Source organism: Lycium barbarum, chromosome 1, assembly GCF_019175385.1.
Source record: "Lycium barbarum isolate Lr01 chromosome 1, ASM1917538v2, whole genome shotgun sequence".
Lineage (NCBI taxonomy): Eukaryota > Viridiplantae > Streptophyta > Magnoliopsida > Solanales > Solanaceae > Lycium > Lycium barbarum.
In genome coordinates this window covers 164,834,648-164,906,736 of record NC_083337.1, presented here as the reverse complement: position 1 = coordinate 164,906,736, position 72,089 = coordinate 164,834,648, and the positions used below count along the sequence as shown (strand labels likewise).

Here is a 72,089-nt window from a genome sequence, read left to right as displayed (position 1 = left end):
TCAAATTATAAAAACGGATCAGAAAAAAATATATTTCAACAATTTTAGAAGATGTTTGCTCGAGTAGTGCTACATTACTTATTGTAAGATCTTCGTCCTCGCATCAAAGAGAAGGGAGCAATAGGCCTTCAAAATTAGGAGGAGGTCAAAGGCCTATTTCAACATTACTTTGGACTTGAAACCCAAAATGATAGGAAGATCGCTCACTTATTGCATCACCACATTGGCCAATTTGCACAATTATCCTTATTCGGGGGTGGTCTTTAATTTTTATCCCTCAAATTGGTGGTCTTTAATTTTTATCATTCGCTAAAACTCCTTGATTTCGGGTTCGGAACTCTTACTCAGTCAAAAATTTAAAAAAAGATTCGCAAGGTAGAGTTTGATCGCAAAGTCTATTCACGGCAGAGTTTTGCCTTCAGGCATAAGGTAGAGTTTTGTATTAAGCCAAAACAAGATCTTTTTTTTTTTTTACTCAGTTGAAATTTTGCAAAACTCTGCCTTAAGGTCTAACTTTTGCCCGAATAGGCCTAATTTTGCTACGAAACTCTATCTTGCGATTTTTTTTTACTGAGGCGGGGTTCAAACCCCAAACCTCATAGTACTAGGTGAATGGCAAAAATTAATTACCAGCAATTTTAGGGGAAAAATTAAAGACCAGTGCGTTTGAAGGGCAATCCGCACAAAAAAAAAATGCACCACATTCGTTTAATCGGGCTGCGCCTAATCATTCCACATCTTTTCTTAATCGTAATAAGACTTATAGCATATTTGGCCAAGCTTCTAAAATCAGCTTAATTTGAAGAAAAAAATCAAAAGTGCTTTTTAAAAAAGAACTTTTGGTGAGAAGCAGTTTGTGTTTGATCAATTAGTTTAAAAAACATTTTTGAGCAGCAATTAATGTTCGGTCAAGTTTATAAAAAGTGCTTCTAAGTGCATTTTTCTCATAAGTGATTTTCAAAAAAGTGCATGTGGGGAAACTCCTTTTTTTAGCCGCTGAAAACAACTTCTGCTACTCCCCAAAATTACTTATTTTCTCCCAAAAGCTTGATCAAACACCTCATTTTTTTAAAAAAATAAGCACTTTTTGAGAAAAATAAACTTGATCAAACAAGCTATAATAATTTACAAAATATAGTTTTATGGAAAACCCAAGTATATGAGGGAATTAGTTCAATAAACTAACGAATAACTAAACAAGTGAGGAGGGGTTCTCTTGGGTTGGACAGAACATCAGCCTAATCCCTTTGAGGGCCCATTTGTTTTTTCACACTTTCCCGGCCTATTTCCTCGTTTGTTAATGATCCAATTCTATTTTTCACGAAGTCCGAGAATTTAAGTCCCATTATGGCATGATAGCCTCTTGCAAACTACACAGACTAGATAAGGCTGCAATTTGTTCTGCACACACGATTTAAATCGTTTTCCCTAAATTAGACATATCATATTGTCAACAATAGGACAAAATTGTACAGCCAAAGCTAAATTTACAGCACAATATAACATCAACTTTTAAATTTTTTCTAAACATTTTTAAAAATTGTGTTTGTTAATGTGTGTCAAATATCGAACGCGACATTGACATTGATGGAAAATTGAAAAAGAAAGTGGGAAGATTTGAAGATTCTTTTCCATAAAGCAAATATAGTCTCTTTTGTCAGTACAAGTTCTTAAGTGATAATGTGTATTAAACATTTTGGAACGGGTGGGCGTTCGGTTCTTCGGTTCGGTTTTATCAAACATCGATTTAGCTATTTCGGTTTCGGTTTTTTGAAGGTGGACACTGAACACCGAATCAAACTAGTTCGGTTCTTTCGGTTTCGGTTTTTTGAAGTTTGGTTCGGTTCGGTTTCGTTTTTTTCAATTCGGTTTTTTTGATATGATATTAGAAGCGATTCCATTTACACTAATTCATATTCTTAAAAGCAATAAAACATAAAACTAACAAATTAAAATCAAAATCAAAATCAAACAAACAAGATTCACAAGAACAGAAAATCATAACCATAATATAGGATTACTAGGTGTTATATACATACAATAAGAATAATTAAGAAAACACATAAATGACATATATTAATCCTAAAGACACATCCTAGTCACCTTTCTCTGTTAAGGATATTTGATTTTCTCAATTGAAGTGGAAAATTAAGGATACAAAAGCAAAAGAGAGCTTATTACAATTGGGTTTTTTTGGGGCTTAAACTTAATGGGTCTGGACTATTTTATTTTTTTTGGGTAATGTATGAATTTCGGTTCTTCGGTTCGGTTTCATCAAAGTTCGGTTCGGCTATTTCGGTTTCGGTTTTTTAAAGGTGAACACCAAACACCGAACCAAACTAATTTGATTCGGTTCTTTCGATTTCGGTTTCGGTTTCGTGAAGTTCGGTTCAGTTCGATCCGATTTTTCAATTTTCGGTATTTATGCCCCGCCCTACGTCACGCTGCTTATAAATTGGAAAGGAAAGTGTACATGGGAGTGTGCACTCTTTTTTTGGTTACTAATTCAGAAAAAATAAGAAAACTTGTACTTTTCAACACAAATTGTCACTATTATGGTATATCAGATATTTAACTTTTAAGCTGGATCAAAACATGCAATTATACTTAACTAAGAGAATTTGAATCCAACTGATTTTATCTGAGTTATAAAAAAAAACTTGTCTCTTAAAATACTAGAGATGTCACAGCAAGGCTTGAGCCTCAGACATCCTATAAGGAGCAACAAAATCAATTGAGCAATTATCCGTTATTAATACAAAAATTGACATTTTTCTTATGTTTTATCGATTTTTGTATCTTTTGTCAAACGTCATCGTCAAAAAGAATTGTTTGTTCGAAATAATTCTGGAATGAAATCATTAAAGCAGCACCCCAAAATTTGAAAAATTACTCAAATATTAATGAGCTACAAAATTTATGATAGTGACGATAGAGGAAATTCAAATAGACATTTTGTACAAAATTAAAGGCTGTTTTTATCGTTGAAGTTAAAAATCTAAAAGATGCCCCACACCATGTGAAGTGGTAAATGACAATATCATTTTCAAGCATGAGCACTGAATAAGCCCCTACCCACTTGACAATCATGTTCCACGACGTACTTAAAGTAGGCCCTTATTGATTTTCATTGACTTTGTGGTCCTTTTATATTGTAAAAAATAAAAAATATGTTCACCTCAATTTTAATAAGAAGGATCAAATCAGAGGGACTATACGACAAAAATTAGTACTTTGTATAAGCAAGGATCTAAAACTTTTGTCGTCCTCACATTCCTATGGGGACCCACAACAGTAAATTTCTCTGTTGATGCCTTGCTGTTGCTTTTCCCCTGTACGTTTCTCTTTCTTAAGACATTATGGGACTTTGTATTGTACTTGGTCAACATTGATATCATAGTAACTTTTTGTTAATCTCATTTTGCTCCTTTTAAAATTAATTTTATTTCTTCGTCTCAAAATATTTATCACGTTTCAATTCTCGAGGATCAAATTATATAAATATTTAACAATATTTTTCAAAAAAAAAATCTACTATATTAATAGGAGAATAGCAATTTATAGTATTTTTCATATAATTTAATATCCAAATTTTAGTTTTTAAAATATTGAGTTAATCTTGTTCAATTTAGCACCAAAGATTAGTCAAATTGCCTTTCGAAAAAAGAAACGTGACAAATATTCTGAGATGGAGGGGATATATTATTTTTCTTTATACGTTCTGCTAAAATTTTAAGCAACTTTGGTGCCAAACTGTCTTTTACAATTGGAGCATTTATTAGGTCTCACTAAATCTTTTATTAAACCTCCAATATTTTATTTTTTTTAGTGGCTCATATGTGCTTATAAATATCCATCCTAAAATTAATTTTAGTTATAGCTTTAAAATCTTTACTTTATTAATGTACTTTAATTATTATTTATTGAAATTTTTGTAAGATCATTAGGTTAATCTGTGTAAAAATTTAAAACTAAGATTATAAAAATTGTAGTACAGATTTGGAGTCACCGAAAAAATTTGTTGTGTTAGATGATTCTAGTAGATGAAAACTCGAGATTGTCTAATACGAGTGAAAATGAAATACATTATTAAAATCTTAAATGAGATCCAGATAAACATAAAATGAGCTTGAAGCATCGCGGAGTTAGAGTGTCGGCTACGTGTTTAGTCAGATTCGGTAGCGTTTGGTTCTAACTCTTTATTTGTCTTAAAAATTCATTGAGTATGTACATATTATTAATTTAGAAATAAATAATCTAAAAAGATTAGGATTCGGAATCCATAAACTTCAAATTATGGCTCTGCATTTTATTTGAAATAAATAATTTCATAAAAAATGAAAGTTAAGATGTTAAACAAGTGAAATGAAAGTTTTGCTTTTATATACTGAAAATATATTTATTTGAAATTTTAATTATTATACAATAAAAATAACATAAACTACATTTTTTTGTTTTAAATATCTACTTTTATATTTTGAGTTTGGGCCCGAGCTCAGCATGAGCCTCATGCCACTAGTGCTTATAAGAAATAAAATGAATCGATTTCTCTAGTTTTCCTTATTGGTATTGGCATAACTCAAAGAAACGCAACAACACACACACAAAAAAAAAATCGCTTAAATAGCTGTCAGCTCAATAAAATAGCAGTCAAATATATAATATGTGTATAAATAAGTTATTGGCTAGCAGTATGCCTGTTAACCGGTTCCAACCAGAACCGGACCGGTAACCGGTTAAGGAACCGGCCGGTTCCGGTTAAAAAACCGAAACCGCTTAACCGGTTCCGGTTTACCGGTTTTAAACTCCAAACCGGAACCGGTCTGGTTTGGAGTGCTTAAAATCTTTTTTTGTTTTTATTTTTTGTATTATATATATATTATAGTATTTATTTGTATATTGTAGGTATATTTACATATGTTATACAACTTTATAATTAAAGTTTAAATATTTATTGACTAACAGCCTAACAGCAAGTCAGCAATACAGAATAGTGCTTTTCGTATACATATATATATGTATAACTTACATATACTTATATATATGTATAATTTAATATATATACTATATATACTTATATATATATGTATAACATATATGTATAACTTAATATATATACTATACATACTTATATATATGTACTATATACTATATATATATATATGTACTATATACTATATTTACTTATATATAGGTATAAATTAATATATATACTATATATACATATATACTTATATATGTTTAAGTATATATAGTATACTTAAACATTTGTCTATCGTCATTTGAATCCCCCCCACATTTGAACCCGTTTGTTCTCCCCAAATATCTATATGTTTGGTTCTCATATGATCATTTAGTGTACCCGTTCCACCATCCTTACCAGTTCCTTGCTTAAAACTAAATACTTGTCCACATAGGGTACACGTAGCTGTTTGGTTTTCCCTATTCTTAGTCATAAATTTCCAAACTTTAGCTGTTGGCTTACGAGTTCTAGGAGGTTTGTCTTGTGTATGTGATTGTGCAGGACATGTATCTCCTATGGGATTTTCGGGGGGTTGTGTTTCATCATCATTATCTAAGTCTTCATTAAAAGTGTCGGTAAAATGTTGTTGCATTGCCTCATGACCTAACAGTGGATTATTTCCACCAACATCAATACCTAAATTAGGTGTTTCTTTCACAAATGTTTCCTCATTAAGCGCACCCCTAACAGTACGACTACTACTACCGGCACCACGTCTTAATCTCTTTGACATTATTAAATAGAATTAATTTAAATCACAATCAAATAAATCACAAGAAAATAAATTACAACAAATTAAATTGCTAGAATTAAATTGCGTAAATTAAATTGCGAAAAATAAATTGCTAGAATTAAATTGCGAAAAATAAAGATAGAGTTGGAACGAAGGTACCAAATTGCCGGATTAATTTCCAACAAAGTGAAGTCGGCTAGAATTGCAAATCCACCAAAGCTACTTCGGATTGTTGCAAAATCACCAACTCCACCAACAATATTATAATTGCAAAATTAATAATTGAAAGTTGAAAATATAATAAGACTTTGTGGCTAATTATTGCAAAGTAACTATAATTGAGAGATTGAGATTTGAGAGAAAAATGAAGAAGAGTGAATTGATGTGAATTAAAATGAAAATGAAGAAGGGTTTATATAGGGGTGGGGATGGGTTAAACTGTTAAAAAAAAAATTTGGGGGCCAAAAATTAAAAAACTGACCGTTTGGCAACGACCATTTTTGCAAATGGATTGTTGCCAACGGTCCATTAAAGCCCAACGGCTCTTTCCGTTTTTTTTTTTAAAATTTTCACCGGTTAAACCGGTCCGGTTCCGGTTTCCAAAATATTGGAACCGGACCGGTAAACCATTACACGGTTAACCGGTTCTACCGGTTCCGGTTCCGGTTCCGGCTCCGGTTTAACCGATCCGGTTATCGGTTAAAACCGGTTAGCCCGAACCGATTGCCACGTTTAGCTAGCAGTTGTAAATATTTTTAATTGAGCAATCAAATGTGTAACTTCCCCAAAAGAAGAAAAGGCTAATTATGAAGTAACCCTCACATTTGACCTTTTTTTCATATAGTTATTACCTTTTCTGAAGTTACAGACTAAAGTGCGTAAATTTACCATTAGTAGTTTTTGCGAATCCAACTTTCCTTCTCTGTTCATATTTATTTTCCTCCTCTTCTAGCACTGTTCTTTTCACTAAAGAGAATATTTAGTTCCCATCCCTTTTTTACCTATCTTCTTCCTACCAATGAAACACAAGGAGTGGGCTAAAGGATGAGGTTGCTTTTATTTTTGTCTTCAAAATATCCTTAGAGAAAAATGTTTTTCCCGTTTGTCCGATTTTTCAAATAAACTGGGTTAAACTGAACTCATTACCTTGGCTTGGATCACGTATATATAAGAAAATTTATTAAAAAAAAAGTACAAATTAGATTACGTACCTAATAAATCAAATAGACGGTCAGATTCAAGTTTCAAAGTTGATGTGTTTTTACAATGATCTCAAGTTAATGTAAAATAATGTAATTGAGTTCACAATCAACTATTTATAAATATTTTGTGAATTCCTTAATACAAATACGGGATACAAACAAAAGTCATTAATTCCTATGAACTCATACCTTAATGTTTAGATTTGCCCTTGGCTATGGTAAAATTTCAAACTCGAACCTATAATGTCTCACAATTGAATCCACCTTTGATTAGAGCACCATTTTTACATGAAGAGTCCTATGTGGACTTTTGAAAAATATTGGAGGCGTAATTTTATTAGGGAAAACAACACAAAATACCCCTTTTAATCTAAATAATTACCCGTTCTTGCCCCTTTCATAATTAATAACATAACTACCCATTCGGCTATAAATAATTACCCGTGTGCCACTTCTTAATTTTATGCCCAAAATGATTGATGTTCCCATTCGGTGCCAATTCTGTTGCCTTCAGGTGCTTTTGTACCTAATTTTTTTGTGTCCATTTGCTTTTTTGTCTTTTCCTAATTTACTTTTCTCTCTCTCTTTTTTTTTTGCTTCTTTATTCTTCTTTTTAAAGATAAAACAAGATACAAAGATGAAAATATAAGTTAACTATTTATAGATTAATAAAATATAAAAAATTAAATAATTAGACTATAACAAGAAAAAATTTAAAAAATAAGTCACTGACTCATTTATTAAAATTTAAAATAACAAAATTATATTTTAAATATTTTTCTTTTATAAATGAAAAAAAACTTATATCTAAATAATATAAAAATTAGTGTATCAAAATCAAGCTTAAACTCTATTTGTTGTATTTTTTTTATAAATAAAGGTTTCTTTTGAAGGAATGAACCTGTCTTTTATGATACCCTGACAATATGTGATATATATCATAAAGGATTGATTTGTGTTTTTTTTTAACGAATGAACCAATCTATGTGATTATATGATATATACCATCTGAGTATCATAGACGATTAAGCTCTTTTCTCAAGAATGATATATCATGTGTGGTTAGTCATTCATGATGCCCTATTAGTTTATGATGCTATGTGGGCATCATAGAGAATTGAGTTGTGTTTTTTTCTTGAAGGAATAAACCAACCCTCTATTCAAAAAGAGTCCTCCATGATACCATCATGGTATATAAATATACGCAGATGGTATCATGGAGGATTGAGAAATGTCATTGAAGGAATGAAGCAATCTCCATGATACCATTTGCGTAGATTTATATACCATGATGGTATCATGAAGGACTTTGTTTGAATGACTGAAGCAGTCCTTCATGATACCATCTCTGTATATGGTATATACCATGATGGAATCATGCAAGACTGCTGACACATGTGAAAGACTCAAGAAGTCCTCCATAATACCATCTCAGTATATTTTTATATCATGATGGTATCATGGAGGATAGATGACTGTTGCATTCAAGGACTTCAACACTCCTTCATGATACCATTTGAGCATATGGTATATATCATGATGGTATCGCGTAGGGTTGTTGAACAGTGTCGCATTGAAGGAATATACCGCGAAGGTATCGTGTAGTAGTATATATCATGATGATATCATAGAGGACTGAGTGCTTTTTTTTGAAGGAATGAACTGTCAATCCTTTATGATACCTGTCAGTATATGATATACCATGTAGGTATCATAGAGGATTGAGTAGTATTTTTTTAAGGAATGAATCAACCTTATATGATACCCTGTTAGTATATGATATATACTTTCTGGACAAAATCTGTTACACCTCGGAAAATATTTCGTTGTTGCACAAGTGAATGAACTAGTGAGGAGTACGAGTATACGATATTTCCATGAGTAAGAAATGACATTTGATGACCCTAAGTGAGATTTCAAAGGCATCCGATATTGGACGAGAAAGTTGGCCAAGAGAAAGCAAGGCATACGATGAGTATCGGAAAGGAAATACGAGTAACGAGTTAACGAGAACTTAATGATGACTTGGAGAAGAGTGATAACGTCCCTTATATTGGTATTGAGGTGTTGAACGAGTGTTAAGAAGGTTCCATAAGGATTGGAGATCAAACGAGTCGACGAAACGAACTTCGGAACCACTGGGGGTTATACGGCCAAACATACTGTCCGTATGTTTGGGACCGTATAATCAGCCCAGAAAGGAAAAAGTTTCTGGACCAAATATACGGCCAGAAATACGGCCCGTATAAATTATACGGACCGTATGTTGGTCCGTATATACGGTCGGGACAGATTTGGGGAAATAAATAAAAGGGCCAAGTCTTATTTCATTTCACTTCTACATCACACCCCTTCTCTCTAAAACATCTCTCTACATTTATTCCACAAGAATTCAAGGATTATTAGTGATCAACAACATAAACCAAGTGAATCAAGTATAAGAAAACCCATTAAAGATCATTCAAGTCAAGAAATCCCAATGGAGATGAACTAGGGTTTTTGCTCAAGCGGAGTATTATCAACCAAGGCTTGTTCCTACAACATCTAAGGTAAGATTCATGATATTTCTATGTTGTTTAAGGTATTGGAGAGTTGAAACACTTGGATTGTAGAAGGGTATAGAAAAATAGGTCATGAATGTGGAATAGTGCCATTTTGAGAAATAACTTAAATTGAGTTATGATTCTTGATGTGTTATGACATAAATGTGTTATAAATGACGTTAAGAACATGGGATAGGCAACGTATGTGAATGGACGTCGTCGTGTGTTATGGCCATGGATATGGGTGATTGAAAGTGAGTCTAGAAATATGGATAATGCAGATGACTAATGACTATCGTTATAGCATTGTAAATGTATTATTGACGTTTGGAAGTTGACATACGCTATGAGGGAATGTCGTATAAATAAAAGAGATGTTGTCCGATTTTTCTCTAGTTTTAATCATGCATGCTAGCTATCGACTCTAATGTTAGTATGACTTTAGTGAAGGTAGAAACGCCAGCGTTAGAGGAGAACGCACAAGTGTAGAACAATTGAACGGAAAGGTATGTAAGGCTAACCCTTCTTTCATAAGGCATGGTTCCTTGACCAATCATCTAAATCTTCTACGAGCTTATGAAATTCTCCAAATGCCTCTATCTTCAAAGCTACTAAGCTTATGATTCTTGATATGTTACGATTGTACTAAGTTCCTTGTATGACGAGTAGGCCTATTAAGGTAGATGAGATGAATAACGATAATAGTGACAATGATATTGATGACGACTATAATGGTAATAACGATGACGATAATAATGACGATGATGATAATGATGTTAATAGTAAAGGTGCTTAAGAGCTATTATGTATATGTATCTATGTATGACTATTATGGAACCCTGAGCTTGTGAGGCCGGGGTAGGAAATGTAAATAAGTATGTATATGATTATATAACGCGCGCACACCTCTGCAGATGGTACGGATAACCCTGACGCCTTGGTAGGGCCAGGTAGATGTAACCCTGAAGCCTTGGTAGGGCCAGGTATGTGTAACCTTGAGCCTTGGTTGGCCAAGTATGTATGAAACACCGATTCTGCATGGTCGGGTATGTTATGTAAATGCTATGTATATGATGTGATTATGTATATGATATGAATACGAATATGATACGATATGAATGTGAATAAAGGTATGTATACGAATACGAGTACAAATATGGAATGAATACGATTACGGATACGGACATGGATGTATGTACACAAATACGCGTTAGAAATGAAAAGTTCCTATGAAAGGCAAGTAAGTGCCTATGACGATGATATTACCATCTCCCATCTTGTGTTATTTCTCATGTTGTTCATTATGCTTCTATATTGATATTGATTATGCTTTACATACTCAGTACATTCTTCGTACTGACGTCCTTTTGTTTGTGGACGCTGCGTCATGCCCGCAGGTGCACAGGGAGACAAGCTCGATCCATAGCTATATTCTCAGAGACTACATAGCAGAGCTCCATTTCATTCGGAGCCATAACTTTTGGGTACTTATTCTTTTGTGTACATAATTATGGGCATAGCGGGGTCCTGTCCCGCCTATATGATATGTTATACTCTCCTTAGAGGCTCGTAGACATGTGTATATGGTTAGATATGTCTGGCTTTGTCGGCCTATATTTTGTACATCATTTTGTTAGCCTTGTCGGCTCATGTACATTGATATGGTAGGGATGCCAACGATGGTATAAAAGCATTGTCGTCCAATGGGACTAGTATGATTGATGAATAGAAATGTATGTTTAATTATGTGGCTCACCTAGATGAAAGTATAAGTGTAAGCCAAGGGGTGCTCGGGTGGGCTAGCACCGGGCGCTCGTCGTGGCCCTCTAGACGGGTCGTGACAAAAGTGGTATCAGAGCAGTTCAGTCTTAGGGTGTGTCTACGAGCCGTGTCTAGTAGAGTCTTGGTTATGGGTGTGTTGCGCGCCACACTTATAAACAAGAAGCTGCAGACATTTTAGGAATAAATGACCTTCTTTCCTCATAAGAATCGTGCGATAGAGCTATGATATAAGAAATTCTTGTTCCTGAATCGTGTGTTGTGTATTTCAGAAATGCCTGTAAAGAGAAAGGCTACAGCAGCCCAAAAGGGCAAGACGGTGACAGAAAAGCGGGCTGAAAGAGCACCGCCACCGGTAGTAGAGGAAAGTGAGCCCCAGAGTGCGGCTCAATCTCAGTCCTCCCGTTCAGTACCTATTTTAGAGGAGCGTGAGGGAGCCTCAGCCCCAGCACCTCCAGCTCCTCCACCGGATGCTTCAGGCCAAGATGTGAAAGAGGCCATACATTTGCTTACTCAGTTGGTTGCTGCTCAGACTCAGCGGCAAAGTGCAGGGCAGGGTGACAGGGCTGTTAGTGCAAGGGCCCGTGACTTCATTACTTTGAACCCTCTGGAATTCTTTGGATAAAAGCCGGAGGAGGACCCTCAGGATTTTATTGATGGTATGTTGAGGACGCTTCGATTGATACATGTTTCGGACACCGAATCGGTAGAGTTAGCATCGTATAGATTGAGAGATGTCTCGATCCAATGGTATACGGTTTGGATGGCTTCACGGGGAGCCAATGCACCTCCCCCGGTATGGAAAGAGTTTGTTGATGCTTTCCTCCGACACTATATGCCTCTGGAAGTTCGGCGAGCTAGAGTCGATAAGTTCTTAAATTTGAGGCAAGGTAGCATGAGTGCTTTAGAGTATAGTCTCCACTTCAATTCTTTGGCTAGGTATGCTTCGGCCATGGTAGCGGATATGAGCGACCGGGTACACCGATTTGTGAAGGGCCTCGGGCCACATTTGATGGATAGGTGCTTGACTGCGTCCCTTCAGGACAATATGGATATTGCACGCATTCAGGCTCATGCTCAAAACTTAGAAGAAAGTTTACAACACCAGAGAAGTGAACGCAAGCAGGATAGGGTCATAGTAAGAGGGCTAGATTTTCGGGTCCGGTGAGTGAGTTCAGAGGTGGGCACAGACAGCAGATGTCCAGGCACTCAGGCTATTCTATGACTAGTGCGTGATACACTCAAATTACACCTATTAATGGTATAACGCGGACGTTGTCAAATATAGTAACCCAACAAGGTTGGGGTCGAATCCCACAGAGAACAATATGTAGGCGATTTAAGCAGATTAGGAATTATCACTAACAATAGCTATGTCCGAACGCATCAATGGTGGTTTTTGATAAGGTTTTGATAAAATATGGAAATATAAATTCTAATCTAGAAAGCAAGTAAATTGATCAATGGCAACAAGAATGGAATAAAGGAAACTACCTCTCAAGTAACGATCCAATCTATTTCACGAATTATAAATAATAGCAAGTTTATGTTATTTAGCCTCGGATAATGACTATAAATTAACTTCTTCCGAAGATTAACTAGACTACCCAATTGAAGATCCCTCAAGCAATTAGGAGCATTAAGAACACCCAAATATGGCTACAAGTGGTATTGCCTATTCCTAGGTCAACTTCCATTAGATGAGGGTTAACGCCCCAAATTTATGTTAATTATTCTATCCCAACCCCGTTCTTCCTCTTCCGAGTTTCAAACAAAGTAAATGGGCGATTTCAAAGGTTAGCTATTCCATTGAAAACATTCATGAACAAGAATAATTAAAATAACAAAAACTTACTTGATTAAGAACAATGCAAATGAATAAATAAGCACAACAAGAGTATCAATCTTAATTGTCACCAAGAGATTTCCATCAACAAGGATTAAAAAGAAGAGAGAACATTTTTGTAGGAACCCTAGCCTCCAAGCTGCCAAAGATATCTGATGTTTTGCCCTAATTTTCTATTTATATGAACTGGAATGGAAGAAATCGTCAAATCCCAGGTTCTGGTCGAAAATTCCCGAAAAACCTTCAGTGCGATCGCTCCACGTCACTGCGCGATCGCGTGCAATTGCTTTGTTTATGTGTCGCGAACGCGTGAAGAAGTATCGCGATCCCGCAGAGTCACGGACGCGCGTGACCGCGAACGCGTGAACTTACTGCGCGTTCGCGCAGAGTCACGGACGCGCGTGACCGCGAACGCGTGAACTTACTGCGCGACCGCGCAGAGCAATATTTCGCCAATAATTTCCAGAACCTCCAGTTATTTCCAGTTTTGCAACTGTTTTGCTTGTTTTCCATACTTAGGCTCTAGGGACCTCGTATTACCTGAAACATGACAAAAACTACGTAAAATGACATAGACTTGCTTAAAAATAAGTAAAACTTATAGTTAAAAAGCATCGATTGTGGTGTAAAATCACGCCACATCAACACCCCCAACTTAAAGTATTTGCTTGTCCTCAAGCAAGCCATACAAAACCATGACTCAATCTAACACTTAGATATTATAGAATAACAATGTCTACATTGGTTTTGACTTTGAACTACCGGCATGCATGTTTTTCTTCCAAGGACCCCCCCCCCCCCCAATTTCTGTTTTAAAGCAACATACACAACTCAAGAACACTACGACTAACCATGAATCTTCAATGAATGACATCATATTATCGAACATATTATGGTGCACACAAACGCTACTTTAGGCGGTCACTTTATTTTGTTCAATTTTCATCTTTATGCCCTCACATAGACCAAAGAATGTCCCAACACACATATATACGACAAGAATGGGACGAAGACGAAAGAGAAGAGAAAAACACTGACACTCACAAAGACAATTCATATTTACACATGCAAATACCATAGGCTTGCCCTTATTTTCTATTTTCTTATCCTAGGATCGTTCGGTTGTGATCTCATTAGGACTTGTTTCGGCTTGTAATGTAGGTTTAGGGACGGGTTGGATACTTTTTGGATATTAGTGACTCACCCTCCTTGAACATTACAACATCTTGTCACCTTAATTCGCCTCTTTTCTTTCCACCCCTTTATTTTCTTTCAGTTTTCGACCTCGATGTGGTTTTACTTCTAACCAACTTACAATTCTTTTTGCGTTACAATTTTCTGCTTTTTTTTTTATGTATAAATATATACGCAACTACCACATCGAATCTTCACTAGCAAACTCCACCACCCCCAACTTATGTTTTGAACATGTACTCCACATTTAATTCACCCCCAACTTAGGTATTTTGCCTCATCTAATTAATAGCATCAAGGAGGGAATGGGTGTGAAGATGGATTAATTTCACAAAGGGTAAGGTTTCATAATTGGCTAGCCAAGAAAAAGGTCAAAAAGGCTCAAAAGGGAAAACTAGGGGTATTTTCAGCTTTTGGAGAGGCTTATTTAGGCACAGTGACTTATTTACACAAAGAAAGCCTAAGATCATTTCACAACCAAACTAACTTTCGCATTTCAAATAAGACCAACCGGGCAAGTTCTAGATTATACATGCATAAACAGAATTAAACTAACAACTCACACACACGTCGTCATAAGGACAATAATTTTTACACTTGTGACCTCCTAAGTAGTAATTCATCACACACAACACCCCAATAATCACAATGTCATATAAAGAATCAATCATGTCAGACAATAACTGTTCTAAGTATGCATTTTTTTCAAAATTTCGAGGGGTCCAAAAATTTCAACAGAACACAATACATGCTATTAGTTACCAAGTAGTACCAAATAAAATAAAATTACTCTATTCAACCTAAGTAACATCCTAAACATGCCAGTTTCAACAAAATAAAACCCCCCTCAGGAAAAGAACTCTGGCAAAGAAAAGCCGAGGAGGTTCCTACCCCTAACTAAAAAACTTGCAGTGTCCCCACTGCAGTACATCAACACAGAAAAACTTTTACCTCCTAGCACTGCGTGCTATGGTCATCTCTGCTCACCCTCTGAACTGGAGCTGCTGGGCTCTGGTAGGACAAAATCGTCCTCATTTTCCTCCTCTTCATGTTGTGCGCCGCATACACTCCTCAGAATGCTCATCATTTTGTTCAGGAATTTGCTTTGCTTCTTGGCATGCTCCCTCGCCTTTTTCTGCCTCCTCTCTATTTTTCCCTGCTTTTCTTTGATATGCTTCATGTTCTCCACCACACCTGCTAATGTCGGACCAATAGGAACAGAGGGAGCTGTAGATGTGCCTTCTCCATGTGGGCCCGCAGGAGACTAGCCAGTAGCTGCTGAATCCGATTGTCCACCCCATGGACATGGGTGGAGATATATTGGAAAGGCCTGGCGGCTTCTTGCAGTGGTGGCAAGATTGGTATAGCCATAGGAGGGGCAGATGCCCCACCAATAGAATCTGATGCAGTAGATGTGAACTGCTCAAATGATGATGTTGCTATATCAATCTTCCTTTTCTTCTGTACATTACCAGGCCCTCTCTTTTTCAACGGATAAATCGGTCCACCAGGCCCTTTTTCTTTGTCGCCTGGTCTTGTGGGCACTCCATCAGTGGAGCACAAGTAAGTGATCAATGATGGGAAGAATAAGCTTTTAGTCCGTTCAAGCACCACCTCCCGGATTTCCTGCATAAAGAGCCTCCCCACGTCAACAGGCAATCCTTCCATCACAGCACAAATTACTTTAGCCCTCTCAAGCGGCACCTCTGAATCATGTTTTGAAGGCAGCACCCTGGATGTGACAATATCAAGCTAAGTTTTGGCTTCAGCAGTGAACTCTGCAGAGTCAATCCTTTTCTGCATTGTGTTTAGCCACTTTGGTTGTTCCCCACCGTGAAGGTAGGTCACAAACCATTGTTGCCGCAGGTTTTCGTACCTCTGTGCCATCTCGCTGTTGTCACCATCCTGCAGATTGTAATAGGCATTTATTCTTGAGGCATTGCACAGGACATCCGCACCTCTGACTTTGACAATTGCCCTATGTATAATGTCTGCCTCTGCAGCATTTGCGAAGAATTCCCGCACCAGGGTATGATTTGCCCTGATTGGTTCATCTGCAAAGCGTATCCAGCCGCTTGTTACCAACCTTCCATAGAACTCGGGCATCTTTTCTTCCAAATTTTCTGTTACAAAGCCCCTCTCTTCAATGAAGCTCTTTCCCAGCAATCTATCATATAGCTTCGAAGATTTTGCTGACTGGAAGGTGGTGGTGTCATAGTATTCAATCAAGGGTACTTGGGCAGCACTGGATGATGAAGCCATTTTTTGAGTTTAAGTACCTACAAAACAAACACAATGCATATGAACACCTACTATCACACCCCGTTTTAACCGGATGGATTTAGGGGTATGACGTATTGGTGATTCCTATTTATTTTGTTTTAAGGAGTCGCCACCTAATTAATTTAACGGTGAATTAGGACACCTAGATGTTAACTAAGGTAAAGTTAAAACTAAACCTCCGTTAATAGTCTGCTTAACCAGTGTGATTCTAGGTAAGGGCTCTATATTATCCTAAAGGGAAGGGGTTAGGCATCCTTTAGAATCCGTTAACTTACGGTTATCCGACCAAACTTAGGTTAATTAATCAAAATATAGTGCTTAAATTTAAAAAATGGCTTACAAATATTGTTAGTTATAAAGGAAAATAATGTTAGCTAAAAAATAAGATTTACGAAAAAATATAATAATTTATATAAAAAGGAGAACTTTAAAGGCTATTTTTAAAATAAGACTTATAAAGGTTGTTAAGGTTTTGAAGAAAGAATATGATAACGCTATTTAAAGTAAGACTTATAAATATAATAATTTGCATATAAGTAGAAGGGAATGCAGGTTGCAACGTTTTAATAAATATTTGAAACAACTCAAGTAGCGAGATATTAATTGATTTTTGCAATTTATGAATATAGACAATACGCGAGTTTTCTTTCTCCTTTTCATTATCTTTCATTAACTATGCTTAAAAATGCATGATTGATTCAAACTTGAACAATTATTTATAAAATATACTAGAGTTTATATTTGCATATTAGTGACATTTCTTAAAACAAATATTCTAAGGTAGCAAAACATGATTTCTTTTACTCCAAATATGCTATTGAAAATCAACTGTTCTAACAAAAAATAAATATTATAGATACTTTAAATTAACTACCCATTATATTAAACTAACCCACTAATTCTGCTAAGGTTAAGTTAAGAAAATAAAATAAGGTAAGGTTAGTCATACAAAGCAAATAAAAAATATACAACAGTAAAATAAGATAGAGGGGAAGAAAATTGAATGGATCTGGCCCATTTTCCAGGCCCAACTGCTGCAAACTATTCATGCTATTGGGCTTTGGCCCAATAAATTTTATATGTTGCTGCTGCGGATTGGCTGCTGCTGTATGGGCTTTGGCCCAATAATAATTTTAATATGCTGTTGCGGATGGACTGATGGGGAATGACTCGAGAGGATTTCGTTGGGCTTTTAACCCAACAACGAATGCAGGAGAAGAACGAGTCCCTCGGACTTGTATGCGATGGTCATGCATAAAACGAAAGGAGAAGGATTAGTATCTAATCGATGAATAAGGTTAAACATGTAAAAATACAAATTAAAAACAGGTCGGTAGGTTATGTATATACTGTGTATATTTGAGTATATCTCATGTATACACATTCATAAGGATGTATAGAAGGTCAATATTGAAAAGCTTTCAGCCCCGTAAATGTATTAACCAAAATATACTGGCCATACACACACACGCGCGCGCACACACACACACACACACATATATATATATATATATATATATAATTAAACACGGTACACTTGTAACATGAATGCATATAAAATTTTAAACAAGTCCAGAAAAACCCAGCATACATTAGCAATGTAATGTAAGAGAAGGAAAGGGCTTAATGCATATGAAACCGTCACTGATTCGACTAGTTAAATACTTGTCATGTTTTATCCAAACTTGAGGCCACAGAATACTTAAATTTCAATATCTTTTAGGACGATAAGGGAACATAAGAAGAGCATTTGTAAGGCAAAACATATGGAGGCAAATTCATGATCAGATGCTTATCCTAATGAATTGAAATGATGAACAGTTCGGGACAAGTAGCAGATTAATTAGAAATATGCCAAGCAGGTCAATAGTTCAAAATTTAAATAAAATATTATCCTCCTCTACTTTTACACTACCCAACTAAAATCATGACTAAGTGGGCCGAATAAAGTAGATTTACTGGATTCCATAAACTTTAGCACATTAAACTAAACTACTCAGTTTAGGACAAACAACTTTTTAAAAAGTTGAAAAAAAGTAAAAAGAGAAACTTCCACCCAACATATAACGATTCAAATTAGAATGAATGAAATAGAAAGTCTCTAAGAATATTTAATTTCAGGTTAAGGATAAGAAATGGCCAAACATATTAAAGGAAAAAAAATGATTGAAAGAAAACGCTAAGCTAAGAAGAGAGACCAAAAAGCTCATGCTAGCATATATCAAACAGAAACAGGGGCATACTGCTTCCATATTTCATACCCGTACCATAGCCAATGTAAAACTAAAATATCCATGAAATTTAATTAACTGACCATATACTAATTCAAACATTCAACTGAGTATACTGTCGTGTTGTTGTTGTTATCGCATTATTGATACTAATTTTGAACAAACAGAAACATGGGCTGAAAACTACACACCAAACATTAAACATAATGAAACCATAGCTAGCTCATTTGATCACATATATCAATTAACATGACGAGGATCAGTACAATCAGCCATAGGGGAAACTAGAAAAGGACTGAAATGAAACTAAACTAAGTCAAGATATAAGCATATAGACACTGTTAACTACTAAGCAAGATCAAGACATAGGCATTTTATCCAATCCTACCAACATATAACATGCTTCATAAACCATAAACTGAATTAATATAAGAATGTACTAAATCATGAAGACAATATACTAATACTAATACATAACGACTAAGAAGTAACAATGTAAGAGGTAAGAAAAAAAAATGAAACAGAAGGGGATTAACGTCTACTTACACATACATTTGACATTGAACTTATTTAACCAAGGTAGTTAGTGCACAAGTTATGTTGACTATCTAACCCATGTATATTAGCAAACTATGAAGATCAATTTGTTGTATTTTAACACCGAACATCCTGAATCATGCTAAGCTATTATGTTACTAATAACCAACTTTCCATCAACTAAGCATGTAGTCATACTATTTTTTTTAAAACAAATAATCAAAATAGGCTGAGTAAACACATTTCCGTGGGAGGAAGATTGGAACGAATAAGCAGATTCAAACAGACCTGTTATATATAAACCTGTCAATTAGCAACACTAAGCTTTATTTCGAAAATTAACAGACATGAACTTTCTTGAAATAAATTGAACAGGCTTAAATAAATACATCCTTCTTGCAGATTACCATCATTGAATAACCAATCGCACTACCAATTAAAGTTGATCCAAACTTGAACTAAACAGGGGTTAATATACTTTAGGGGTCAAAATTAATCTAAGATGAATATATATCTACTTGAAATTAATTAATATGAGATCCTACACCTAGAGCATAGCTAAGCAATTAAAGATTCATACTAACACGTAGCCGATTGGACAAACTACAAGCAGGTCGCACAAAAGACAGATTAAGAACAAATCATTTCCAAAATAATAAAACGGAGAGTAAATTACCTTTCTTGTATGCAGCGAACAGGGTGCGAGGGTTTCAGATCTACCCTCGAAACTACCAAATCCGAGCTTGCGAAGCTCGAATTCACAGCAACAACAGAACAGACGAAAAAATTGTTTGAGTGTTTTTTTGATACGGTATTTTGAACTGTCACAACGAGTTGCAAATTTGATAATTTAGAAAACTTTAGGTGACTCCTAGATCGGTTCCGAGAGCTCGTTTTTGCAAGGAAATTTTGGGGGTTCTAAAACTTGTTTTCGTAAAGGGATTCTCCTTTTTCTTTCTCCCCTTCAAACGATTCATCTCCCCCTATTTATAGGGTTTTGTGTTGAATAAAAGAAAGAGGGCAGGAGCGGAAGAGAGAGAGAGATAAGAGCGGGGAACGGGGGAAGTGGGAGTGGGGTAGGCGGAGATGGTGGGGAACAGAGGAAGGTGGAGCAGGAGAGAAAGAGGGAGAAAGGAGGAGGAAAGGGAAAAGGAGAGACGAAGAAGCGGCGGTGGAAGGGAAAAAGGGAGAATGAAGGAAACCCTTAGGGTCAAATGGGTATTGGGTCGGGTATGGGTTAAACAATGGGCTGGTTATTTTTAAAATAATGGGCTGAGCAAAATTAAAAGAGTGGGCTGGTCCAAAAATATTGGTTAATTATTTGGGCTGGGGTGAATTAAATGATGTCAGGTAAATCAAAATGTGGACTGGTTTTGTGAATTGGCCCGAAAATAGTATGAGTTGATTGGGCTACTACATTTAAATAAAAGACCTATTTAAATAACTTGTGTTAAAATATTACTTAATATAAAATATGCAATTATTGGTGCTCAGATAAAAATGGCGTTGTAATAGTCGTGCAATAATATTTCGAAAATCCACAATAAATAAACACTATTATTTAATTATGCAAAGATAAATGCGATGCGTGTGCGTAAGCTGGTAAAATGCCGAAATGATAAAAAAATTGTGAATAATAATAATAATAATAATAATAATAATAATAATAATAATAATAATAATAATAATGGCTAGTAACTGTAAAGGAATAATGAAACGCCGGTATTGATAAGAGGCTAGTAATTATAGTAAAATACAATATATATTTTTTTAATTTTCCAAAAATATTAGAAGCGTAAATAGGTATTTTGGAGGAGAGGCGGGACAAAATTGGGTGTCAACACCTACAATGATGTATAATGAGGAGTTGGGTTAAGGACATTGGGCACCCAAGTTTTGAACAGCTCTGTGCGAGCATTCTGTTTGTGAACTGGGATTTTTTCTTCAGCGCGATCGCGTGACAAGGAGTCGCGATCGCGCCATTTTGCTGTATTCCTTCAGCGCGATCGCGCAGGGAAATGGCGCGATCGCGTAATGTTTATGATTTCCTTAACCGCGATCGCGGTTCAACAGTATGCGATCGCGCCAATTTTGGTCCATTATTCAGCGCGTTCGCGGCTATTATCGGCGCGATCGCGCTGAATCGTTTCAGATTCTCCCAAGCATTTTCACAAACAAGTTATGGGCATCATTTTTGGGGCTTCAATTCAATGATTCTAAGCACGTATTGTGGCCCATTTTTTTTTTCTTATATCAGCACCCAACTCTCAACTCACATCACTCAACGACAAACAACAATTTATATAACAACAAATTCAACAATTTCATCATACATTCATGCTTAAACTAGTAAATAAAAAAAAATTCTTTCCCAATTTCTAACATGGAATGATGATAAAAACAACCCTAGGAACAAGATAATGAAGGAATCACATACCTTGTGGTTGCAAGTTGAAGAATTTTTCCAAAAAAATTAAAATTGTGTTTGAGAGAGAATTAGGGAAATGGGAGGAATATGGGAGGAAAATGGGGGATTTTAACCCCCAGCTCGGTTTAGTAACTGACAAACGCGCCTCTGCGCGATCGCGTGGCCATGTGGCGCGACCGCGCAGAGTAAACTTACTTTTTTTTTTAAAATTGAACGCGATCGCGTAGGTTTGTTGCGCGATCGCGTAGAGATAAATCCGACCCTGTTTTTCCAGATTCAGAAAATAAGCAGAAACCAGCAGCTACTGATTTGTGGCTGTTCTGAAAACTCAACCTATTCAAAACAAATCCAAAAATTGTGAAATTTTGCAGATTAGTCACAAATCATAAACTAAACAATTCTAAAAAATCGAATTTCAAAAATGATTAAAAAATTTAAAAACGATGGGTTGCCTCCCACCAAGCGCTTAAGTTAACGTCGCGACACGACGGTTACCAACTTTACCGCTTTTCTCGCCATTTGGAGCTTATGAATTTGCGCCCCAACTTTGAATCAAGATTATGATGACGCTCATGGGGCGGTGGCAGAAAAACAAAGAGGCCAACTCTCGGATGTCTCATTTTGCACTTTTTGGCCTTTGAGTGAGGAGTGCCATTTTGTCTTCTTGGCATAGCAAACTTTAAAATAAAAACGCTTTCTTTTTCATATACAAAATTCACTATTGGCTCGGTTAGTTCAACTTCCATATCATCAACCAAGCACAATGTTGAAAAATGGTTAGAATGTGGTCCAGCGCGCTCAAATTCCAAATTTGCATGAGTGTTGGCATCTTCACCAAAAATGAACTAGAGTCTTCAAAAATCATTTCATGAACTTTTCTATGCAACTCTAGTATTATTTCTTCAATCTCGGCATCATTCACTATTTTTGGATTTGTTGGTTGGTAATTTATCATTAGCTCTTGAAAATCAATAGTGACCACTTCTTCATTGGAAACCAACTTAAAACTACTATCCATGGCCTTTTGATATTGAGTGTTACATTCCTCAATCTTTGCATTCAATTCGGCCTCCAATTTTTGGATAGCAATTTCAAATGACTCTATTCTTGACTTTGCTCAACATGCATTTTTCGGTATTCTTCCATCATCCGTGAAAAGCCTTCACGGTGATTTCCATAGGCTTCAAGTTGTTGAGCTTGATTCATTAGCCAATCTTGGCTCAAAATTTCCTCTTTGTCAAGTTTTTCTTCATAGTGAGAATCGTCCAAAGCTTGTAAAAATCCTAACATGGTGAAATCCATGTTTTGGATAGTTTCATCATCTCCATGTTGAACTACTTCCCACCAATTGGCCACAATCTTCCCATATTTTTCATTTCTCGCCATAATGCCATTCAACATTTCCTCAATTTCCTCTTTTCGAGAATTGGAGAATTCTTCTTTATGACGTAGCTCATTTTCTTCAAGTTGAACCATTTCTTAAATTTCACAACTCTCGTCGTGGTCACAAGAATTTTCGGGTTCATCTTGTAAACTTGAAATCTCTTCTTCAACCATTTCATTTTGAGGAGTCGACATTTCCATGACAATTGAGGAACTGGCATCCTCAAATGACTCATTCATTCTTTTTATGGCTTCTCCATTTTTTAAAATGGATTGTTGGAGGAGCTTTCGCTCTTCCTCCATTTTAGCTTCTCGATCTAAGTATGTTTGGAGCATTGCCATAATGCCTTCATGTCCGGCACTTTGTCCTTCATTTGTCATGTTGTTGTCCCTGTCAAACTCAAAATCACAACTAGCATTTTCGTTAGAACAACTTGGGGGAGGGGAAACAAAATAATTGGGACAATCACCCCAATGTCCACCTTGACCACCACATATATTACAAACACTCTCATCATAGGAATGAGACGGTGCACACATCTCTCTCCCGGGAGCATATTCACAATCTTGTCAAAATTGGGGTCCTCCACAATATGGACATGGGTCATTAAAATATGGATTACAACCATCAAACCCATTTTCATTCCAAGATGCCATTTTTTTTTTAAAAGAAAAATAAAAACACAGATAACAACTACACAAATATTCACAGGTTCGGATCAAAGCAAGTTAGCTTATTTCCTAGATTAGCCAAAATACACCAATTGTTCCCCGGCAACGGCGCCAAAATTTGATACGCTCAAATTACACCTATTAATGGTATAACGCGGACGTTGTCAAATATAGTAACCCAACAAGGTTGGGATCGAATCCCACAGAGAACAATATGTAGGCGATTTAAGCAGATTAGGAATTATCACTAACAATAGCTATGTCCGAACGCATCAATGGTGGTTTTTGATAAGGTTTTGATAAAATATGGAAATATAAATTCTAATCTAGAAAGCAAGTAAATTGATCAATGACAACAAGAATGGAATAAAGGAAACTACTTCTCAAGTAACGATCCAATCTATTTCACGAATTATAAATAATAGCAAGTTTATGTTATTTAGCCTCGGATAATGACTGTAAATTAACTTCTTCCGAAGATTAACTAGACTACCCAATTGAAGATCCCTCAAGCAATTAGGAGCATTAAGAACACCCGAATATGGCTACAAGTGGTATTGCCTATTCCTAGGTCAACTTCCATTAGATGAGGGTTAACGCCCCAAATTTATGTTAATTATTCTATCCCAACCCTGTTCTTCCTCTTCCGAGTTTCAAACAAAGTAAATGTGCGAGTTCAAAGGTTAGCTATTCCATTGAAAACATTCATGAACAAGAATAATTAAAATAGCAAAAACTTACTTGATTAAGAACAATGCAAATGAATAAATAAGCACAACAAGAGTATCAATCTTAATTGTCACCAAGAGATTTCCATCAACAAGGATTAAAAAGAAGAGAGAACATTTTTGTAGGAACCCTAGCCTCCAAGCTGCCAAAGATATCTGATGTTTTGCCCTAATTTTCTATTTATATGAACTGGAATGGAAGAAATCGTCAAATCCCAGGTTCTGGTCGAAAATTCCCGAAAAAGCTTCAGTGCGATCGCTCCACGTCACTGCGTGATCGCATGCAATTGCTTTGTTTATGTGTCGCGAACGCGTGAAGAAGTATCGCGATCGCGCAGAGTCACGGATGCGCGTGACCGCGAACGCGTGAACTTACTGCGCGTTCGCGCAGAGTCACGGACGCGCGTGACCGCGAACGCGTGAACTTACTGCGCGACCGCGCAGAGCAATATTTCGCCAATAATTTCCAGAACCTCCAGTTATTTCCAGTTTTGCAACTTTTTTGCTTGTTTTCCATACTTAGGCTCTAGGGACCTCGTATTACCTGAAACATGACAAAAACTACGTAAAATGACATAGACTTGCTTAAAAATAAGTAAAAATTATAGTTAAAAAGCATCGATTGTGGTGTAAAATCACGCCACATCAGTGCGCCTCCACGGTTTTTAGGCCAGAGATTCGACAGATCTACTGGTTCCGGGCCGAGTCAGAGTTATTCGGGGTCTCAGTTTAGAGATGATTCGGGTCAGGCAAGGCCACCCGTACTACGATGTTCCCAGTGTGGGAAGTTGCATTGGGGTCGATGCCGATTGGGTTCAGTTGTTTGCTATTCATGTGGTCGACAAGGCCATATCGTGCGTGATTACCCCTCAGTTCATGGTAGAGGTAGGACCCAGCCTTCAGGGTCGGTAGCCGGATCTTCAGCATCTGTACGCCCTATGGGGCCAGGTTTACATGCGCCAGTCGGCCATGGTAGAGGCAGAGAGAGAGTTCCCAGTTCTAGCGGTCCTCAGCACCGTGTTTATACTTTGGCTGGACGCCAAGATCTTGAGTCTTCTCCTGACGTGGTTACAGGTATATTATCGGTATTCTCTCATGATGTATATGCTTTGATTGATTCGGGCTCCACATTATCATATGTTACTCCATATATTGCGGGTCGATTTAAAGTCGAACCGGAGTCGATCAAACCTTTTGAAGTGTCCACACCCGTTGGTGAATCGGTAGTAGCTAGCCGAGTATATAGAAATTGTATAATTGTGATTTCTGATCGTCGTACTATGATTGACTTGTACGAGCTAGAAATTGTGGATTTTGATGTCATCATGGACATGGATTGGTTGGCTTTTTGCTATGCCAATGTTGATTGTAGAATGAAAATGGTTCGTTTTCAATTTTCGGGAGAATCAGTTTTAGAATGGAAAGGAAATATGGTGACACCAAAAGGTAGGTTTATTTACTATCTAAAGGCAAGGAAAATGATCACAAAAGAGTGTATTTATCATCTAGTCCTGGTTCAAGATGTAGAAGCTGAATCGCTGACTCTTCAGTCAGTTCCTGTAGTAAATGAATTTCCGGATGTGTTCCCGGAAGAGCTTCCAAGCCTTCCTCCCGAGCGGGAGATTGATTTTGCCATCGATGTGTTGCCAGGCACTAAGCCTATATCTATTCCTCCTTATAGAATGACACCCGCAGAATTGAAGGAGTTGAAGGAGCAATTGAAAGACTTGCTTGAAAAAGGCTTTATTAGGCCTAGTTCCTCCCCGTGGGGAGTACCCGTATTGTTTGTCCGAAAGAAAGATGGCTCCTTGAGAATGTGCATCGATTATCGGCAATTGAATAAAGTGACGATTAAGAACAAATATCCTCTTCCGAGGATTGACGATTTATTTGATCAATTACAAGATGCCAAATGGTTTTCAAAGATTGATTTGAGGTCCGGGTATCATCAAGTGAGAGTTAGGGCGAAAGATATCCCTAAGACAGCCTTCAGAACAAGATATGGTCATTTTGAGTTCCGGGTAATGTCATTTTGAACAAGTTGCCATTAATGTTGAAATTAAACTGAGAAAATTCTAAATAACTGTCCAATGGATCAGCAAAATAAAGTTAGATGACTCATATATGTCTTTGAATATGAAAATGAAACATCACTTGAAAGCAATGTATTTTGGCAATCTGGAAATCTCTGCCACCCCAATTTCTCAACAGAAACACATTACCTATATAGCATAAGCATGACGCAAATGTCATTGGTGTCTTTGTCCTTCAATCAATGAGTGGTGTATTACTCCAAGCAACAATAACAACCCCTCCTCTTTCTGTCTTTCATTACCATCATGATGCAAAAAGAAGGAATAACAGATCGAAGCTATAAGATTCGTTCATTATAGTTTTCAATAATGACAAAGTTATTGCTAGCTCAGAACAACTGATACACTAACATACATAGGGTAGTAGGGAAATATGGACTAAACATAGGCAGCATTATAATTCCCTTCGTAGCAGCAGTAGCCGCCAGCAGCAGCAGCCGCCGCCAGCCAGTCCAGAAATAAAATCAGTACCTTATTAACAGAGGAAACCAGTAACAACATGCAGCAAAACAGCGCACACAGTAAAAACGAGCAACACAAATAACATAAGTTTAAAACAAGTAGCATCCAAACAACACAAATTTCTTAAAATCTAGCTCCAAATATAAAACATTAGTTGTCACGAACTAAGTCTTAAATCCATCATCTTAACACAATACCAGCAATCACAATTTGGTCCGAAATTCACCAAATTCAAAACATAAGCTTAAATTTGAAGGTGAATTTGCCTCTCTTGTTGACGCTCAAGACATTTCTCAATATGCTTCAACAAGGAACTTGTGCCAGTCACTCTTGGATTATATTTAAGTATCATACCGCATGTCAAGCACCTTACTTTACGCCCTTCTTCATTGTCTTGAACTATCGCAAAGTATTCCCAAACATGTGAACGAGCTTTAGGAGGCATGGTTGAACTTAAACATGATAAGAAGTAACATAAACCAAAAGTTAGAATATAACTTTCAAGATAAAAGAACAAAACTACAAAATAAAATATTGAACTTACCACTAGTAGCAAAAAATAGCAAATTGCAATCAAACATCAACAATGCAAAGATCTCTTCCACTATTTTCCATCTCTAAAGATAATTTAATCAAATATGTCATACAACATAAATAAGAATTTGATTTTTGCACTAAAACACACAAAAATGAAAAATATATAAAACCTTACCAAGTTCAAGTTTCTCAAGATACTCCAAACTTTCTTCCACACTAACGGGTTTAGTCTCTTCTCTAAGCCAATCTTGAGAACAAATAAGAGATTGCACATATTTAGGAGTTAATGAACTTCTAAATGGATCAAGAATACGCCCACCGGTACTAAATGCACATTCCGATGCCACACTAGAAACTGGAATAGCCAATACATCACGAGCCAACTCTGAAAGAACGGGAAATCTAGGAGCATTTACTTTCCACCAATCTAAGATCGAAAACTCAACACGTTCATCTTCAAGCTCTTGATCTTCACTAATGTATCTATCCAACTCCGATTTAGCACCCGCACACCTAGAATCTTCTTTTTGTTTCTTCAAGTGAAGCTTAGCTCTCAAAGCTTTTTTTTTTCAAAGAGGTGTCAGAATTAGAAGATACATCAGATGAGCATTGAGATGAAGATGATGTAGATGGAGATGATTTATGATGAAATTCTCTTGAATAATTTTTTAGATACTCTCCAAACAAAGATTTCATATAATCATACACTCCTTTGCTTACTTTCTTTCCAACTTCCTCACCAAATAGCTCTTCAAGTCCAAAGTTAACATACACAAACTTATTACGAGGATCCAATACGGAAGCAATAAAAATCATTTTGTTCATCTTTTCAGGATCCCCCCAATACTTTTTGAACATTTGTCTCATTCGCTCAGCCATTATACTTAAACTAACATCTTCACTTTCTAAACACACTTTCAAATGTATATCAAGCTCACATATATCCTCAAAATGAACATTAGAAGTGACGTAATGTGAACCTGAAACCTTTACAGTAAGCTCATGAAATCTTTCAAGAAACTTTACCACATTCCTTACATTCGCCCAATCATCACATGCGACAGGACCTGCAACACTTCCATCTTCAAGAACATGAGTAGAAAGATAATTATTAAAATTCTCATCAAAAAGATCAAACCTATCAAAGGCCTTCTCAAAGTGTTGTGCTGTATCCAACATCAAGTAGGTGGAATTCCACCTAGTAGGCACATCTAGCTCTAATGATTTAGAACATTCACCTTTTGAACTTCACAACATTTCTTAAAGTGAGCTCCTCTTGCCGAAGATGATCTAACATACCTTACCATTTGCCTAACACGTTTGACAGAAGCATCAATTTCCTTCAAACCTTCTTGCACAATTAGATTAAGTATGTGAGTCATACATCTCACATGAAGATGCTTACCATCCATTATATTAGTTTCCCAATTATTTAACTGTTTAGACAATTCTCTAACTGTAACATCGTTGGAAGAAGCATTATCAACAGTAACAGTAAAAATTTGATCCAAGTTCCAATAAAGCAAACAATTACCAATAGCCTCTACCATATGCTCACCTTTATGACTAGTGATAGGGCAAAAATTCAATATTGTTTTATGCAAAACTCAATCTCTATCAATATAGTGAGCAGTCAAACACATATAATTAATTCTTTGCAACGATGTTCATGTGTCAGTGGTGAGGAAATTTTTTGCTTTTGCTTCTCTAAAATACTTCTTCAAATCTAGTCTCAATTCATCGTAACGTCCATAACAATACCTTGTTACTGTTCTACGGGAAGGAACTTGAAATAAAGGTTTGGCTATTTGCATAAAATTCTTGAAGCCTTCCTTTTCTACAAAGCTAAATGGTAGTTCATCTATAATTATCATCTCAACTAAAGCCCTCCTAATTAATTATTGATTAAATTCCCAACGCGGCTCATGCTCATCTGTAGATGCAAAATTTATCTTTTTCTGAGTGCTAGTTTCAATCTTGGCATTATATGGTAGGCACTTCAAAGCTATATGTTGTCTCAATCCCGTTGTTCCATTTACAGATGTATTAGCCGCATAAAGATTTTTACAATGTCTACACTTTGCTTTAACAATACCATTTACAACGACCTTATAATAATGCTCCCAAACATCTGATCTAGATTTCATATTCTTTCTTTTCTTTGTTACCTGAGGCTCGGTGTAAAGTGAGTTGTCATTGCTATCATCTGTATTAGGTACGCTATCAGTTGAACCGGCCAAACCTAATCTAGTTTCATCCACCATCTATAAAAAAATAAAAAGAGAAACTATAAGATAAATCTCTATAACAGTAGAGCATCAAATATGCAAGAAATTATCCTAAGTCCTAACCCACTGATAATTTAAGAAAATTTAACAAATCTAAAAAAATACGACAGCAAAATACCACAACAAATCTGAAAAATACCATAGCATTTTTACAAACTTAGATATTGACATACCCATTTTTCTACGATATATTGAGGGAATTTATTGAGATTACAAACTTGGGGAAATTGTCACTACTATCTTGTACAAGTTAAAACTTGGGGGAATTGAAATTTCGTCTAAATAAGAAATTAAAAATGTAAAGACACTGGTTTGTGGGAGCCTAAAAATGAGAAATTATAAGAAGGAAATAAAATTACCTTAAGTTTGTGGGAACATAAATGCTGCCACGCTGGTTCACTGGTTGATTGTGGAAGAGCTGAAGCAGTCAACAGTTGTGGAAGAAGAGGAAATGGCGCGAAGCAATGAAGACTGAAGAGGAAATGGCGTGAAGCAGTGAAAAGGATTGAGGAAATGACATTAAATCTGAAGCAGTGAAATGAAGCACTGAAGCAGTGGACTAAGGTTGATTAGTTGATTTACTGTGAAATGAATTTGGGCTTGGATAATTAATTTGGGCTTGAATAATGAATTTGGGCTTGGATATCTGTTTTGAACTTGTGATTCATGGAAGTAATTAACTAATTATGATATTGATATATATATATATATATATATATTCTATATTGGTATAAAAAAATAATATATTACATTTTCGGTAAAATCGAAAAATCGAAAATCTGAAACCGAACACCGAACCGAACACCGAATTTGCTATTTAAAAAAACCGGAACCGAACCGAAACACCAAAAATCGAAAAACCGAATTCATTCAGTTCGGTTCAGTTTTTTCGTTTTCGGTATTTATGTCCACCCCTATATTCGAGTGGACAGTCAAAAGATTGAGGTCGTGAAGACTTGGCCAAGGCCCACAACTCCTACAGAGGTTCGTAGCTTTCTGGGCTTAGCAGGTTATTACCGGAGATTCGTTGAAGGTTTTTCTTCTATTTCTGCACCGCTTACAAAGTTGACCCAGAAATCGGCAAAGTTTCAATGGACAGACGCTTGTGAACGTAGCTTCCAAGAGTTGAAAGGTAGATTGACCTCCGCCCCAGTCTTGACACTTCCAGAGGGATTGGAAGGTTATGTTGTTTATTGCGATGCTTCAGGCATTGGGCTAGGCTGTGTATTGATTCAACATGGTAAAGTGATTGCGTATGCTTCAAGGCAATTACGGAAACATGAGCAGAATTATCCAACCCACGATCTAGAATTGGCCGCAGTGGTTCATGCGTTAAAGATATGGAGACATTATTTATATGGTGTTCATGTGGATATTTATACAGATCATAAGAGTCTTCAGTATATCTTCAAACAGAAAGAGTTGAATTTGCGACAGCGACGATGGTTGGAATTGCTAAAAGATTATGATGTTGATATCCTATATCACCCCGGAAAGGCAAATGTTGTGGCCGATGCTCTTAGCCGTAGATCGATGGGGAGTTTGTGTGATGTGCAACCAGAGAAAAGAGAAATGGCCCGTGAGCTTCAGCAGCTAGCTAGCCTACGAGTTCGAGTAGCGGACTCAGGTAGCAGGGGAACTACTATTCAGAATTCAGCAGTCTCGTCGCTCGTAGCGGAAGTGAAAGGGCGACAATACGAAGATTCCATGCTAATGCAGTACAGATATACACTCCTTCAGAAAGAGGAGTCACCATTTGAGCTTTCAGGAGACGGAGTTCTCCGATGCCGAGGCAGATTATGTGTTCCCGATGTGGCAGGTCTACGCCACCAGATATTGAAAGAAGCTCATTGTTCCCGTTATTCTGTTCACCCCCGTGCGACGAAAATGTATCATGATCTTAAGTCTGTATATTGGTGGAACGGGATGAAGAAGGATATAGCGGAATTTGTGGCTCAATGTCCCAACTGTCAACAAGTGAAAATCGAGCACCAAAAGTCGGGTGGATTGTTTCAAGCTATAGAGATTCCAACTTGGAAGTGGGAGGTGATTAACATGGACTTCATTTCAGGTTTACCCCATTCTCGACGTAAGTATGATTCTATATGGGTGATTGTGGATAGACTCACAAAGTCAGCTCATTTCTTACCAGTCAGAACGACGTATGTGGCAGAAGATTATGCAAAGCAGTATGTTAAACAGATAGTGAGACTCCATGGTGTTCCAGTATCTATTATCTCGGACAGAGGAACTCAGTTTACAGCCAATTTTTGGAAGTCTTTCCAAGAGGGTTTAGGGACCCAAGTGAGCCTTAGCACGACATTTCACCCGCAGACCGATGGGCAAGCTGAACGTACCATTCAGACTCTTGAAGATATGTTGCGAGCATGTATGATAGATTTTGAAGGTAATTGGGATGATCATTTGCCATTCATTGAATTTGCTTACAATAATAGTTACCATTCCATCATTCAAATGGCACCGTATGAAGCTTTATATGGGCGAAAGTGTAGATCCCCAATTGGGTGGTTCGAGACAGGAGAGGCTAAATTGATAGGGCCAGACTTGGTCCAGCAAACCATAGAGAAAGTCAAGCTCATACAAGATAGGTTATTGGCAGCTTAAAGTCGTCAAAAGTCCTATGCGGATAATCGTCGAAGAGACTTAGAGTTTCAAGTTAAAGATTGAGTATTTTTGAAAGTGTCGCCAATGAAGGGCGTTATGAGATTTGGCAAGAAGGGAAAGCTTAGTCCCCGGTATATTTGGCCTTATGAGATTGTGCGCAAAGTGGGCAAAGTGGCCTATGAATTAGACCTACCTCCAGATTTTGAGTCAGTCCATCCAGTTTTTCATGTTTCGATGCTTCGAAAATGTGTTGGAGATTCTGCGAAAATCGTGCCAATAAGTGATGTACAAGTGACAGAGAAGTTGACTTATGAAGAGGTACCCATTGCCATACTAGATAGGCAAGTACGGAGGCTTAGAAACAAAGAAGTGGCCTCAGTTAAGGTTGTATGGAGAAGCAGTAAACGAGAAGAGATGACATGGGAAGCGGAAGAAAGTATGCGATTCAGATACCCGCATTTATTTCAGCCCTTGGATGAGATCCAAGATGAGACGTCAAGATCATAAGGTATGTATGTTTTCCTTTTATGCTTTTGGGTCGTGTGTGGCAAAATCCTATTGCTATTATGTTGTGGCCCTGTGAGGCATTTCTTTTGTGGGTTGTTGTGACAGGATGGTAGTGTCATATTATAGGGGAAACTCTGGCGAAATTTTTGTAGAATCCCCGAAGACTTTAACATTCAAGGACGAATGTTCTTAAGGGGGGAAAAATGTTACACCTCGGAATATATTCCGTTGTTGCACAAGTGAATGAACTAGTGAGGATTACGAGTATACGATATTTCCATGAGTAAGAAATGACATTTGATGACCCTAAGTGAGATTTCAAAGGCATCCGATATTGGACGAGAAAGTTGGCCAAGAGAAAGCAAGGCATACGATGAGTATCGAAAAGGAAATACGAGTAACGCGTTAACGAGAACTTAATGATGACTTAGAGAAGAGTGATAACGTCCCTTAGATCTGTATTGAGGTGTTGAACGAGTGTTAAGAAGGTTCCATAAGGATTGGAGATCAAACGAGTCGACGAAACGAACTTCGGAACCATTGGGGGTTATACGGCCAAACATACTGGCCGTATAAATTATACGGTCCGTATGTTTGGGACCGTATAATCAGCCCAGAAAGGCAAAAGTTTCTGGACCAAATATACGGCCAGACATACGGCCCGTATAAATTATACGGACCGTATGTTGGTCCGTATATACAGTCGGGACAGATTTGGGGAAATAAATGAAGGGGCCAAGTCTTATTTCATTTCACTTCTACATCACACCCCTTCTCTCTAAAACATCTCTCTACATTTATTCCACAAGAATTCAAGGATTATTAGTGATCAACAACATAAACCAAATGAATCAAGTATAAGAAAGCCCATTAAAGATCATTCAAGTCAAGAAATCCCAATGGAGATGAACTAGGGTTTTTGCTCAAGCGGAGTATTATCAGCCAAGGCTTGTTTCTACAACATTTAAGGTAAGATTCATGATATTTCTATGTTGTTTAAGGTATTTGAGAGTTGAAACACTTGAATTGTAGAAGGGTATAGAAAAATGGGTCATGAATGTGGAATAGTGCCATTTTGAGAAATAGCTTGAATTGAGTTATGATTCTTGATGTGTTATGATATAAATGTGTTATAAATGACGTTGAGAACATGGGATAGGCAACGTATGTGAATGGACGTCGTCGTGTGTTATGGCCATGGATATGGGTGATTGAAAGTGAGTCTAGAAATATGGATAATGTAGATGACTAATGACTATCGTTATAGCATTGTGAATGTATTATTGAAGTTTTGGAAGTTGACATACGCTATGAGGGTTGTGCTTGATATCACACTCTAAGGCTTGGAAAAGCTTAGAGTGAAATTCATTGATTTGGTTGGAAAACTTTCAATGAGATTTTAGAAACCATTGTCTATTAAAATAAACCCGCTCTTAGTTGTAAAATCATAAACTACATTGGATCGTTACTTGAAAGTTCCTTGTATCCATGCTTGTGGCCATTGATCATTTTATTCGCTTTCTAGATTAGTTTACATTTTTACATTAGTTATAATTTTATCCAAAAACCAAATTATTATCAAGTGTTTGGCTTAGCGTAGAAAGTGATAATTCCTTACTTGTTTAAATCGCCTAGCATATTGTTCCCTGTGGGATCGACCCCGACTCATAGTTGGGTAAATTATATTGCATACGACCGTGTACACTTTCTCTTTGAGGAGTGGATTTGGACGTTATCAATTTTGGCGCCGCTGCCGGGGAACAATTTGGCGTATTTGGGTTAGTTTGGGATTTTAGCTTACTTGCTTTTGTCCAAACTTGTGAATATTTGTGAAAATGTGTTTGTGATTTTTTTTTTTGTGTGTTTTGTGTTTAGTTTTTATTTTATTTTTACTTTTGTCTTTATGGAATCTTGGAATGAAAATGGGTTTGATGGTTGCAATCCATATTTTGATGGCCCATGTCCATATTATGGAGGACCCCACTTTTGACAAGATTGTGAAAATGCTCCCGAGAGAGATGTGTGCACCGTCTCAATCCAATGATGGGAATATTTGTAATATATGTGGTGGTCAAGGTGGACATTGGGGTGATTGTCCCAATTATTTTGCTTCCCCTCCCCCAAGTTGTTCTAACGAAAATGTTAGTTGTGCTTTTGAGTTTGATAGGGACAATGACATGGCAAGTGAAGGACAAAGTGCTGGATTTGAAGGCATCATGGAAATACTCCAAACATACTTAGATCGAGAAGCTAAAATGGCGGAAGAGCGAAAGCTCGTCCAACAATCCATTTTAGAAAATGGAGAAGCTATGAAAAGAATGAATGATTCATTAGAAGATGCAAATTCCTCAATTGTCATGGAAATGTCTACTCCTCAAAATGAATTGATTGAAGAAGAGATTTCAAATTGAAAAGATGAGCCCGAAAATTCTTGTGTCCACAAAAAAAGTTGTGAAAGTGAGGAAGTGGTTCAACTTAACGAAGAGCAAAATCTTGAAGAAGAAATCTCCAATTCTCAAAAAGAAGAAGTTGAGGAAATTTTGAAAAGCATAATGGGGAGGAATGAAAACTATGGGCAAGTCTTGACCAAATTGTGGGAAGAAGTTCAACATGGAGATGATGAAACTATCCAAAAGGTGTATCTCACCATGGATGGATTTTTACAAGAGTTGGCGACTCTCACAATGAAGAAAAACTTGACAAAATGAAAATTTTGAGCCATGATTGGCTAATGAATCAAGCTCAACAACTTGAAGCCTATGGGGATCACCGTGAAGGCATTTCACGAATGATGGAAGAATTTCTAAAAATGCATGTTGAGCAAATTCAAGAAGTGGAGCTACTTGAAATTGCTATCCAGAAATTGGAGGCCGAATTGAATGCAAAGATTGAGGCATGTGATGCTCAATATCAAAGGGCCATGGATTGTAGTTTTGAGTTAGTTTCCAATGAAGAAGAGGTCAAGATTGATTTTCATGAGCTAATGGTAAATTGCCAGCCTACCAACCCAAAAATAGTAAATGATGTCGAAGTTGAAGAAATGATACTAGAGTAGCATAAAAAAGTTCATAAAATAATATTTGAAGACTCTAGTTCATTTTTGGGTGAGGATGTAAAAATTCATGCAAATTTGGAATTTGAGCGCGTTGGACCTCATTCTAACCATTTTTCCACGTTGTGCTTGGTGAATGATATGGAAGTTGAACCAACCAAGCCTATGGAGAATTTTGGAGATGAAAATCAAAGCGTTTTCAATTTGAAGTTTGTTATGCCAAGAAGACAAAATGACATGCCTCACTTACGGGCCAAGAAGTGCAAAATGCGATTACCCGAAATTTGGCCTCTTTGTTTTTCGACCACCGCCCCATGAGCGTTATCATGATCTTGATTCAAAGTTGGGGCGCAAATTCATATCTTCTAAATGGAAGGAAACGTGGTGAAATTGGTAACCGTCGTGCCACGACGTTAACACAAGCGCTTAGTGGGAGGCAACCCATAGTTTTAAATTTTTTTAGTCGTTTTTAAAATTTTATTTTTTAGAATAGTTTGTTTTATTGCTTTTGATTAATCTGCAAAGTTTCATAATTTTTGGAATTGTTTTGAGTAGGTCGGGGTTTCAAAGCAGCCACAAACCAGTAGTTGCTGTTGAAATAGATCCCAACAGCCACACCAAAAATTCAAGTGACATCACCTGTGAATCGCAGGTCATGCCTGCGAGTCGCAGGTCATGCTTGCGTTTCGCAGGTGCTGACTCAGTGACATCACCTGCGAACCGCAGGTCATGCCTGCGAGTCGCAGGTGCTGCTAAAAAAAAATCAGGTGACATCACCTACGAACCGCAGGTCATGCCTGCGAGTCGCAATTGCTGGAAAAAAAAATTAATTGCCCTCAAACTATTTTGTGTTTTGTTTTGATTATGTGCAGTGAGGACACTGCAATGTTTGTAGTTGGGGTGGCATGTGGTAGCACATTATATTTTGGATATGCATAAATTGTGCCCTTGCCGGGCTTTTGTCTTATATATGGATATTGTGTGCCCTTGCCGGGTTTGTTTTGTGACTGTTGGTGTGGTTGTGAATAAACGTTGTTACAAATGGAATTTGCTCAAATTTTTGAAGATTTTGTTTTGTTGGCGTGTTGTGGTTTAGTCACTTTTATTATTTTATTTTCTTTCTTAGCTTCTTTAATTAGTCTTGTAGTTTAGGTGTAGGTGATCCTTTGAGGAAAAATTGTGGAAACTCTTGACTTGTTTGGTACTAATAGAGTTAGTCTCTTGCATGTGAAGCATTTAATTGAACATACCCCTCCAAGTGGAATTTTAAGTGAGAAGAGAAGCAAGATGCATAGAAGGAATGATCTTTGTGACAACTTTTTGGCTCATTTTGTGACTCTTTACCTACTAGACGAATTTTACTTGGGATGATGAGATATTGCTCTATTTGTTCTTGCTTAGGAAGTAAAATTGATCCATCTTGACTAGTTCATATGCCATATGTGGTGAGTGTTTGTTGAATAATTCTCGTGTTTACTGTTATCATCTAAAACTTACCCGGTTAGTCTTTCAATGCTAATTTTGATTATGTTGGTTGGAGAGATGACCTTGGGCTATCTTTGTGATTTTTGAAAAAGCCTCTTTAGCCTTTTCAGTCTACCATTGCATAAATAATATCACTAGTAACTCCATTTGAGCCTATGACCTTTTCTTTGATTGCCACATTACAAGCCTTTACCCTTTTTGAAAAGTCTCTCTTTTGAACCTTTCCCTCCTTGAACATGAAATTGTGAATTTGAGGCCAAAAGCCTAAGTTGGGGGTGTTAGTGTTGCTTGAGAAGTGGTGAAGTTTGGTGTAGTGGAAAAGTCAAAAGAAATGAAGAAAATTTGAAAAATACAAAAAGGTTGCAAACTTTTTGTGCCAAAAAATAATAATATTAGAAATCAAGAAAATGGTTGCACAAAAAGAAGTTGGAATAATTGGGGAAACTAGTATGCAAAGGAAGGAGTGATGTTTTGAAATGAAGAGGAAAGTGGACAAAAGGTTTTGTGTAGTGTTCAAGGAGGGCGTAGTCACTTGTATCCCAAATACTTATCCTACCCTTCCCTAAGCCTACATTACGAGCTTAAAAAGTCCCTCTGTGATCTCCAACCGAATGTTCTTGAGTTAGTGATGATTGAAAATAAGGGCAAGCTTATGGTGTGATATTTGTTAGCACTAGAATTTCTTTGTTGAGTGTGAGTGACTTTGTGTATTTGTCCCTTGCGTTGTTATTGTGAATATAGTGATTTTGGGACTTTCTTTCTTGTGAGGGCATATGGATTACGATAGATTGGTGATGTTCAAAAATTCCAAGTTGAGTCAAATGAGTATATCTAGTAAGCTGGTGGTTTTGAGTCACTTATTGAGGCTTGAGTGTTGTCGCTTGATTGTTTTGAAACTCCATTGCATTCTTGAAATTGTATTTTGAAATGAGGGAGTTATTTGGTTGAAGTTTCACATGCTTGTAGCCTAATTATTTGTACCAATCAAAGTCATGTTTTTGTGCTTAAAGTGGATCCTCATTGAGATTTTTGTTTTGATTTGCTTGAGGACAAGCAAAGACTTTAAGTTGGGGGTGTTGATGTGCCGTGAAATGACGGGATATTCGATGCTAATTCCTTAAGCTTTTGTGACTCTTCAAGCACTTTTGTTGTTACTTTTTGTGTATTTATGTTGTTTTGTAGGATAAGATGCCCGGAGAGCATAACGGAGCAAAAATAGAACAAGAAGCACTTTCTGGCAGCACATGCTAGTAGCACTTGCTGCAGTATGTTGAACATGCGAGCAGCATATTATGCAGCATGTGCTGACAGAGAAATTGGCACAACAAGCTACGGTTTTGGCACAACATGCGACTCGCATGTTGCACCTGCGACACAAGATGCGAGTAGCATGTTGTGCACGCAGGGTATTTTTGTCCAAATTTTGTTCCCGTTTTGGCACTTCTATAAATAGAATGCTAGGGTTTGTAAAACTCATCTTTGGCCATTTCATACAAGTTTTGGAGACTAAGTTCCTACACCACACTTTGGGGTTGAAGATTTGAAGATTTGGTTGAGCATTTCTTAAACCTTTAATTCATTTCTTCAATTCCTTGCTTTGTATTGTATATCTAAGTGTGTAGTATTTATTTTCTTCACTTGAATCTTGTTTATGGAAATATTCTATGATTAAAGTGTTGGATGAAACTCTTGTTTTGCTTATGTATTGAATGATTTTTATTGCTATTGAAGTGGGTCTTTGTTGATTTAATTAATCTTGTTCTTTAATGTTTCTTAAGGGATTAGCCAACCCTAAGACTCGCCCATTTACTTTGATTGAGCTCGGAAGAGGAAATCTAGGTTGGGAAAGATTAATTAACAAGAATTTGAGTCATTAAACTCATCTAATAACTTGAGCTAGGAATAGGAAAGTTACTTGAGATTCAATTGGTTGTGCTTGATATCACACTCTAAGGCTTGGAAAAGCTTAGAGTGAAATTCATTGATTTGGTTGGAAGACTTTTAATGAGATTTTAGAAACCATTGTCTATTAAAATAAACCCGCTCTTAGTTGTAAAATCATAAACTACATTGGATCGTTACTTGAGAGTTCCTTGTATCCATGCTTGTGGCCATTGATCATTTTATTCGCTTTCTAGATTAGTTTACATTTTTGCATTAGTTATAATTTTATCCAAAAACTAAATTATTATCAAGTGTTTGGCTTAGCGTAGAAAGTGATAATTCCTTACTTGTTTAAATCGCCTAGCATATTGTTCCCTGTGGGATCGACCCCGACTCATAGTTGGGTAAATTATATTGCATACGACCGTGTACACTTTCTCTTTGAGGAGTGGATTTTGACGTTATCACTAGTATGATTGATGAATAGAAATGTATGTTTAATTATGTGGCTCACCTAGATGAAAGTATAAGTGTAAGCCAAGGGGTGCCCGGGTGAGCTAGCACCGGGCGCTCGTCGTGGCCCTTTAGACGGGTCGTGACAAAATCTGTCACTCTTTGGGCAGGTCTGAACATCACTGCAACAGTCCTTCATGATACTATCTTAGTATATTATTATACCATAATGGTATCATGGAGGAATGTTGAAGAGTTTTTTCGTTGAAGGACTGCAATAGTCCTGCATGATACCATCTCAGTATATTTTATTCCAGTATATTTTTATACCATTGTAGTATCAAGCAGGACTAGAGATTGTTTTATTCAAGGACTTCAGCAGTCCTTCATGATACCATCATGGTAATAAAATCTCACTATATGCTAGAATATTTATTTTTTGAGATAAAGAAAAATATAGAATAAATTAAAAAAAAAATATATCAGTTATCCTTTTTATTGATATTAAAAAACGAAAGAAAGGAGCATTGGTGTTCTTTCCCCATTTTATTATCATATACGATTGTACTTTCCTACGGTGGTGTTTGCTTCAAATATTTGAAAACTTTTTTGCAAAATATCATTTTTGAATTTTTCGTAAAACCTGCATATATCAACTTAAATTCACCGTAAAATAGTTTTAAATTTTTTCAAAATCTCAAGACTTCTACGTTGATGAAATTCTTACAATATTTTGTGAAAAAAACTATTACTCCACCACATTCAAAAAATAGAAATTGAAGAAGAAGAAACCACTTTAAATGTAATTCTCTTTCTTAATTTTCAGTTCATGTTCCAACGGGAAAAGAAAGTACAACAATAAAGACAAAAATATACCCCACGCTTAAAAGGGAAACAAATTAAGTGAGGGAAAGAAAAAGAAAAGTGTAGAGAAACAGTCTCAATTGTATTGAACTAATGAAGTATATAAAAGACAATGTAGCTTTTAAAATATCTGAAAATGTATGTGGCTGTTAGTAACTGGTCCAGAAAGGTGTATCTGAAAAGAAGAAAATGTCACATGTAGATTGTAGAGTGACAAAAACCTAAAAAGGCAAGTGATTTGTACTACTCCTACATTGCAGCTGTTAACTGTTGCCTGAAATGTACTTGGTCATTTTTTTCTTCCATTTCCTTATCTTCACAGACCAGTGGCCACAGCAATTCATTTAAGATTTTTAATATTACATTTTGTTATACTTTTAAAATTATGAGTTCAAATTTAAGAATTTTTAGTAAATTTTCAAGTTTATACTTAATTATTTATTATAGAAAATATTAGGTTCAGATGAATCCGACATTCAAAGACTGTTTTTGCCCCTAAAATCAAATATAGTTATGCCTCCCGTAAAAAATATTGCGTTATGATGAATCCAATACATACGGTCAAAATTAAAAGTTTGACTTCCGAAATACGAAAAGTGTCAAATAAATTGAGACGGAGAGAGTATTCATTAAAGAAATGCTTCTTACATGACGTTTAATTAGGAGAATAAATTACTTGATGATATTAATATAGTCCATTTACAAAATATAATCAAGTAAGTTGAACTTTGTGCTGTCATGTACAAATGATTAATTAGATGATGGCATCGACAATCAGTGTACTGAGGGTCTCTTTGCCCAATAATTCATCAAGAACAGTGTTACTTTCTGTGACTAAAAGCATTCAATGATCAAATCAATATGGTGACCTAAACTGTAAATAGTCTTTTTAAGTTGTCGACTGACGGTAATTATATAAAGCAATATTTATATAATTAGAGTACTGTTTATGATTTAGAAGGTACAATATATGCAAGGTTTTAATTATTATTTAATAAAAGTAATTAATTTCTTATCACTAATTAGAAAAAAAAATAGACGATCAATGTATATAACTTAAAATCAAATATTTAGAATAAAAGAAAACCTTTCTTTGGATGGTGAGGTTTTGTAAATAGTGTGAAATCTTAAATATCTCATGTATGTAAGTTAAATTCAAATATTTAGGATAAGAAACACACTCTTTTGAATGGTAGGGTTTTGTATACAGTGTGAAGCTTGATATCCGATCGATGCTCCATTATATTTCACTTTACAACACATCGCCAAATAGTAAAAGCACCGGTTGTTTAGTTTTCATATGAATTGGTTTTAGAAATATATCTAAAAATATGTTATCCAAGTAACGTAATTGTTTCGTGGACTAGGTTTGATCTTCGTTATGTTTCGTTGAGCAAAAGGTGAAACAGGGATAATAAGAGGTGAACGCACAAGTATAGTGTAAAAATCATTACTAATATCATTAAAAAAAACTGTAGATTTTGGTGGTAAAAATCGCCAATTTTTACTTTTGAGAAGACATAAATTAACTGTTCATAACTACTCCAGTACTATATATCCTATAAAGCCACTTTAGAGTGATCATCGACATTTTCTCCAAATATATTGCTAAAAAAGATATGAAATAGCAGTATAAAACATGACAAGACGCTGGCTTCTCTTTTGAGTTGTTAAAAAAAATTCTCAATTAAAAGCCATGTTCTTGGGGTTGACATTAACTAATTTATGATCATGTGATAATTCCAAGGGTTGATATGTAATGTTATGAACATTAAAAAGTATTAAGGTTTTAGTCCGTCTATAAGGAATATAACAACATTCATTGCTCATTTATGACTATTTGGTGCATGTTTCATACTATGTTAGTAACTTTTGCTTTTCTAACTGAACAAGACTTGAACAGAAAAAATCATCTAATATTTTTTACCACAGCTAATACTTGACTTGAACTTGAGATTTCATAAATCATAACCCAACCTTGAGTGCATATTAACAACTTTTTTAACTTTGCAATTATATACTCCCGCCGAATAAAAACTTAAAATCAAGACATATTTTGAAAATCTAACATACCTTATTTACCACCAGCAAAATAGAGACAAGAAATAAGGGAAATAACAAAAGCCGTCCGAATACACAAATGACAATTCAACAGTACCCATTAAACAAGGGCACAACAAGCAAGAAGTTTACATGAGAAAACTAAGCAACACATTGAAACTTCACATCCTTAAAAATCTCCACTGGCGAGTTGTTCATGAGAGCGGTTGATGAAGACAAATTCATAGATAACTCCAGCAAGCCCACCACCAATAAGGGGTCCGGCCCAGTAAACCCATTGGTGAGTCCAAGTCCAGCTAACCAAAGATGGTCCAAATGAAACAGCAGGGTTCATTGAAGCTCCAGTAAAGCACCCACCAGCTAGAATGTTGGCACCAACAATGAAACCAATGGCAATTGGTGCAATTGTTCCCAATTCTCCCTTCTTTGGGTCAACAGCAGTTGCATACACAGTGTAAACAAGTCCAAATGTCATCACTATCTCGAACACAAGGGCGTTCCATACTGATACATCAGCACCCAATGCAAATGACCCAGTGCTCTGCATAAATTTTTAATCGTGACAATTGTTAATATTGTCTCAGTACGAAAATTAAAAGGGTTTAAATTCTGCATGCTGATGATATACAAATATTTACGTCATTAAATTAAGTTAACCTATGAAAACAGGTAAAAAATTTATAAACGTGATTATGCTACCAAATTAAGTTATTGGAATATTCTTGTAATATATGTAGAAGAAAGTGACTGTTACCTAACGGACATAACAAGCTTAGGTGCTAATGAAATTGGCTCTCATAAATACCGAATAAATGTTTACTATATCTATATTGGTTTAAATAAAGTCACCATCATATCACTATCTTACATAATGAGAGGACAAAATAAGTCACTTTCAAACTAGATATAAAAAGATTTCTAGCTATCCGTGAGTTCCAAATTTACCCATTATAAAATATGTAGAAGCCCTTGGTGTCATTGTCCTAGACAAGCCTAAATAATTTCAAACACTCTAATCAGAGAAATCACAAGACAAACAATGACTAGAACCTCCCAACGATGATGACCTTGACACCAGGCACAAGTTCAACTTTTATCTATTTAAAAAGTATACTTAATTTTAATGGTATAGTAGTTTAATGTATAAGTGAAAATGACCATAGAGCATACATTCTACTTTCACTAGCTGCCTTGGTTTTCATGAAATAAATCAGGAGTGAAAACTAGCATATATATCAAATGGCTAATGAACCCAGTGGTAATAGATAATCACCTAGTATATCCAAAAAAAAAAAAACTCCTAATGCTACTGTTATTGAGTCAGCACTTAGCTAATAGATCACACAGCTAGCCTAAATATATTTTAGTACTCTGTCTCTCTTTTTTTTTTTTTTTTTTTTTAAACTAGGCAAAATTTCCATGGTAAAAAAGACTTTATTCCATATAGTAATACAGGATAAATCTTAAATAGGGCATAACATTTCTTTTTCTTGACTGAAAACAAAATGTTTGTAGCATTTTCCCTTTACTACTTTTCAGTAAAGTTGAACAGATGTACTTCCCAGAAGATTCGCAAAAGCTCTCGATTTCTCTCTCATACTTCTACCATTGATTATCCGTTTTAAGATTAGAAAGTAAAACAACAAATTTATTTATTGCATCTCAGTTCAACCATCCAAAAGGTTTGGAAGGTGAATGACCCTGCCTATTCAAGCTAAAGATGTAAAAATTAGGTAAAAAGCCTCCGAGTTCACTTATACTAAAGAAAAACTAGGAGTTCACTTATACTTTTTTCTTTGACCACTTATACTTTTTTCTTTGACTTTCCCTTTTTCCTATTGAATGTATTAGAACTTTTTTTTGGGTAAAATAGTACTTCATCTGCGTGAGTTTACGTGATATTATTTGAATCGACGATGAAAATAAATGATTTTTTTTTTAACTTATAGTCTTAAACAAGTACAATTTTTGTGTGACTCTAAAATTCTTAAAATCTGTAGCTTTAAATATCTCATAATATTGTATGGTAATAAAAATTGTAAAATTAATTATTTTTAATTTTAAAAATATATTTATTTTTAAATGGACCCAAAAGAAGTGATCATATAAATGAACATAGAGAGCTATTGTGTAAAAGATTAAGATGCGTATTAATGCACAAAGGAAATGGACCCTTAGGAAATGGACCCTTAGGGGTCGTTTGGTGCATGGTATAAGCTGGGATATCCCAGCACTAATTTTTTGTATCATATTTAGTAAAAGATAAATTTATACCTTGTACCAAACAAAATATAAAATGCATCTCATGGTATAAGCTGAGATATACCTTCTTATACCACTTATCTTGGGACTATTTTATATCATCTAGGAGATGGTATAAAATAGTCCTAAAATATAAGATAAATTAATTCCGAAATTATAATCCCGGAATAATTTTGACCATGCACCAAACGACCACTAACAGTTAACAACAAGTCATGAAAGCTATGGTATGATGAGACAAATAAAAACAGTCCAATAATAACATAGCTAAGTGTGTACGTTTTGCTGGACATCTATAAATTGCATCTCACACGTACGTGCATAAAGTAAATGACTATACTCCCCCTACTGACGCTAACTGTGTAACAAGTCAAAAGATATGGAGTATTAAAACTCAAGCCCTCAGGCGTCTTTTCGTGGCTGGTTAAAGTTATACAAATATTAATAATACATAAATTAATTACGAGAAAAGTTATATATTATTTTATATAGGTATTAATTATAAAAGATTTAGTTATACATGTTTTAGTGATTCATGTATTAGCTATTTCACCTTTTGCCCTGCATAAAATAATATATTTCCCTCCTAATATACCTGTAATAATTATGCGAGTGTTTAAATTACAAATCAAACACCGTACTAATTTTATATTTGAATAACTCACCCCATAACTAACTACTAAATACAGCATTACTTATTAAAATTTTAATAAATAAATAACTTAATCCTAACCGGCCGGGGGCTACCAAACGACTTGTACCAAATTAAAGGCGATAATATATCTAAGTGTCCACGTATCGCTTTAGATTTATGTAAATATGTACTTTTTTTAATGTAAAATATGTACTTACCAAGCCACCAGTGGCGAATTCAAGAAGGCCACAGGCAGCAGTGGAACCAAGCAACTGTGCAACGATGTACAGAATCCCACGGAACATAGTGATGTTTCCACCAACAAAAGCACCGAAGGTAACGGCAGGGTTAACATGGCCACCGGAGATGTTAGCACCAACGGAAACAGCCACGAAAAGCCCGAAAGCATGCGCTATCGAGGCTGAGATAAGGCCGGCAGGGCTGGCAGCCCCGTCAGCGGTTAGCTTGTTGTAAGCCATGCCAGAACCCTGACCTGCGAAAACGAAGATGAGGGTACTGATGAACTCCGCCAGGGCTGCTTTCAGCGCCCCTGGACTGCGGAATTCCTCATGGCTTCCCATAGCAATTTGGTCGATCGGCATGGCTGGAAAATCAAGAAATGGAAATCTTTTTAGTGTACAAAGTCACTAAGGGCAAGTGGAGTGATGAAAATAGGGAAATTTTGCATGGATTTATATTGGGAAATTGGTAAATTGCATGAGGGGTTAGGAACCGGCTATAGTAGGTAACCGGATACTAATTTGGACCAATTTAATAAGATTCAAACCAAAATTTGTGGGCGAGCGGTCCCGTAGAGGGTGAAAGGCCTGCATTGCCAGCTAAGAATTCACCTCCAATTTGCTGTGGTGATGACACGTGGACAATACGACAATGGGCCACGTCATATAGGTTCTGTTTGACAATGACTTGATAAAGTGGGTGTGTCCCCCTTGTTATTGCTTTCGGTCGGTTGCAATCATGCGCCACGGAATGATCTGGAACTAGGGTTCCTAATTTCTTTAATCTGTTGAAACGGCAATTATTACTCAGGTTAAATCACTAATTTACTTTTGATAACTGTAGCCTCACGGCCAATTTATTTGCCCACACCTAAACTTAATAGAGTTCCTGCTAGGCTGCTACCTTCCACAACACATGCAGGTGGTGGCATAGCAGATTCCGTAAAGGATGGTCGATTGAATATTTTTCATCGGCAAATTACACGGTGCACAAAAATATATATGATAACTAATAGATCAAAAATTAATTTCTAAATCACACCCTTAAGTGTCAGGTAAAATCACTAATAACTTTTGTTGTGGAATTATCAAACTTTTAATTTTTCAAAGTTCTTGAGGTACTTGTATAATTGTAAATCATTGTAACAAAGGCTTCTAAATTAAAATATAAGAAAGAAATCCGAAAAAGAAGCAGAAAGCTAATTTTGAATTAATTTTGAATTTTTATCAATCGATTAGGACAATAGGAAAAAAGTGACAAAAAAATATAGATATCTGATATCTTTTGGTATAATGATGAAGGTACTGGCTCCACTGTGGGGTCTGACAACTTAAATATAAGTTAGACGAGGAATTTTCGATATAATGTGTGCCGACCATTTGGCTAAAAATATTAATCTGAAAAACGTGCACATTATTTTTCCCTGTAGAAAAGATGTACATCATTATTGTTTCTTTATTTAAGATTTAAGATATACAGCTGTAGCTTTGACAACTAAGCTGTGATTTTTCAGAAAAACAAAAACACCCAATATGTGTAAGTTGGTGTCCGGAACTTTTTTAACCCAAAAAATAATTTTTGGAATCAAATTAACCCTTAAAAAAAAAAAACAAATTGGGCTTCACGCACAGAATCTGTGCGTGAAAGAGGGAGGTTACTTTTTTCTTTTCTTTTTTTAAGCTATCAAAATCACGTTTTTTTCATACTTTGGGCAAAGATTAGTCATGTTTCAAAATCCCGAAATATCAATATTTTATATAGAACTTAATATATTTTTTTCGTACAATAACGTCGGCTCATTATATCAAAGGGGCAGCCCGGTGCACTAAGCTCCCGCAATGCGCGGGGTCCGGGAAGGACCGGACCACAAGGGTCTATTGTACGCAGCCTTACCTTGCATTTCTGCAAGAGGCTGTTTCCATGGCTCGAACCCGTGACCTCCTGGTCACATCGCAGCAACTTTACTAGTTACGTCGGCTCATTACATCAAGTATACCTAAACGTTTTGATCGTCGTTTTAGGGCTTGTAGAGTGCCCCGAAGTAAGTTTTGTTTGCTTGGAAACTTGTCATCTTTGTTCTTTGAAAATCAAATTCAAAATTAAGCTTTTTTCAGTACTTTGACCGAAGATTAGTCACGTTTCAAAACACCGGAATATAAATATCTTATATAGAACTTCATATTTCTTTTTAGCATAAAATAATGTCAGCTCATTACATAAAGTATATATGTATATATATGTTTGGATCGTCGTTTTAGGAGTTGTAAAGTGTCTCGAAGTAAGTTTGGAAACTTGTTATCTTTAAAGTTTTTTTTCGTACTTTGACCGAAGATTAGTCACGTTTCAAAACGTCGGAATATAAATATTTTATATAGAACTTAATATTTTTTTTAGCGTACAATAATATTGGATCATTACATCAAATATACATATGCTTCTCACTCACGTAAATAAAAAATAAGGACGGGAGCATAGGTAGAAAACTAGTTGTAAATTGTCGAAACTTTAAATGGTCATAACTTTGCGCTCGGATGTCCGATTTATGCGATTTTTTTTTATCTGGGGTATTTTTTCGAGATCTATGCGGACAAACGCCGCAAGGCGGTTTGGCTGAGCCGATTTTTCAAAAAACGCCCGTTATCCCATTCAATTTGAATTTTGTCCCAAATTTGTGCAAAAATTTCATTCTTTTTTAGTAAAAATCTAATGATAAAAAATCTATTTCAAGATGCTAATCCCGTGGTAGTGATGTTTTGAATGTCAATTTTGAGGTTCGAAATTCAATTTATGAAGACGAGTTAGATAGCATTAGTGAACATTATAAAATAAAAAGTGTCTACTTTGTTGCTTTCACCAATTTGCCTTGGTGGTTTAGCCTCTCTTTTTTACTTACTTCTTTTTTATGCCAACAACATGGGATCAAACCTTGGTGGGAGCATTGAATGAGATATATTAAATCTTGATTGAACCTCTCGTATTGGATGAATTATTTTTTAATATAATATTTTTATTTCAAAACACTTAAATCAAAACCCTATAAAATATGACACTTAGATCTAAAGATGACAAGTTTCCAACCAAACAAAATTTACTTCGGGGCACACTACTACCCCTAAAACGACGATCCAAACGTTTAGGTATACTTGATGTAATGAGCCGACGTTATTGTACGCAAAAAAATATACTAAGTTCTATATAAAATATTGATATTTCGCGATTTTGAAACATGACTAATCTTTGCCCAAAAGTATGAAAAAAACGTGATTTTGATAGCTTAAAAAAAGGAAAAAAAAAAAGTACCCTCTCTCTTCCACGTATAGATTCTGTGCGTGAAGCCTAGTTTGGTTTCAAAAGTTATTTTTTAGGTTAAAAAAGTTTCGGGTCCGTGTAGTTGGTGTCGACCTGTTGTCAAGATTTGATTTGTAAGTGAAATTTGAAATTATAGTATGATTTATTTTATCTATGCTTCAAATTATATTTCACCGTCTCAATTTAAGTATCTTAGTTTGATTTAGTACAAAGTTTAAGGAATAGAAAAGAGACTTTTGAAGATTGCGGTCCTATATTAAAGATGTGCGTGTAATATACTAAAATATCCTTTAAATCTTGTGTTTTTAAACTTATCATGTATGATATTTGAATTGTCTACTGATTGAATATAAAAAGAAGCACTCGTTTTAGGACAGATAAAAAGAAAGGTAAGACACTTAAGTTGAGACGGAGGGTGCATTAACTTTATATGATTTTCATATGACATAACTTTATTATTATCATATGACATAACTTTATATGATTTTCATATATTTCTATGAAGTTATGTCTGAATGAGACCTCTTAGTTTAACTTATATTGTTGTAGGTCAGTTGGTTTTATGTAACTTATAGATTAATAAATTTAGTTTTATATAGAATAGTATAAAAAATATAAGATGAATTAATCAGATGGCATCCACAAACTCATTTGCTTCTCCGATAATATGCATAAATTCGTATAAATCCCTTAATTCCTTTTCCTTATTATCCTTTTATTATTTATTAAATAAGTAAGAGACCAAAGAACGAGAAATTAAAAGAATACAAAGGGGTCCACGTAGTTGTTGTGTCCATGCCTTCTTAATCAATCAACAGGACACAGCAAGTTTGTATTTATAATAAAGAAGAGAATATATTTAGATAATCACGTCTCTGTTAGGCAGACTGTGAAGTGATCAAAAAGCAGATCTCTTCGAATATACCATCCATATTAAGAGTAAAGTTACTGAAATAGCCATACTAATACATAAAATTTGTAGGAGAAACCCTACAGCAGCACCAGTATCAATTGTAAACTTTGGTAGTAGGTACTAATCTTCCCTTAGACATCGATTCCGTCATAATACAAAAAATTGCGTGGATTGTCCACCATACGGACTGGTCTTTAATTTTGCCCCTCAATTCGCTGGTCTTTAATTTTTATCCTTACTTTTCATTTAATGAAAATTTGTGGGTTAAAGTATCCTATTTCGCACCAGAGATTCTGGATTCGATCTTCAACAGAGTCGAAAATAATAATAATTTCGCAAGACATAGGTTTATATGAACCTATGCCTATTCGGGAAGTTAGATAAAACATATGCCTTGTTCGGTAAAGGTTCGTAGAAATGAGGTTCTGCCTTAATTTTCAACTATGCCTATAGGCAGGGGCGGATCTTTGTACATGGGCAGGGGTAGCACGCCACCCGGACTCCTCCGTCAAAATTTTGTATATATATGTATATGTGCATAAGATATTGGTTAAATATAGATTTTGCCACCCATAGTCACAAAGGTGTGTGTGGTGCCAGTGGTAAATGGTCTAGTCTTCGTCTAAAGGACCCGAGTTCGATTCCACTGTAACACGCTATTTTTCAATTCTTTATGCTGCGTTTTTCGTTTCTATTGCAAAAAAATATCCTACGCCTAGTTAGGATTCAAACCCACAATGGCTTGGTTAGAAGTCAATTGCCTTATCCATTAGGTCATGGGTGGACGATCTACAAAAGCACTAATATATACCTTTTTACAAGTAGCCAATCACATAACTTCGTTGTAAACAGGTATATTAATGTGTTTGTAGATTACCAATCACATACCTTCGTCGTAAAAGTTTTAAACTTATTCTTTGTTGACCTTTTTCGTTTATTAACTGTTGCTGACTTATTTTTCTTCTTTTATATTTTAAGCATGAAATATAAATAATTTCTTCGTTTCAACAATTTTTTTCTCTTCTTCAATTTTTCTCCTCTCTATTAGTTGAAATTTCAAAAACCCATTCTTTTACTCTTTATTCTATTATTTAAATCATTTGGATGCATATTAAACAATCAGTTTAACAACGATAGTTGGTGAAGATTTATATTTACCAAATTAAATGTTGAATGAAAGACGACATGAAAACTAGATTGGATTCAATTTGATTTCTTCAGCCTCTTTATAATTTTTATTATTGTCAATCAATACTTTTAAATATGACTTTGTCTCAGTTACTGAAATTATGTACGTGAAGATCTTCGGCCTCTTTATATTTAGTTTGTTACATAAAGTGTGAAGTATTTATATAAAATATAAATAATTATACCATCATTAAGTGTTTTTAGAATATGAAAACTTCTCGATGCAATTATGGACGGACGATATATATTTTTGTTATTACTAATATTGTTACAAAAAAAAAAAAGCGCTAGTGTTCATAATTTTTTTTTCTTCGTTCAATCGATTTATCTTTATAAATCGAAAAAATGAATAACCTGAACCTAAGCTCAAAGTTGATCAAACCGACCAAATATTTATCTTATTTGGACCTTGTAAAAAGTAGCATCGTATGGCAGCCCTAACCTCCAAATTCTGGACTCCCATCTGCCTATAGGCATAGGTTCTATGTAGTTTCATAGAAACCTTTGTCGTGCCCGGCATAGTTGCATATGAACTTATGTCTTGCGATTTTTTATTTTTTTTACTGAGCTGAGTTCGAATTCAGAACCTCGGGGTATTTTCGGCCACCTTTCTAAGCGAAGGACAAAAATTAGGGCCCGTTTGGTTTAGCTTAAAAAAAACAGCTTATAAGCTAAAAAAAATAAGTTGGGCTATCCCAACTTATTTTTTTAGCCCAACTTATTTTTTTGGGCTTATTTTAAGCACAAAATGGCTTATAAGCTGACCAACCAAACACTCAAAAAAGCTTACTTATAAGCTAAGCCAAACGGGCTCTTAGAGACCAGCAATTTGAGGGGCAAAAATTAGAGACCAGCACATTTGAAGGACAATCGTGCAAATTGCCCGTCATAATACGCTACCCACACCCACCACTAGGACGATTTTTTTTTTGTACATATTGCCCTTCAAAGACACTGGTCTTTAATTTTTTCCCTTCGCCTAATACTCCGAGGTTCTGGGTTCGAACCCCAGCTTAGGTGAAAAAAAAATAAGAAGATATTTCGTAAGACAGAGATTTGGATTGGCAAAACTTTGCCCGAGGCCGAACTTTGGCCCCAATAGTCGAAACTCTGCCTTGCGATTTTTTTTTTTTTTGGACTAAACGGGATTCGAATCCTAAACCTCATGATATTAGGCAAAGGACAAAAATTAAAGACCACCAATTTGAGGGGTAAAAATTAAAGAGTAGTTCCTTTGAAGGGTGTTGACACCCAATTTTGTCCCGCCTCTCCCCCGAAATACCTATTAATGCTTCTAGTGTTTTGAGAAATTAAAAAATATGCACCCACGTTTTATTATTCCGCTACAGTTATTATTATTATTATTATTATTATTATTACTATTATTATTATCAGCGTTATTTTGTTATCAATTATTAATCATCATTATCATCGTTATTTTATTATTAATTATTATCATTGTTTTATCAATAATTGTTATTTATTATTATTATTATCATCATTATTATTTCTTATTATTATTATCATTATTATCTTATTATTACCACTATTATTGTTATTATTATTAATTTATTAACATTTTGCCACTATCAATAATTGTTATTTATTATTATTATTTTATTATTAATTATTATCATCTTTATTATTATTAATTATTATCATTTTTAATTATTAATATTTGTTATTACTATTATTATTATATCTATTATTATTTTTTATCACCATTATCATCAATATTATCATTATTACCATTATCATTATTGTTATTAGCAGTATTACTACCGCTATTTATTTGCTGCTATTATTTAGTATTATTCAAACTTGCATTTCTCAGCATTTTTTACCAATTTCTGCACACGTATCGCATTTTATTTCGCACAATTAAATGACAGCGTTTATTTATTGTTAAAATGATATTGCACGGCTATTATAGCATCATATAATTTTATTACCCGAGTCCTAATAATTACACATTTGTATTAGGCAATATTTTGTCATACTCAGTATATTAATAATCAATATGGGTCTTTATTTCAAATTTTAGAAGCTGAACCATTTCTTGCACTCGGTCCGTATTTTGACTTACCGGACCCCAAATCAAAGTCCGATTAATTCCTAATATTTTTTGGACTAGACCATATTTTTTATCTCAATTTTTAGACCAGTCCATGTTTTAATCCACTAGTCCATCCTTTTAATACCCAGTCTAAAATTTGACCCGGTCCACAAATGGACCGGGTCCGATCCATTTCATCCAAATAAGGGAAACCCTTTTTAGGGTTTCCCCTTCACTTCCTCATTTCCACCGCCGCACCTCCTTCTTTCCCGCTCCCTTTTCTTCTCCGCCTCCCTCGCCGCCGCTCCCACTTCCCCCCTTTTCTTCCTTCTTCTCCGCTCCCCACTCACCCTGGTCCCCCCTCTTTCTCATTCCCTCTTCTTCTCCTCCTTTCTCCCTTCTCCGCAACCCAAACCCTAGCCGCCTCCTCTTTTTCCCTCCTTCTCCGCTTCCCCACTCGTCCTTGTCCCCCACTCTTCTCTCTCTCCCGCTCCTCATTCCATTTTTCAAGCAAAAAACCTATAAAAGGAGAGGAGAGGAACGAGAAAAAAGACAGGGCTTTTGGGATTGGAAAACCCCCCAAAGAAACTAAGTTCCACAAACCCCCTTGAAAATTTGAGTCTTTTAGTCTAAAAAAGTTCGATAGAAACAAAAAGCCTTCGTTTTTGTCGCTAAAATCCCCCAAGCAAAAATTTCAATTTTATCAATCTCTTTTATGTCTGTGAATTGAGTTTTGAAGTGTTTGAGTGTGTATCGAAGGCTTCGCACCCACTTCGCTGCACCCGAAGAAGGTCAGTGAATCTTCTCTTTTAATTATTTTGAATTTTAATTGTTTCTTTTCTGCTTATATGTGTTCTAGGATGTTATTTATGGTAGTTAATTGCTTGTTTAGCCCTTTTGCTTATGGGTGTTGATAATCATTCCTGCCTAGCATGCTCATTAGTTCTTAGTTCGAAGATGTTTGCTCATATTTGAATCCTGTTTAATCATGTTTATGGGTATTAGCTTCCTGTGTAGTGCCTTTAAGTTAATCTTAGTTCGTTTATCGAAGGTTAAATCTCAATCATATAGAACTAGACCCTATCTTGCTATTAATATAGTTTAAAACTATTTCAAATTGTTGTTTGTCCTGTTTTAAATTTGCCTTATGCCATAGAGAGTTTGCATAAGTCCAAGTTACATGCATAAGATCAGTATAAGTTGTTTTCATTCATTAGTATGCTTTGTGATATTACTTCAGTTAAGTGGTTTGAGATTAGTATAAACCTTGTTAGTTGGCTAAGGATTTAGTATGACATGACTTGAGGTGATTACAGGAAATCCTTGTATAGCTTAAGATTTGCATTGAGTTCTGCCGAATATAGATTGAATAAGCATGCTTTAGCTTTTCTTGGAATCTGCATGTACTATATGTTGGTTAAAAAAAAAAAATGAAATTTATAGCTAGTAAAATGCTCTGTTCTAAAACCAACTTGTGTTCCCATGCTTATGTGAATTAGATAAGTTAACCAGTGTTTCATTTCTTTATGTGATGGCTACCTAAGTGCAGTTTAGTAAGAAGTCAAACATATGCTGAAATCCTTGTGTGTTTGTATGTTGAAGTTGTGAGGCCAATGCAATCCAGTGTTAGTTATCAACCCATCAGGCCTTAAACATGCTGTGATTTAAATCAAACCTAGTTTTCAGGGAGACTGGGCATTGTGACAATGTTAAATAGTTTACCTTGAATCCTAACATGTCGTCTGATTTGACTTGTGTTCTCCTAGGAATGTATGTTATTGGAGTGAGTTTTTCCCATTATTCCCTAAGGCCTAGTTAGATTTTCCTTTCTTTTGTACCTTCGGTTCAGTTTTGTACTACAAGAAAGTGTGGCAATTAGGTTAGTCTGGTTCAGTCTTCGATTAGAGTTTTGGTTGAGATATTTAGTCTTCCCTGTTTGGTTCATGAAAAAAAAAACAATGGTCTTTACACATTCTGTTTGTTTGTCTAAAGAATAGAGAATAAAGCTGTGTTGATGTATCAGCATGAAACAAGTTTTTTTTTTCTTTTCTTTTTTTGAATTTTATAATGAGCCTGTGTGCTCTTGTGAACTTTGCCTAATAATCCTAAGAGACTGAACAAGTGTGCAATATGAATGCCCATCTGTGAATAAGTATGCAATGTGATCTTATGAACTGGCTTGGTAATATGCTTAAGAGTTTTTTTTTTTTAAAGGTGATTAAAATGGATTTAAGACCATCTTAGAAATTTAAGGGTTGACATGTCCCTTGTATCCCCTGCCCACTGTTGTATGCTCACCTGTGGGACTATATGATTCATTGAGTTTATTCACAATTTGTAAACCCTTGTTGCTGCCATGATAAGCCCATTGTTATGGTTGGCTGTTGTGTTTGCTGAACTTTAAAAGGATGAACAAATCTAATAGAGATAGGATTCGAATATTAAACTTGTTGAAAGGGAATTATCTGGTCACAGGATCATTTAGAATTTTGCCTTTCGAAAACATAACTGATTTCCTGTCCTTGCCCTTTTCTTTGATTCATAGCATGTGCAAGTTTGAATTCATCTATGCATTCTTAAAATCTTGTTGAAACCAGCTAAGACATGATGTTATTCTGCTCACCTGTGGGACTATATGATTCATTGAGTTTATTCACAATTTGTAAACCCTTGTTGCTGCCATGATAAGCCCATTGTTATGGTTGGCTGTTGTGTTTGCTGAACTTTAAAAGGATGAACAAATCTAATAGAGATAGGATTCGAATATTAAACTTGTTGAAAGGGAATTATCTGGTCACGGGATCATTTAGAATTTTGCCTTTCGAAAACATAACTGATTCCCTGTCCTTGCCCTTTTCTTTGATTCATAGCATGTGCAAGTTTGAATTCATCTATGCATTCTTAAAATCTTGTTGAAACCAGCTAAGACATGATGTTATTCTGTTATCACATGCTGTTCATATGGGCGTGTGCGAAAAACACACAAGTGTATCTTCCGCTTCCTTAAAGGCTTCTCATTATGATACTTGGTCATCCCTTCTTTTTAGTCCCTTTGATATATTCTTCCAAAACCAGGGTGTCTGAATGATATGCGTGACTGCAGTGTTGTTTGGTTGTAAGAATGACTTGGTTTCCTTGTCTTTGTTTCCAGTAAGCATATGCGTGTTCTCCTTATCTAAGTTAGCATTTGGTAGCTCGTTTGTCACGTCATTTGCAGTCAGTTTGGTAGTCTTGAATGTCGAAAAATGCTTTGTTCTGTTAGTTGAATTTTTCTTAGCCTGCCATGCTTATCCAGTATTGTGTGTTTCACAACCTTAAATGGTTAAGAAATCTTGTGTCAATGTGAAAGGCAAAAGTAAACTGTGGCCTGAAGTAGAAGTGTAATAACTTAAAAGGATATGATAGTGTTGAGTTAGGTTGCTCTACATTTCCAGTTTTAAATCAGGACATGACAAATAATAAAATGCCTTATTTGAATTCTCCAAGTGGCTGGATGTTACGAATATGTTTAGTCTGGATCATATGCATTTTCATGTGAGTAAACATGTATTAGTGAATCTCGGATATAGTTTGTTATTCGTTTGGGCGTTGTATCAATTTTGTGCGCTGTTGCAAGTATATTTCAGTTGGTTATGTATATTTACATATATTACTGGTATACCTTTATTTAAAACAGCTATGAATATGTATACATGAGATATATTTCAATATACACAGTATATATACAACTTACTGATTTGTTTTGAGTTTATATTCTACATGTTTAACCTTATCTATTGGTTAGATACTAATTCTTTTTCCTTTCATTTTTTTATGCATGACCATCGCATACGAGTCCTTCCTTTTCCGCATTCGGTGTTGGGCTAAAGCCCAACATTGTCTCCTCCCGAGTCAGCCCACCTGCAGCAAAACATTTAATTCTGGGCCAAGACCCATAACAGCAGCGACAACAGCAGCGTCCCAAATGGGCCAAATCCCATTCGAACTCCTTTACATTTCCGTCATTTTATTATCTTTGTGTATGTGATTGTTTGACTAACACTTCATCTTAATTTAGATTTCTTAGCTAGAATGAACCTTAGCGGAATTAGTGGGTTCGTTTAATATGATGGGTAGTTAATTTAAAGTATCTATGATATTTATTTTATTAGAACAATTGATTTTCAATAGCATATTTGGAGTAAAAGGAATCGTGTCTTGCTATCTTAGAATATTGTTTTAAGAAACGTCACTAATACGCAAATACAAACTCTAGTATATTTTATAGATAATTTTCAAGTTTGAATCAATCATGCATTTTTTTAATTAAGCATATTTAAATAAAGATAATAAAAGGGATAAAGAAAACTCGTTAGCTATCTTGTATTTCATTTATACCTCTAACACGCAAGGCCAATTAATACATCGTCGTTTAATTTTGTTTCAAATATTTATTAAAACACTATACAAGTCTTTTTTTTTTTTTTTCTTCTACTTATATATTTTATGCAAATCTTATTTTAAATAGCATTTTTATTTAAAGCCTTACCAACTTTTATAAGTTTTATTAAAAATGACATTTAAAATCTTCTTTTATGCAAATTATTATATTCTCTCTAAATCTTATCTTAAGCAACATTCTTATATTTTTCGTAAAAAATCTTAGCAACATTTCATAGCTCTTTTCCTCAAAATCTCAGGCATCTTATTTAGCATTAATTCATTAACCTAAGTTTGGTCGGATAACCGTAGTTAACGGATTCTAAAGGATGCCTAACCCCTTTCCTTTAGGATAATATAGAACCCTTACCTAGAACCACACTGATTAAGCAGACTATTAACAGAGGTTTAGTTTTAACTTCACCTTAGTTAACGTTTAGGTGTCCTAATTCACCGTTAAATTAATTAGGTGGCGACTCCTTAAAACAAAGCATATAGGAATCTCCAATATGTTGTACTCCGCTTCAACTCCCGGGTTAAAATGGGGTATAACAGCTTGGCGACTCCGCTGGGGACTTTAGGTTCTTAACCATAACAACTTAGGTTAATAATTAATTTGTTGGATGTTTGGTTGTTTTCTTTATTTTTTCCTTATTGTCGCTTTGTTTGTTTCTCTTATGTTCTTTTGAGTGATTGTTTTATTATGTGAAACTTTTAATATGTTATTGCTTTCCTTAAATTGGCATTCCGCTCATATTTCTTCCACTCCTGGAAAACTCACACATATTCACACACTTAAAGCAGCTTCGCAGTTTGCGCCCGTGCACTACTAAATTACCCCTTTAGTTGGATTGGTCTAGTGGATTTAGTCGATCAGCGGTGCAGTCGACGGCCACGGACTTTTCACTCCCAAGTTGTCCGCTTGGGGGAACCTTGTGTCATAGGAAGCCAACTCTTAGTCAGCCTAAGATAGAGCTAAACCAACACCTTTTATTAAGAGCATACATTTCATGACTTAGGATGTTTAATACCCTTGGTGTATTAAATTCATTAGATGACTTTACCCAAAACGTCCAAGCGGGTTCGCGACCCCGAGTGACACCAATCATACTTTATGTGCATGTTTGAAGGATAATTGTGCCTAAATATTGACTATTTGCTCTAATTAATTAAACTTTAGGAGGGAGGGCATGATTAATATTTCTATGACAGGTATGGATTTGCATTGGAGTACAACGAATGATGAAGATCAAAGACAGCACAAATGGAGCTAGAAGTTAGACATAGGAAACTGTATTTACTTTACTTAAATTAGGAAACACTTTATGTTGTATTCATTTAACATGTAATAAATATTGCATTATCTTGTACTTTATTTGAGAAATAGAATCTGTTTAATTAATCAAAGCAACGGGATGACATATTATGGCACACTTTACCCTTCAAACGACGATAGGCCTACCTCTGGCACAAAGAGGTCACATGCATATTAGGACGCGTTACTGTTTGATATACTTGTTTGACAATTTGTTTGACTTTATTTGATGAATTATTTGCTACACGTCTTACTTGACTTTACATGTTCATGACTTTACCTAGATATGTTCACGAGACTAACATCATTTATACTTTATGTTTCTTTTATCTTATTCCCAAAAAAAAGTTGATTCGTGTTGACACTCAATGGCCGACCATCCTTACATCACAAGGTCAAAGACATCATCGTTACCTCAACGCAGCTGGGTTGTTCAAGGAAAAGCAAATATTACGTCTGATCCAGCCGCATCTATTTCAACTAGCCCGGAAAGCATCATGGTTTCTAATGACCCTCCCGAGATTTTTGAACACGGAACTACTATTCAACGGGATGAACATATCGCCCGCCTGACTCAAGAGATTGAGGATCTACGTGGAGAGCTAAATCGGGTTAGAAACATGACCAACTTATCCATTACACTCCAAAGTTCACCTCCTGAACCTAGGAGTGTCGCACCAAACCCGCCTCATTTTCCATCACTTGAACCTTTAGTTCCGGAACATCTTCCTCCACAAAACAATGCACCTACCAACAACAACTTACCTCCAATCACCTCCGCAAATCCACCAAATCAATCACTAGGTAACACTCCTTACATTGCTTTACCCACCAACACTAACCCACCACCTACAATTACTCCTCTAAACCCACTAAACCAAGTCCTTACGTACTTTGGCCATCCACAACAACCTTTCTACCCTTACCATTACGTTGAACCCTACCAAGCTCCACTATTCCCTTACCCTGTCTATAGTACTCGACCAAATTACTACCAACCCCGAGCACCTCAATATCAAAACTTACGTCCATACCAATTTGCCCAAATTTCCACCCACCGAAATCGACCACATACCACACATGGAGCCCGTCCAAACCCTGTCATAAAAAACACCCGTGATTACACTCAGTTCGCTGAACCTTTGTCTCAGCTATTTGAAAGACTGAAAGCGGCAGGCGTGGTACAACCTATTGAAGGGAAAATTCTCAATCCTATCCCAAAATGGTTTGATAGTTCCAAGCATTGCGCATATCATTCTGGAGTTCCGGGGCATGCCACTGAGGATTGCTATGCCTTCAAAAGCAAAATCGAAGCCTTGATTAAGGAAGGAACAATCCAGCTCACTGGAGCTCAACTCGATATGGATCGCCATCCCTTTTCCTACTCACGAAAACGCCAACGTGAACATGATAATTATCGAAAAGTTAAGAATCGGAAGGAGGCTGTTACGCCAATTGGAAAAGATGGAGAGAGGCGTGTCATCAACGTTCGTTGCGCCTGTGGGGATGATCCGAAAACAAGTGCCAGTGAAGATGGCTGCAACAACTACTGAGACACCAACCATCCAGGGTACAGAACCAGGAGAGACTCTGAAGAACTGGACTTGTACTCCGTCCCTGATTCGCCGGGAGCCTTGGTGGCATGAACATGTAGTGAACTTGTTTTCTTTTATTGATGCTTGAACCGTACCCAAAATTTTGTTTGTTTTGCTTCACCTTGTGGAAGCTTGAATTGCAAAACTATGAATGCATTTCGGATTTTCCTTAATCATTTATTTTCTACTTTACTTATCAAATCTGCCAACTCTACGATTGTGACATGAACGAATAGACAAATCCTGAAAGAGTAACAAAGAAACTAGGGGACAAGACAAGATTCCACTCGAGAAATTGAAATAGCCGATAGGTGACAACATAAGCCTAAAAGCTGGCAATTCAAGAAGAAATCAAAGTACGCCATTAGGTTAGACAACCTAGTTTGCAACATTTCCTTTAGGTGCGAACTACGCTTGACCTGATTCCTCGGTGGATACGTAGGCAGCCCACAAAGGGACTCGGTCATACTAGGTTAGAATTTTTGCCATTCACATGCGTTCCGAACTACGCTGACCTGATTCCCATGGTGGGATACGTAGGCAGCCCACGTAGGGTTCGGTTGCTTTATAACAAAAATCCAAAATATCTTATGCGTACGAACTACGTTCTGACCTGATTCCTTGGTGGATACGTAGGCAACCTATACAAGGTTCGGTCACAACATAGCATAGGTTTAGTGTACCCTTCAGAATCAAAACTGGGGCATATTTTGGAAGATTAGACAAGATAAAGTTGGACATCAACACTATTAAGGCTACTAGACAAGAATAGTACACACAAACGACCTTTCAAAGTTCTCGGAAGTGTCGCAATCGAAAGTTAGCAGGAATATCTTACAACTTGTATACATATATTTTCATATCTATCTTTCCTTACATACATACACTTACGTATATATTTTTCAAATGGAAGGCTTTCTTTCAAATTATTTCACTACTGTTCATCTACCGAGGCTTTAAACGGAGGCCGCAAGATCCAAACAGACAGGATGAATGGGGCGTCAACAAAGTCAAGCTTCGAGTCAACACGAATCAACTTTCCCCCTCCCAAACTGAGAATTTTTCTTTGAATGCAGGAACTTAAAATCGCGAGATCAACAATCAAGTCTACCAATCAGGGCCATTGTGGCCTCGCCTCAAAAGCCATGCGGCTTTGATTTCAACCTTATCTTTTAATTTATTTTTTATCAAAATAATTTTATACACCTGTTTTGAAGGTTGACGAGATTAAAGACGAATCAAATCAGGATTACGTGCCATCAATTCAGCCTGTCACGATACCGTCAAACTGCAAATTCTAGAGCTTCTTGTGTCATTCTTTTACGGGTTATCTGGCATTGAACATTGTTTTGGCTGCGAATCTGCATTAAGGACGAGATACATTGGCAAAAGGATTTGAGTCATTCAACACCGGTGTGGGGTTGGTGCAAGCGCAAAATGAAGATAGCGAGAAGAATGTAGTACAAAGAAGCGTGTTGGTCAATTTGGGAAATACCCTCAGCCTTCTTCCTAACACAAGTTCAGCTTCCAGCTCTACCCAAAACATTTCCTTCACTATTTCTCCTCACCCAGCTCCTACAAATATACCGCCAAGATACTCTATTAAACCAGAAGCTTTGCAAGTCACATTGATACCTAATGTCCAAAAGCCTGCACTTGCAGCGCCCTTCACAGAAAACCAGCAAAATCAGCTAGCGGTATACCCACACAAGAGATTGAGAAATGAAGCGAACGCAATCAATCAGAATGACTCGGATAGAGAGCTTCACAATTTGAGGAGAATTGTCGAAGAAGAGATGCGGGCAAGAAATGTCCAAAACTTAAGATATGAAAGTTTGTGCATGCTTCCAAATGTTGAGTTGCCGCCAGGATTCAAAGTGCCAAAATTCAACACCTTTAATGGCAGAGGAAATCCTATTACGCACTTGAAGGACTATTGTAGCAGATTAATGGGAATTGGACAAGATGAAGCCATAAGAATGAAATTGTTCATTCTGAGCCTATCAGGGTTGGCGTTAGATTGGTACACAGAACAAGACTTTCGCAAATGGTACACATGGGAGGACATGGCCCGCGACTTTGTAGAACATTTCAAATTTAACATCGGGGTTAGTCCAAATCTGTATGATATGCTTGAGATAGAAAGAATGCCACATGAGTCTTTTCAGGAATATGCCATCCGATGGAGATTGGAAGCTTCAAAAATACGTCCTCCGTTGCCTGAGAATGAGTTGATTTCAACTTTCATCCAAATACAAAAGGGCATATATTATGAAAAGTTGTTATGTGCGCGGTGCGCGACTTTGCTGATCTAATTCAAATTGGAAAGCAAGTAGAAGCGGGCATTCGAGCAGGAAGAATTGTTGACAGTTCATCAGTACAAGCAACTTTTCAAGTCGAGACATTCAACAATTTGCAAGGCAAAAACAGAGAAACCGACTCAGCTATCAGGTCTACACATCAGCCGCAATCACGGCAGAACTATCAATGTTCGTGTGATCATATATACCTTCATCAACGAGGCATTCAATATCAACCCGATCCAGCACAGTCTAGCTTACGACGGTCAGAGCACGCAAAACTCCGCACTTTTACTCCTCTTGAAGAGTCGTTAACCAGCATATTTGAGAAAATGAAAGCCAAGGGACTCCTGAAGCCAAAGAAAGGATGGATCCCTAAAAGCCTACCGCCAGATTTTGATTGGTCCAAGAGTTGTGCTTACCACTCTAATATTCCAGGTCATGACACAGAAAATTGCCCGGCCCTTAAGCATAAGATCCAGAACATGATCGAAAAGGATAAGATAAGTGTGCAACAAAATAAATTGTGCGACAATGATGGCCCTTCAGTTGCAAATGCAATTATTGTTACCGGTGATCTGTCAAAATTGGCACCGAGACATTTGAAAAGGAAGCGTGGAACTAAGTAAGACGATTGAAAGGATCTACCGTCACTAGCGTTCTCCACCCACTTGCCTCATGATCAACTTTCCTTCTTGTAATTTTTGCTAAAGTTTGTTATGAACTACTTTCGACCTGATTCCTTCGGGATAAGTAGGCAGTCCATTCTCGGACACGGTCTTAATATAGTGAAAATTCCATCCTCCCCATAAAGCAACACTGGGGCAGCTTTGCAAATGGCCTATCATTATTCGACAAAAAACATGAATCGAAATCTCGAACAATATATCAGCGTCACCAGATTGTTGCAATGCCATCACCTCAAGAAATGCAGATTCAACGCCAAAGCTTTGGTGTTCAATGCAAGGCAACCATGTTATTTTACACTAACAAAATTTTCTTTGAGTAATGCAGGGACATATTTTAGCTATTCTTGAAGGACATCGCACAGTATCAAATCGGCAATTGCAAGATTCAGATACAACAAAGGGCAAAGTCAACTTGATACTAATTAATTTTGAAACTTACAAATTTCTTTGAGTGCAGGAACCTTTTAGTTGCAAATTTTGGCAGGGTAGAAAGTCCCCAAATCTTCGGCATTGCATCATGAATATTTGTTGCAGCAAATTACGCACTGCGTCGAGACACATCTCACCGTATATGAATCAAGCATCGCAAAGGCTCTTCGCTCCGCACTAATTTTGGTAACCATAAATCAAGCAGGTCATTTCGGGCTCATTCCGCCTTTATGCGTTGTATGGGCTGTGCACCGCCCTTTGAATTTTTCGCATAAGGCTGAGCACAGCCCCCTTGAAATTCCTGCATAAAGCATTTGCACTGCACTAGCATTGCTTTATTATTTGCAAATGCCCCGCATTGCACCGCACCCGCATTACATTATCACTTTCAAATGCCCTGCAAAGGCACAACACCATTGTTCGCAAAAGCACCGCATTTTAGGCCCGTCCGCCTTTAATAGGACATTATAGGTCCGTCCACCTTTAATTGGATATTTAGGCTTGTCCGCCTTTAATTGGACATTATAGGCTCGTCCGCCTTTAATTGGACATTATAGGCTAGTTCGTCTTTAATAAGACACTTTAGGCTCGACCGCCTTTAATTGGACATTTAGGCTCGTCCGCCTTTAATTGGACATTTTTAGGCTAGTCCGCCTTTAATTGGACATTTTAGGCTAGTCCGCCTTTAATAGGACGTTTAAGGCTGAGCACCGCCTTTTATATGTTGCATGGGATGTGCACCGCCCCTTTGAAATTTCTGCAAAGGCTAAGCGCCGCCTTCTATCTGTCGCATGGTCTTAGCACCGCCCTCTTGATGCTTTTGCATAAAGTCGAGCGCCGCTTTCCATCTCAATTTCATTCTGCTTTGTAACCTGAACTACGCTCGACCCGATTCCCTCAGTGGGATTCGTCGTCTGCGAAAAGCTCAATATCTTTCCGTGCCAGAAACTGGGACAAATTTTAAAGGCGTCATCGCAGCCCAACATCCTCCTGCGCCAAAACTGGGACAAATTTTTTAGGGCATCATCGCAAGCGATATCGAGAAAAATGAAGGAGTATATGGCCAACAGAGTCATCAGGCAAAAGGAAACTTTGGAAAAGGACGCTCTTCACAGTGCGTCACAGTCCCAGTTAGCCAAGACTCAGAAATAGGCGGAGTTTACAAGTCCAGACAAAGTTGGAAGCATAAAGCGTCGAGAACCAAATCTTCAGAGTCAACGCGAACCAAAGCGCTGCATATGCACTAAATACCCTATGAAAGCACTGCATCATTGCTCGCATTGCACCGCACTTGCATGGCTTTATTATTTTCAAATGCCTTTGTGTATGCGCAGCCGCATCGCATCGCACCTGCATTACATTATCACCTTCAAATGCCCTGCAAAGACGCAACATCATTGTTCGCAAAAGCACCGACATTTTAGGCTCGTCCGCCTTTAATTGGACATTTTAGGCTCGTCCGCCTTTAATTGGACATTTTAGGCTCGTCCGCCTTTAATTGGACATTTTAGGCTCGTCCGCCTTTAATAGAACATTTTAGGCTGTGCACCGCCTTTTATATGATGCATGGGTTGTGCACCACCCTTTGCATCGCTTTCATATATTGCCCGGGCCATGCACCGCCCTTTTAAATCTCTGCATAAGGCTGTGCACCGCCTTTCATATGATGCATGGGTTGTGCACCGCCCTTTGCATCGTTTCCATATATTGCCTGTGCCATGCACCGCCCTTTTAATTTTCTGCATAAAGCCATGCACCGCCCTTTTAAATTTCTGCATAAAGCTGTGCACCGCATTTCATATGATGCATGGGTTGTGCACCGCCCTTTGCATCGCTTTCATATATTGCCTAGGCCATAAACCGCCCTTTCAAACTTCCGCATAAGACTGAGCACCACCTTTAAATTTTATGCATAAAGCCGTACACCGCCCTTTGCATCGCTTTCATATATTGCTTGGGCCATGCACCGCCCTTTTAATTTTCTGCATAAAGCCGAGCACCGCCCTTGCATCTCTTTCGTATATCACGTGAGCCATGCACCGCCTTTCTAAATCTCCGCATAAAGACATTGCACCGCACCTGCCTTGTTTTATTATTATTTTGTTGATGCCCTGCATATGCTCGCAGCAGTATTGCACCGCGCTTGCATCGCTGTATTTCAATATTTATTCTTACTGACTATTTTTATCTAGTTTTTAGTTTCGCAGGAGCTTTTAGCGCAACGTGGAACTATTTCTTCGGCAGCGAACTGGGGCAATACGTCGGGAAGGACGAGCAAACTTCTCGACAAGGGTCAAAGATCTACCTCGAACACTCGGCTTCAAATTCAAATTTCCCGTTCACATTCCAGCACAATCAATTTTCAGGGTTCTATCACAATACCCAGTGTCATCATAATTCGACACTGCGACAATATGTTTTTGCGAAGATCGCATCAAATCGTGAGTCGCCAGTCATAGGTGTCATAGTCTTCCCAGAACTACACACGGCCTGATTCTCGTGCAACCCGAGATATGTAGGCGATTCAGAGACCAGAGTTCGGCCGTAATTTTCTTTACCCTTAGTCCTTCATAATCCTCTAGCCGGGACAAAATAGGCTACTAAGTCAACGTCTTTGCCCAAAAATTCTTTCATCATTGTGAGGCAAAGAGGGACAAGTTGTTGACACCCAATTTTGTCCCGCCTCTCCCCCGAAATACCTATTAATGCTTCTAGTGTTTTGAGAAATTAAAAAATATGCACCCACGTTTTATTATTCCGCTACAGTTATTATTATTATTATTATAATTATTATTATTATTACTATTATTATTATCAGCGTTATTTTGTTATCAATTATTAATCATCATTATCATCGTTATTTTATTATTAATTATTATCATTGTTTTATCAATAATTGTTATTTATTATTATTATTATCATCATTATTATTTCTTATTATTATTATCATTATTATCTTATTATTACCACTATTATTGTTATTATTATTAATTTATTAACATTTTGCCACTATCAATAATTGTTATTTATTATTATTATTTTATTATTAATTATTATCATCTTTATTATTATTAATTATTATCATTTTTAATTATTAATATTTGTTATTACTATTATTATTATATCTATTATTATTTTTTATCACCATTATCATCAATATTATCATTATTACCATTATCATTATTGTTATTAGCAGTATTACTACCGCTATTTATTTGCTGCTATTATTTAGTATTATTCAAACTTGCATTTCTCAGCATTTTTTACCAATTTCTGCACACGTATCGCATTTTATTTCGCACAATTAAATGACAGCGTTTATTTATTGTTAAAATGATATTGCACGGCTATTATAGCATCATATAATTTTATTACCCGAGTCCTAATAATTACACATTTGTATTAGGCAATATTTTGTCATACTCAGTATATTAATAATCAATATGGGTCTTTATTTCAAATTTTAGAAGCTGAACCATTTCTTGCACTCGGTCCGTATTTTGACTTACCGGACCCCAAATCAAAGTCCGATTAATTCCTAATATTTTTTGGACTAGACCATATTTTTTATCTCAATTTTTAGACCAGTCCATGTTTTAATCCACTAGTCCATCCTTTTAATACCCAGTCTAAAATTTGACCCGGTCCACAAATGGACCGGGTCCGATCCATTTCATCCAAATAAGGGAAACCCTTTTTAGGGTTTCCCCTTCACTTCCTCATTTCCACCGCCGCACCTCCTTCTTTCCCGCTCCCTTTTCTTCTCCGCCTCCCTCGCCGCCGCTCCCACTTCCCCCCTTTTCTTCCTTCTTCTCCGCTCCCCACTCACCCTGGTCCCCCCTCTTTCTCATTCCCTCTTCTTCTCCTCCTTTCTCCCTTCTCCGCAACCCAAACCCTAGCCGCCTCCTCTTTTTCCCTCCTTCTCCGCTTCCCCACTCGTCCTTGTCCCCCACTCTTCTCTCTCTCCCGCTCCTCATTCCATTTTTCAAGCAAAAAACCTATAAAAGGAGAGGAGAGGAACGAGAAAAAAGACAGGGCTTTTGGGATTGGAAAACCCCCCAAAGAAACTAAGTTCCACAAACCCCCTTGAAAATTTGAGTCTTTTAGTCTAAAAAAGTTCGATAGAAACAAAAAGCCTTCGTTTTTGTCGCTAAAATCCCCCAAGCAAAAATTTCAATTTTATCAATCTCTTTTATGTCTGTGAATTGAGTTTTGAAGTGTTTGAGTGTGTATCGAAGGCTTCGCACCCACTTCGCTGCACCCGAAGAAGGTCAGTGAATCTTCTCTTTTAATTATTTTGAATTTTAATTGTTTCTTTTCTGCTTATATGTGTTCTAGGATGTTATTTATGGTAGTTAATTGCTTGTTTAGCCCTTTTGCTTATGGGTGTTGATAATCATTCCTGCCTAGCATGCTCATTAGTTCTTAGTTCGAAGATGTTTGCTCATATTTGAATCCTGTTTAATCATGTTTATGGGTATTAGCTTCCTGTGTAGTGCCTTTAAGTTAATCTTAGTTCGTTTATCGAAGGTTAAATCTCAATCATATAGAACTAGACCCTATCTTGCTATTAATATAGTTTAAAACTATTTCAAATTGTTGTTTGTCCTGTTTTAAATTTGCCTTATGCCATAGAGAGTTTGCATAAGTCCAAGTTACATGCATAAGATCAGTATAAGTTGTTTTCATTCATTAGTATGCTTTGTGATATTACTTCAGTTAAGTGGTTTGAGATTAGTATAAACCTTGTTAGTTGGCTAAGGATTTAGTATGACATGACTTGAGGTGATTACAGGAAATCCTTGTATAGCTTAAGATTTGCATTGAGTTCTGCCGAATATAGATTGAATAAGCATGCTTTAGCTTTTCTTGGAATCTGCATGTACTATATGTTGGTTAAAAAAAAAAAATGAAATTTATAGCTAGTAAAATGCTCTGTTCTAAAACCAACTTGTGTTCCCATGCTTATGTGAATTAGATAAGTTAACCAGTGTTTCATTTCTTTATGTGATGGCTACCTAAGTGCAGTTTAGTAAGAAGTCAAACATATGCTGAAATCCTTGTGTGTTTGTATGTTGAAGTTGTGAGGCCAATGCAATCCAGTGTTAGTTATCAACCCATCAGGCCTTAAACATGCTGTGATTTAAATCAAACCTAGTTTTCAGGGAGACTGGGCATTGTGACAATGTTAAATAGTTTACCTTGAATCCTAACATGTCGTCTGATTTGACTTGTGTTCTCCTAGGAATGTATGTTCTTGGAGTGAGTTTTTCCCATTATTCCCTAAGGCCTAGTTAGATTTTCCTTTCTTTTGTACCTTCGGTTCAGTTCTGTACTACAAGAAAGTGTGGCAATTAGGTTAGTCTGGTTCAGTCTTCGATTAGAGTTTTGGTTGAGATATTTAGTCTTCCCTGTTTGGTTCATGAAAAAAAAAACAATGGTCTTTACACATTCTGTTTGTTTGTCTAAAGAATAGAGAATAAAGCTGTGTTGATGTATCAGCATGAAACAAGTTTTTTTTTCTTTTCTTTTTTTGAATTTTATAATGAGCCTGTGTGCTCTTGTGAACTTTGCCTAATAATCCTAAGAGACTGAACAAGTGTGCAATATGAATGCCCATCTGTGAATAAGTATGCAATGTGATCTTATGAACTGGCTTGGTAATATGCTTAAGAGTTTTTTTTTTAAAGGTGATTAAAATGGATTTAAGACCATCTTAGAAATTTAAGGGTTGACATGTCCCTTGTATCCCCTGCCCACTGTTGTATGCTCACCTGTGGGACTATATGATTCATTGAGTTTATTCACAATTTGTAAACCCTTGTTGCTGCCATGATAAGCCCATTGTTATGGTTGGCTGTTGTGTTTGCTGAACTTTAAAAGGATGAACAAATCTAATAGAGATAGGATTCGAATATTAAACTTGTTGAAAGGGAATTATCTGGTCACAGGATCATTTAGAATTTTGCCTTTCGAAAACATAACTGATTTCCTGTCCTTGCCCTTTTCTTTGATTCATAGCATGTGCAAGTTTGAATTCATCTATGCATTCTTAAAATCTTGTTGAAACCAGCTAAGACATGATGTTATTCTGTTATCACATGCTGTTCATATGGGCGTGTGCGAAAAACACACAAGTGTATCTTCCGCTTCCTTAAAGGCTTCTCATTATGATACTTGGTCATCCCTTCTTTTTAGTCCCTTTGATATATTCTTCCAAAACCAGGGTGTCTGAATGATATGCGTGACTGCAGTGTTGTTTGGTTGTAAGAATGACTTGGTTTCCTTGTCTTTGTTTCCAGTAAGCATATGCGTGTTCTCCTTATCTAAGTTAGCATTTGGTAGCTCGTTTGTCACGTCATTTGCAGTCAGTTTGGTAGTCTTGAATGTCGAAAAATGCTTTGTTCTGTTAGTTGAATTTTTCTTAGCCTGCCATGCTTATCCAGTATTGTGTGTTTCACAACCTTAAATGGTTAAGAAATCTTGTGTCAATGTGAAAGGCAAAAGTAAACTGTGGCCTGAAGTAGAAGTGTAATAACTTAAAAGGATATGATAGTGTTGAGTTAGGTTGCTCTACATTTCCAGTTTTAAATCAGGACATGACAAATAATAAAATGCCTTATTTGAATTCTCCAAGTGGCTGGATGTTACGAATATGTTTAGTCTGGATCATATGCATTTTCATGTGAGTAAACATGTATTAGTGAATCTCGGATATAGTTTGTTATTCGTTTGGGCGTTGTATCAATTTTGTGCGCTGTTGCAAGTATATTTCAGTTGGTTATGTATATTTACATATATTACTGGTATACCTTTATTTAAAACAGCTATGAATATGTATACATGAGATATATTTCAATATACACAGTATATATACAACTTACTGATTTGTTTTGAGTTTATATTCTACATGTTTAACCTTATCTATTGGTTAGATACTAATTCTTTTTCCTTTCATTTTTTTATGCATGACCATCGCATATGAGTCCTTCCTTTTCCGCATTCGGTGTTGGGCTAAAGCCCAACATTGTCTCCTCCCGAGTCAGCCCACCTGCAGCAAAACATTTAATTCTGGGCCAAGGCCCATAACAGCAGCGACAACAGCAGCGTCCCAAATGGGCCAAATCCCATTCGAACTCCTTTACATTTCCGTCATTTTATTATCTTTGTGTATGTGATTGTTTGACTAACATTTCATCTTAATTTAGATTTCTTAGCTAGAATGAACCTTAGCGGAATTAGTGGGTTCGTTTAATATGATGGGTAGTTAATTTAAAGTATCTATGATATTTATTTTATTAGAACAATTGATTTTCAATAGCATATTTGGAGTAAAAGGAATCGTGTCTTGCTATCTTAGAATATTGTTTTAAGAAACGTCACTAATACGCAAATACAAACTCTAGTATATTTTATAGATAATTTTCAAGTTTGAATCAATCATGCATTTTTTTAATTAAGCATATTTAAATAAAGATAATAAAAGGGATAAAGAAAACTCGTTAGCTATCTTGTATTTCATTTATACCTCTAACACGCAAGGCCAATTAATACATCGTCGTTTAATTTTGTTTCAAATATTTATTAAAACACTATACAAGTTTGTTTTTTTTTTTTTTTTTCTTCTACTTATATATTTTATGCAAATCTTATTTTAAATAGCATTTTTATTTAAAGCCTTACCAACTTTTATAAGTTTTATTAAAAATGACATTTAAAATCTTCTTTTATGCAAATTATTATATTCTCTCTAAATCTTATCTTAAGCAACATTCTTATATTTTTCGTAAAAAATCTTAGCAACATTTCATAGCTCTTTTCCTCAAAATCTCAGGCATCTTATTTAG

The 72,089-nt window shown here is 36.2% G+C and overlaps 1 protein-coding gene across 1 annotated transcript; it reads right to left on the bottom strand.

Annotated features, from left to right (window-relative positions):
- Positions 1 to 42,886: 42,886 nt before the first annotated feature.
- On the bottom strand, positions 42,887 to 46,470 carry LOC132604608 (probable aquaporin TIP1-1). The gene is made up of 2 exons (XM_060318186.1): positions 46,008 to 46,470; positions 42,887 to 43,434 (listed from the first exon to the last, which is right to left on the bottom strand). The coding sequence occupies exons 1-2, from the start codon at positions 46,389 to 46,391 to the stop codon at positions 43,063 to 43,065; spliced, it is 756 nt and encodes a 251-aa protein (XP_060174169.1). The 5' UTR covers positions 46,392 to 46,470; the 3' UTR covers positions 42,887 to 43,062.
- Positions 46,471 to 72,089: the final 25,619 nt, after the last annotated feature.

Excerpts from the sequence above, each read along its gene's own strand:
- LOC132604608 (XM_060318186.1), bottom strand. The coding sequence starts at position 46,391 with ATGCCGATCGACCAAATTGCTATGGGAAGCCATGAGGAATTCCGCAGT. Across the intron at positions 43,435-46,007 it reads AATTCGCCACTGGTGGCTTG|AGCACTGGGTCATTTGCATT; the intron begins GTAAGTACATAT and ends AAATTTATGCAG.